Source organism: Impatiens glandulifera, chromosome 8, assembly GCF_907164915.1.
Source record: "Impatiens glandulifera chromosome 8, dImpGla2.1, whole genome shotgun sequence".
Classification (NCBI taxonomy): domain Eukaryota; kingdom Viridiplantae; phylum Streptophyta; class Magnoliopsida; order Ericales; family Balsaminaceae; genus Impatiens; species Impatiens glandulifera.
The window spans coordinates 12027346-12099434 of NC_061869.1; the positions used below are offsets into that span (position 1 = coordinate 12027346).

Genomic DNA, 72089 nt, shown 5'->3' on the forward strand with positions numbered 1-72089 from the left:
TAAACCCAATTTTAAATTAATTAGATTTAAATAATATTTTTATTTTATACCAGCAAAAAGTCCGTGCGTTTGCACGAAAGTAAGTTAACATATATTAACTAAAAAAACATGAAAAAAAAATGAAAATTGAAAAAGAAAATTTAAATTTTCTGTTTTTTCGTCTAAAAAAATCGTCGTTCGTCGAACAGCCACTAAATGCGTCGAACAACAACTAAATGCTTGTAATTGTCCATGTTACTTAAATATACCATTCAAATGGATTCCTTTGTGTTATTTTTTGATATTCTAATATCAATAGATATTATAATAGTTAGTCTAAGTTATAAACATAAAAAAATATAAGATGAAATAATAAGTGAAATGAATATCGATAATTGGACAATATTTTTTTACTAAATTTTTTTAAGGTTGTAAGGATCGTAAGAGAAATCAGAAGTTTTAATTTCTCGAAATATATGACTATAAATATCATTTAAAAGTCTTACCAATTTGAGACTATAAATATTAAACAAAACTCTTATTCATAGTGTGGATTCAATCAAAACTTATCCAAATTAAATTACAGAGATCAATAAATACGATTGAAATCATCATCTGATAAAGATTTAGTGGTTCTACACATTCAAAGAATAAAATTGTTGTTCGAAATTTCTCTTAAATTGAATAGATGAAAAAATAATAGAGAATGAAAAATATAATATCAAAAGGCTAAGAGTTTGGTAACATTCTCAATAAACATCTTATTATTTTAATTTTAAATCACCAAAATATAGAATAGTGACAAAAAAAAATAAGTTTATTACCAAATTGAAAGACAATTACATTTATAAATACCAAAATAGAGTAAATATTGAACCACCAGCAATATAACATTAAAGTTAAAATATATCAAAAAATAATAATAATAATAATAAAGTTAATAATAATAATAATAATAATAATAATAAAGTATCCATTATTTATGAATTTACTTGTACTACCTAACAATTTGTCTAAAATTTTGTAAAATGAAACTCATTTTTTTTGTTGGTGTCAAATGCTTATAATCCAATTTTTACAATATTTGCATTAATTAGTTATAAATTATAACTGAAATAGAACTAAAGGGTTTGTTTTATTTAATATTTTATTTGATGTTAATTATTTGGATAAATTACTCATATATATGAATTGAAGGTTATAATAATATTTATTATCCGTTAATTTTATTTACATTAATTAGTTATAAATTATAATGAAACTGAATGATTTATTTTATGGACGGGAGGTTATAATAATACTTATTATCTGTTAGTGAACATATTTAATGTAAGTATATTTTTTTATAATTTAAATCTCTTAAATAGTTTTTATAATTAATATTAATATTTAATGCAAAAATCAATAATTATAAATGACTTTTTTAGATGAAAAAGGTTTATTTTATTTGAATTTATTTATAAATAATCAAATTATTTAGATGAAATATTTAATAAAAAAATATTAATATATATGAATGGTAAGTTATATTTATTGAGTTTATTTTTACTAACATTTTTACTAATATGTGCATTAATTATTTATAAATTATGGTTGAAATAGAATTAGAAAGGTTTGTTTTTATTTGATGTTTTATTTGATGTTAATTATTTGGATAAATTATTTAATATATATGGATCGAAGGTTATAATAATATATATTATCCGTTAATTTTATTTTCATTGAATATGGCGTTAGTGAACATATTCAATGTAAGTATATTTTTTTACAATTTAAATCTTCTAAATAGTTTTTATAATTAATATTAATATTTAATGCAAATCTCAATAATAATATATGACATTTTAGATGAAAAGGGTTTATTTTATTTGAATTTATTTATAAATAATCAAATTATTTAGATGAATATTTAATAAAAATATTAATATATATGGATGGTAGGTTATATTTATTGAGTTTATGTGTATCAAAAATAAAAGTATACCATAAAAATAGAAGTTGCACAATAAAATTAAATTCATAAAACACATTAAGAAGTTGCACAATAAAATTAAATTCATAAAACACATTATTATTTCATTAAAAATGGGAGTATTAAACAAAATACTTGATCTTCAATTATTCCAAGTTAGTGTATACATATGAAGATACAAATCTAGAGTTAAACACAATTATCTCAAATTTAAAGTATTTTAAATGAACAAACATTCAGAAGTACAATATCTTGCATCCAGAAATATAATGACCTGCAATGGCTGAAAGTACCTGAAATAAACCAAACAAAATTAGGAGTTAATGCAATAGAAAAATCAAAAAATCTTTTTACAAATGAATTTTATGATAAAATGATCAAAATTTCACTGACTTACTAATGCTCACGCCTCCAGGCATGATAGCACGATTATCACCAAAACAACTTTGCATAACCATGATAGCACCATTATCGCCAAGACCTAATAAAAAATCAAAGTTGTTTAATGTTGAATCCAATCAACCCAACATCTCCATCAAAACATCAATTGAAATATTAAAAATCAACCTATTAAAGTGATGACTAAAAGCACTTGAAAATAACTAAACAAATCAGGAATTATTATTATATATATATAGTCTCCAAATAACTTTGCTCTCATCTGTCTCTGAATAACAAAGTAAGACTTAAGGAGAGACGAAACATAATAGAGAATAAATGTTATATTTCAAAAACTAATAAAAATATATGATAAGAAGTTTAGACTTGAGCTCAAGAGTTCATACCACATTACACAAATATGAATCTTCTTTGAAATAACTAAAAACTCGTTCTCCCTATGAAAACAACAACATTATGTCAACAAAAACTCAAGAAAAAAATTCATTGCATCAATAACAAATAAAGACCTTACAGAATATGATTTCGTCTAAGATTTTGAGAAACCTAATCAAGAACTATTAAAGAAGAGAGAAATATATATCAATAACAAATAAAGACCTTACAGAATGTGATTTCGTCTAGGATTTTGAGAAACCTAATAAAGAACTATGAAAGAAGATATATATATATATATAAGAAAAAAAATACATATATATGACGATGATGTGGATCATTTTGGAGAGAACATGATTAATATATATAATATTTTAGACAAGAATTCATAAGGTTTAATTTAATAATTATTAATAATAAAATATTAATATATATAAGAGTAACCGACATAGAATAATTAATGATGAAACTTCGTTAATAAAATTGATGAAAAAATATGTTTTATATTATTAGTGTGAATATATATATGGTAAGGGAAAGAAAAAATAATTAATTAATAAAGATAAATGAAGAGAGAGAAATATATATATATATATATATATATATGTGTGTGTGTAAGAAAGAGAAAATATTATATTAATGATATGAATCATTTTGGAGAAAGCGTGATGTACACCTCCAACATTTCAAATTAAGCGTCATTATATATATAGATTTATGACATAGTTTAAAATTTCAACAATCCTCCACATTAATGAAAATTTAAAGATTAACCCGATAAAAGGTTCAACACTTGAATTCTACATAAGATAGGTAGGTATAACCCTTTGAACATTCCCTTATGAAAGTATATAACTTACTAGCCGATTAATAGACTCGATGTTCATAAACGATTCATCAATTTGTGTAAATAATTACACACTTTCACATAGAATTCTCCGTGATACATGTCAAGCTCTCATGCTTGTGTCCGTTTTGGCCATGGAACACGCGTTTGGTTCTGTCAGAGAGTTTAGAATTGAGTCATGCAATTATTTCAAAGTGGCCCCACTTCTCCCTCACATAGGTGATCTCTTTGCGCACAAAGAATCATTAAAAACAATATGCTTATCCTCGTCAAAATATATATTGTTTCGTTATGGGATTAATCCTCAATAATAACTTTCCAAGTCATTACAATTAGGTTGTCCCATTGAACCTAGTTCTTGGGATCTCTAGTCTACCTAGGTTGAGTTTCCTTCCTACCAACTTATAGTAGGATTATGTCTTAAAAGACTTTCAAACTAATTATATATTCAATAATTTGGTTAGTGGATCCACAATATTATCATTGACTTACGTAGTCAAATTTGATAACTCCATTAGAGAGTATAGTCTAATGACATTATGTCTAAGATATGTATGTCTAGACTTATCATTGACTCTAAGCTTATCCAATTTCAAATTACTATCACAATAATTAGAAATTCTCATTGGTACATTCTTAGGTAATATTGAAACATCTTCTAATAAGAAGCATAATCATCCGTACATGATTATCATTAAAAAAAATTATTTATAATAATATTGTTTATTTGGCTAACTAGTAGACATAATGTTTTGGAACTATTCTGCCTTCGTGTAAACAATTAGATATTTTCATAAATATGTTTTATTTTTTGACATAGATTATAACGTTTAATCTATCGATCATAATTTTTTTTTAAAATTTCCATACGTAGATTACAATTTCATGTGTAAACATATTCACTTGTAGACTTAAGTATTTAATTTATAAATATCAATATATCATTTGATAACAACGTTATATTTCGAGTAGTGCAATCACATCCTTAGTATATTTAATCTTATTGTAATTTTCAACGATAAATATATAGTACAAAAGACATGTAATTAAATAATTTTCATTATTTTCATGATATATATATATATATATATATATATATATATAATTATATAATTATCATCTTAATTTTTTTTAATGTATGAGTAATTTTGTATCATTATTATAAAATTGTAATCATGTCAAGACTTTATAAGACTTTATAAACTTTCTTTTTTATTTATTTCATAAATTTTTTTTGAAGAGATTGGTTATTTAAATTTTTATTAAAGAAAGTCAAAATATGGCACGTTTCTTGATTTTAAAATTCTCAAATTTAAAATAGCAATTTGAACACCAACTTTGTAAATATAAACAAAACATTTTTTTGTTATTTTTATTTTGTAAAGTTGCACAACTTTATCTCTTATAGAACATATTTCTCTTAAAATAAATTATATTTTTATTTATCATGTAGATTAATTTTTACATATTTACATATTGTTGACACTTTTACTCTTGATGATATAATGCTTGTTTTTGGACTCTCTTTTTTCATGATGCATGATTACTTTGATATTCTTTTAATCTTCATTATCATTCTTTTACATTTTTACTCTTGATAATGTGTGTTTGTTTTCGGTTACAAATTTCTAAGTAAAAGAAGTCGTTTTATTTATGTTTTACGAATTATTCCATGCCCATAATAAACCGCGGGTCATCTACACGAAATTAATATTGTTTCATCCTTAGACTAGGTATATGTACCGACATGACCTCCTAAAATCAAATAAAAAGTAAGTGTGAAGATATTTCTAAAAGTGACAAAAAGCATTTAGTATAGAATCTATTTTGACAGACGTTTGAAACATAACGTGAATGATCTTTCTCACAGTATAATCAAGCACTAAATCCATTTTAAAACATATTTAAATAAATAGCAATCTTTACAGGCTAAAATAACTTTTCCTAATTTTTTTAGAAAAATTAGATGACGTCTCATTAGTCAAAATTATTTTAAATTAATAAATTTAAAAAGTATTTCTAAGAATCTACTGTATCATTTTCTTATCTCACTCTGGATTCAAGAATAAGGTAATACATGTGATTCATATCGTTAAGTTAAATTAATTTTGTGAATCTAATTTAATATTAATTTTTGAAGCAACTCAAGATAAACAGTTTTTATCACTATTAACTTTAATTTGAAGAGATTATAACTTTATTTGGATAACTAACCTTAACTTTAGAAAATAAAATAATTAAAAACTCGAAAATAAATCTTTTTGTTTTCACAAGTTCCAATTTTTAAGCATGATCACAATTTCTTCTTATTAATAGAAATATTTTTTCACAATTTGTTTTATATTATTACCAAGAATTCTTTCCTTTCAAGTCTCTTTATCCAAAATTTTGGTGCATTCATTTCTCTTCAAACTTTATATATTTGCATTCAATCAATTGTTATACTCCAGATGAAACTGATAAAGCACATTTCTACTGATCTAGATTTTTGAAGACTTAGAGGATTTAATTCAATTTCCCCCTTTAATATCAATAATTTGAACATGATCGATGACACTTAATTCAAAGAATGAAAAATATTATAACTTTATTTTTATTTACAAATGAATCTTTTTCTTCATAATAATAATTTAGGTAAACCAATCAAACTTTCTCTATAAATGTAATTATTCTAAATCACTTAAAAAATAAGAAAGCATACTAATTATAAAAGTTTTTCAAATAAATAAAAAAGAAAATGGAAATATATAAGACAAAGTCACGATATATGTAAGAAACTTTTATTTTGGGAAAACTATTTAACAACATTTCTTTAAAAATCCCAAAAGTGGGAGGGGTCAATAATCAAAAATAGACAAACCCTAGTTTTGATCTTTTAGATATGTTGCTGAATTTTCTACGGTCAAATTTAATAAGCTGATTTTTAAGAATTCTCAATTTTTCCGACACAAAAACGAGTAATTAGTCAGGAAGCAACACTCGATGCTTATTAGAAATGACACAAGAATTGTAGAGAAAGAATAAAATCTTATAAAGAATAATATTATATAACTTGAATATTTGATGATTTACAAAGTAATACCTTTGAGGTATTTATAGGACTCATTATAGCTACCACATTAATGACACACTAATTTAGGACATTCCTTCTAATTTCCAACTAGTGTGTCACTAATTTGGGGTATTCCTTCTAACTTCCCATTAGTGACGCACTAATCTAGGACATGCCTTTTTAATGTCAATTAATGATGCATTAATCTAGGCCATGCCTTTTAACTGCCAATTAATGACACTAATCTAGCACATGCCTTCCAACTAGAATATTCCTTGAACTGGGCTTACTTTAACGATTGGGTCTACCCTTGGGCTAGGAATATTGGGACACCGTGTCATTCTCCCCCACTCATTCTATCGACGTCCTTGTCGAGTCCTCGTTGTAGGTTGGGATGATGTCTCCACATGCGACAGAAGTTTTGAGCGATATGCTAGCTTTCCAACCTGTTTCTTTTCTAAGAAAGGGCCTTCGTATTTCCTCACAAGTTCCTTGTAAACTTTGGAAAATCATCTCCCTTGATGGAGGAGAAGTTTTACTATCACTCGGTTTCCTCCAAACTCCAAGTGTCTTCTCTTCTTGTCCTCCCATTTCTTCATTCTTTTGGAGGCCTTGGCTATTTCGCACTTCTCTTTCTTGAAGAGCGACTCCTCCGGTTGTCTCTTAAATTCCTCAAATTTGGGAGGTTTCATGCGATAAAGAACCGTCGTCGATGGTTTAGTACATTTGACTAACTATTCTCTATGATCCACCTCTCTCTTATGGTCGGGTTTTTTTTGATAATCTAGCGGGTATTACATCATAACCTTTCTCTAGGACAGTTGTAACTTCTGGAGGTATCTTCTCTTTGGACGCAGTTTCTCATCTTCTTTTAGGGTGACAAAAGATGATGGGTGGGTCTTCTTCGCACCTTTTGAGAGTTGCATGGCAGATATGTGCTTAGTTTCTCTCTTGCCCTCTCTTGTTAAAGGTATTATGCAAATATTGTCTTTGTCTAGAATGTACATCTTATTGGAAGAAGGGAGTATGAAGGAATTTACCTTGTCTAGGAACTCTATGCCAAGAACCATTTTATAGTTGTCCATGTCAATAATGGAGAAATCCAGAAGGCTAGTCCACTCCCCCAAGTTGATCTTTACATTACAAACAACTCCATAAGTTGCACTTGGTGTCGAGTTAACTGCTTTAAGCCACCCTTGCTCCTTAGTGTACCTGATCCCTAGTTTTCCCGCCTCCTTTACCTCTAGAAAGTTATTGTTGGCTCTCGTATCCAACAAAGCTTTAACCATGTGGTTTCTTAATTTTGTTTCCATGAATAGTTGTAATTTCTTCGCGTACTTTGGCTCCTCAAACTTTGATGTAACGACACTAAGTAGGTTTAACAACCCCAATCGAGCTTCATCGTGAAGGTGTTCTTTCTCCTTCATCAATGTTGATAGTTTGTTCTTCATAGGGCACTCTCTTTCTTTGTGCGGCCCTTCACAAAAGAAACACTTTATCCGGAGTATCTCTCTACGTTTCTCATCTTGATCTTCTCTACTATTGGGTTTGGTAAACTTAATTGGGATTTCAGTGTTGTAGATACGGTCTCTACCATTTTCCCTTTGTCATTCCTCTCCTAGGTCGACTTTGATTTATCTTGTTTTCTCATTTCGACAAGAGATTCAGCCACGACAATAGCGGTGTTTAGATCTGGGACACCACGTCGTTCCAACTCCACCTTCGCCCAAATTTGTAGACCATCAGAGAATGCGAACAAGGCTTCGTCGTCTGAGTAGTTAGGGATCTCAAGGAGAGTAGTGATGAACTCCTTGACATACTCCTTGATACTCTTTGTGTGTGAGAGTCGCCGCAACTTGGACCTTGCTTATCGAATGGCATTTTCAGGATAGAACTATCTCTTGAGTTCTTCCTTGAATTCACCCCATGTATTGATAGAACATAGACCTCTTTCTATGTCACTACTTCTTCTCCTCCACCACAGCATTGTGGTGTCTTCTAGGTACGTCGTGGCAGTATCTATCTTTCTCGCCTTCTCCACTAGGCCGAGTACTTTGAAGTAATGATCCAAACCCCATAAGAAGTGGTCGATCTCTTTTGTGTTCCTCTCACCTAAATACGCTTTAGGTCTTGGAACGTTTATCCTTGTTAGATTAGGGACTCCTATATGTGCACGTCTGCACTCTTGCACAACCGCCTTCTTGAGTAACGCCGCATCTTCTTCAATAGTTTGTAACTTATAAGTCATTACCTCAAGTTTCTCGTTCAAGGTACTAATCTCACCAAGGAGTGTCTGCTCCACGATTTGAGTTTGCTCTTGACATTTGGACAACCCCTCATTCAAGGCACCTTATATCCCTTCTCGGAGCTCATCTCTCTCCTTCTCGAGCTCGGTGATGCGTTCCTCTAGATTCCCAAAGTTATCTTGTCCGTAAGCCACGTTGAGTTCTACTTTCTCCAACTTGGCGACAATGTTAGTGATAGCATCTCTTGATCTCTCCCTTTCTTTGGTATTTTTGGAACCTCCCGTTTGAACCTGACTCGGGTTCGTAAGATCATCTCCGATCTCTTGGGGAAGTTTCTCCACTCCATCCACGTTGTTAGTTGTTGCTCTTTCTTTCAATCTCTTCATCATTCTATTCTGATACCAACTATCACGGGCTCGGTTTTTCTACCAATGATCAGTGCTGCACTAGTTACGATATTCGCAAAAACGAGTAACAAGTCAATCTTACTCGAAGCAACACTCGTTGTTTATTATAAATGACACAAGAATTCTAGAGAGAGAAAAAACTCTTACAAAAAATAATATTATATAACTTGAATACTTGGTGATTTACAAAGTAATACCTTTGAGATATTTATAGGACTCATTATAGCTACCACATTAATGACGCACTAATTTAAGACAATCCTTCTAATTGTCAATTAGTGTGTCACTAATTTGGGGTAATTCTTTTAACTACCAATTAGTGACGCACTAATCTGGGACATGCCTTTTTAATGTCAATTAATGATGCACTAATTTGGTCATATCTTTTAACTGCCAGTTAATGACACTAATCTAGCACATGTCTTCCAACTAGAATATTCTTTGAATTGGGCCTACTTTGACGATTGGGCCTCCCCTTGGGCTAGGAATATTGGGACACCGTAACAAGAGGCTCGGATGGGCCAAAACCAATCCCGGAAAAAAAAATTACAGTTAAAATGTTACATTACCCTTAATTTTTTAAAAATTTCCAATAGAATTCATTATTTTGTTTATTTAATTATTAAAAAAATGGTAAAACTTAGCTTTATTTACTCGTATTATTCAAAATTTTCTCGTTATTTATTTAAGTCCATCGTAATTTTTTTAAGCTCACTCCACCACCGAATCTTGGGTCCGTCCCTGCGGTCAGCGGCAACAAACAACAACAATCATCTGTCGCTAGGTGCATCAAACGTCGATTTTCGGTTAGTGGCAGTAAACAACATTCGTCCTTGGTAGCTAGGTACAGAAAATGACGGTCTTTGGTCGCCAAATAGGAAATGAAATAAATCACATATTAGTATTTAAAAAAAAATGCAGAAATTAAATAAATTTTATGCAGAAATTAAATAAATTTAATTGCTTACCTTGTTATTTGAAAGTGAAACTGGAGTGTTCCGGAAATCCTAAATAATAATTGAAACACATAGTTAATGATGAGATATAATGATAGGTAAAGAATCGCAGGAGTAAGACACATGGGCAAAACCTGAAGATGTATAAGATAATAAATATTCAGAGTATTGAGAGTCATAGCTTGTCACATAATTCTTCGAAATTATATGAATAACCTTTGTAAACTTGTTAACCGATTAGTTTTATGAGTGGAGAAAAAGTTCAATGATGTTCTCTTATTCTCTTATATCTGTGAAGGTTTAAGGGTGGAAATAAATGTTTTGGTTATGTCAAGGTAACCAAACATTGATTCATCCGTGGAAAATGAAGCTTTGGCTAATTGCTTTTGTTGAAATTTTATAAAAGTTTATATTTTGTTAAAATTATATATGTATTCAATATTTTTCACAATATTTTTTTATTAAATAATATTTAAGAAAGGTTAGTCAGAATTTAAAATTTTCTTTTAATGAATCCTCATAAAATTTATTAGCTCAAGTAGCAGACCAGATAATAAATCTAATACATAAACATAAATTTACAACAATATATACAATAATTATTTTGATAATGTATACAAACTTTTTCAGTAGTTAAACATTATGTGTAAATGAGCAATAATTTTTCCTTATTTATTTATATTATAAGAAAATATAATATTTTTTATTATGTAAAACTAGTAGAGAGAAATATGGTGAGATTAGGGTTAGGAGATTATAATTGAAAATTGTGGTTTTCAAATCTTATTATCTCACATATTTTCTATCTAAATATATCGGTATTCCATAATCTCATTTCATTCTCTATTGATTGATACTTATTTTAATAATTACAGTGGTATCAAATTGGTTATTTTGATTTCAACACAACAAAAAAACTTACGATTTTATACTTACGTCGCGGATTCCAACAATCCTCCACGTCATCCAAGTAAGTGAAATTGCAAAATCGTTATACGGCATTCGTCAACCAAACTTTATGACTTATAACTAAATCCGAGATTCAACAAAAGTTCCACAATGGAACAAGGTCAACAAATCCTTTCTAATTACAGATATGAATGAAATAAAATAGAAATTAAGTTTGAGTGATTCATTATTGTTAAAAGGCTTGGAAATAAAAAGGGTAAAGGCACGAGATATGTAAACTTAACCTAACAAACTATGACCACACTTATTTCATGTTAAACGTAATTTCATAAGAAAAATAGTTACACTCAGCACTTTTTTTTCATTTTAGCTCTTAACATTTTCTTTATCTTTTAAAAAGGACCCTTCTCATTTTAGCCCTTAATTTTATAAGACCTTATTTTCTTTTTTAAAAAAAGTTACTTTTCTAAGGATTTTTTTTATTTTAAAGTCAAATTTATTTTATTTACAAAACACAAATAAGCTAAAAGAAAATATTAATGAGAAATATTCATTCATTTTGTGTTTGACACGGTCTAGAGCAAGTTTATTATTATTATTTTCAATTTTTAAAGATGTGTTCACATTTAATATAGAAGTTGAGATATGACTAAAAATTGAAATAGTGAAGTTTTAGTTAAACATAATGTTATAAATATATGAGACAAGAAGAGAGAGCGCATAATTATTCGCCTTTCCTAATCTTGTTTTGATTACAATAATGAGAAATGCATGTTTTTTGTGTTTTTTAACCATGCTTCTCTTGCTTTGTCTTGCCTTGATTACGATTATAATCAAGAGAGATAAATCCCAAAAGAGTTCATCATGAATAGTAATATGAATTTGAAAAAAAACTCTAGAGTTTTATGGAGCATGAATTATAAAATGATCGAACAAATATGAAAAAGGTTGAAGAATGGGCAATTGTTCAAATTAATTGGAAATCAAGTAAATTAAATTGTGTCTTATATATATATATATATATATATATATATATATATATATATATATATATATATATATATAAACATTATAATAAACTAATAACGAAACTAATATAATAATTTAATTAAGTTATCAATGTTATAATATTGTGATAATATTTTACCTATATTATTTTATATTATAATATTTTCCTCAAACTTAAGATATTTGACAACTTGAGTTGTAGACGAGATTGTCAAATGTTACAAATATTATAAGGGCGGTGACCAATTTATATTTAAGAGGGAGTAGCGATCAAGCAGAAAGAGGATGGCATGTTATCACAATATTATAATATTGTGATAATATTTTATCTATATATTATTTTATATTATAATATTCTTCTCAAACTCAAGATGTAAAAGACTTTGACAACTTGAGTTGAAGACGAGATTGTAAAATATTGATGTTATGTTCTTCAAGCCTTATAAACGCGTGAGTGTTGAGATACATTTAACGACGGAATGACAATGTGTTGACTAAAAACATGCAGTGAAGAAAGTAGAATTCCATTAGTAAGACATAATATTGTCATAAGTCTTTTTGCTATAATCACACAAGAAGGATCTTTGTTGCATTTTCACATTTCGTGTGCTACCTCGATGATTCTCGAGGAGGGCTTACCATTTACTAGTGTTAGAAAAAAATGAGCCAGTAGGACTGACATCGTTATCATAGATGATCCCAGCTTTAGAGGGATTTCTACATCTATTATTTCCATCTTGGTCCAAATTTGAAAATCGGCGTACATTTTCGCGATGATACTATCAGCCGTAGATTTGGAGTATTCGTACTCTTCCTTTAAGAGATTTCTGATGGGTATTGAGTCTATGAACGATCTTAAATATATAATATTTTTTGTTGTTCGTCATCAGAATAGCCCAGAATTCTTCTATAACTAGGCATATAGACCTTTTACCGAGGAAGTAGGCTCGTTTGATAAAGTTCCACCTTTGCTGCATCTCCATCATGAAGGTTGAATTTACTTTGAAGTTTATGAACCTCATAATGAAGATGAGACCATAAGATTGATAATTTAATTCGTTAGCGTGAAAGTAATCAATCTAGGGGACCAGCTCAACGTCCGTCAACATGGACATTGTTGAGATTGCGATCAAAGAGGGGGTATTACAATTGTAAAAACAAGAGCATATACATATGCAAAAAGCATGACTTAGAGTAAACATTTCATAAGCGTTTTTATATACTTTCTTTAAAGAACTTCCAATTTTACATAGTTTAAAATTTCGGAGTTCTAGGTTTGCTAGTTAATTATACTATCGCCTTCTAATTTCCGTTATAAAAAAGGGATAAAACTAGAGCTCCTCTTTAGGGGAGCGAGTTCTTCTGCATCAGGTAAAGGTGGCGGAACCTTCACTCTCGTCTCTTCTTTTTGCTGATGTCAGAACTCATCCATGATCTAGTCGAGGTAATCCCTTTTGTCTTTATGGATGCCAATCTCACTGCATCAATCCACAATTCTAGGTAATTTATGAAATCATTGTGCTCAATAGGCATGTCTATGGATACCGCATAATCACGATAGGAAGGCATGCAATCTCGTTTGAATTGCTTAAAAAGCTCGTTAGTGTAGTAAGAAGTAATCCACTCAAGACCATAAGTATTATTATGTGTTGATCATCCATAAGATAGACCATCTTCTTAATATTGTACCATGGTAGAAGTTCACGTATGGAATCGTTATCATGGATGGGTATCTAAGGGCAGGCGCTCTTAATGCGTCGGTATTTAAGGACGACATTCATCTCATTTCTGGGAAGTGGGGGAGGTATACGTTCCATTTTTCCAAGAGCCAAATGTAGATAATGATCGGAGATCCTCTCTTATTGAGATAGTATGTGAAATATGATTTGTTCAAACCTAGCAATATTTTAGCTATGAAGATTCCCATGGGATCTTTATTTGCTCCTCTAAGGTGATAAAACACTTCTAGTATCTTGGAGGATGATAGGCGGTTACTTGATGGGGCGAGGAGAAAGTGATCCATCATGATTGTCATAGTGAAGAAGAGGTATTGAAATTCAGTGGAATCTCTCCTCTTTGAGTGGCCAGGTTTATCCAGCGCGATAGGTCCAAGTATGTTCTTGCAAGGATCTTGTCTTTCGTGGTCTTCGTATACCCGAAGTCCTTGTGGATCTGGCGTCTAAGAGAAATAGACTTCATGTAGGGCTTGAGCCTTATGATGTTCTTGTTATCGATCATCATGATGGCTTTCTATTCTTCGATGGTTAGATAGATTTGACGATCACGTAAGATGAAAGTCATGTGTACCGGATCTCACTACTATTGCTGCATCTCCATCATAATGTTATGATGGATTCGGAAGTGAGTGTATTTGAGAGAGATACTTAGACTGTAGCCTCAATAGTACCATTTTGTTTTGTGGAAATGGTCCCTCTAGAGGAATAGATCTTCGTTCTCTAAAAGGGACATTTTGCGATCGTATAATCAACTTAACAAACATGTCGTTTGGTTTTGATAAAGCAAATATGCTTAGATATGTTTATTATACCTATTATAGATGTATGCATGTATAATAAATAAGCACGTACATGTTGACTTGTCGAGGCTTTGTTGTTCGGGCACGTTAAACAACGGTTAGGTAAAGTAACCAGTTTTTGTGTGCTAAAGTTTAGTAGAGGTTTGGGTTGGAATATCTCCCCACCGTTGCTAAGGTCGCATCCTTACGGATGTGCCAATGCCGAAAGGAGGGATCCATTACGGGTTCCTAATTTTTCCTCACGCCACATCTCTTGGTCACAGACTAGTATTATCATTCTTCATGTAATTCATAGGAGTACAGAGTTTCGATCTTGTACTTCTTCATGTAATCCTGAATGATATACCCGTTTCGGGTTTTTGTCAATTATTAGGATAGAGCCTATGTACCTTTTAGGGTGATGGCCCCGTAATGTGGGCTAATGTGAAGGTTCTCTAAATGTTATAAATAAAAATTTATATAGCTAGAGTTTTATTTATTTATAAATTAAAAAAATGATCCACAACGGAGTCGCCAAGAAAGTTGTAACCCCCGGGTGTGTTCCTCTCGTAGCTTAGCACGTGTTTAGATGACACGTGGCAATACGCGAGAGACCCGAGGTGGCTTGAGGTTCGATGAGTTTGAACATTGGTTTGTGTGTTAGACATCTTTTTAAAAGAACTTAGTATTTTTAAAAAAATTGAAAATACCTAGAAGTTTTATAAATTATTCATAAAAACAATTAATTTTATTCAAATTTTAATAAACTTGGGGACCAAATAATAATTTAATTAAAACCCGGTTTATATTAATTAAACATAATTAATTTAAAAGATTATTTATTTGAATACAGAGTCCCCTAATTATTTTTAAAAAATCAGTAAAAGGTACGTGTATAAACATACTTTATACTAGAGTTTCTATAAGGGGTTCGATTTTTTGTTACGCTCGAGAAATGGTTTTCGCGTTATGTATTCCATGCCCGTTAAAGGACGATTTTATTTCTTGAGTAAAAGTTTGGATATTGAAAGATTTATTTATAACATTTATTTCATTTAATTAGTAGTCAAGAGTCCTAAACAAGGATATGTTTAGATTACGTATATAATTGTACAAAATTATTTAGAAAGGCGTATTTGTGATTGCGTTGATATAAGATTAAGAATAATACCTGAAAAGTATCAGAAAAGTGTTAGAATTTAAAAATTAATTACAAATCGGGTCTTAGTCAAAATATTTATTTAGGAAATATCCCCAAAATATATAAATATCATTTTTTGACCTTTCGGAATTTTTTGAAAATGAATTGGGGTTCCAAAATTAAAAAAATAATTTTGAATTTTGAAAAGTGGAACCAAACAGGCCTTAGGACCGGGATCGTAGAGCTTGGGTCCGTTTAGACCGATCTAGTCTCGAACAAGCTCGTTCTAGACTGAAGTGTTCTAGATTAAAGCTCGTGGTGCACGGTTGAGGTACCGGAAGGCTCGGTCCTGGGGCTCAAGAGACTCGGTCCTGAACTTAGGTTGTTTGGTCCTAGATCTAAGAGGCTCGACTCCTAGTCTACCATCCTCGGTCGTGAACTTAAGAGTCTTGGTCCTAGGTTAGACCTCTCGGTTCGAGGTTAGAATCCTTGGTCAGATTCCTCGGTCCTTAGGTCCTTGCTCAAGAATACCGGTCTTAGGTTTTGGTCCTAGCTCAAGAATACTAGTCATTGGTCTCGGTCTTAGGTTGGTTTTCTCGGTCCTTGGTCTAGGTCAAGACCGAGAGTTCTCGGTCCCGTTCCTATAGGACTTGGTCGTCGGGGATCGAGTGTTCTTCATTTGGTATGAAGATTTGTAGGTTTGTATCTTTTGATACAGACCATGAAATTGTGATATGTGAGTTGCAATCAAATCATATGATTTTAATGATCGTAATCCACATCCCTAAATACGATCAATTAAACTCTATAACAATTGGTTTTTCAAAATCATTTTTAGGGAAAAATTTGGGAACTTTTGATTTAGGTCATCTCATGGCCTAATTCTTGTTCCAACAACTTTGAAATGATGATTATAGTCGAACACAACAAAAAAAAAACATCAATCACGCTCTCTAACAACTTGTAAAACTAAAATTCGAACTTATTTTTTGAAAAGTTGAATCAAATATGATCGGGATGTTGTTATAATGATCTTAAATTCATCATAACATGTTTACAAACATGTTTAGCAGCTATTTGAATCAAAAATTCAAGCTTAAATCTTAAGAACAAGATTTTCAAATTTCCAGATTTAAAAATCAAATTTAGGATTTTTTTATTTAGGTTGAATTGATCAAATCTCTTTCGACATAAAGCTTATAAATCATCTAGAGAATGATTTCAAACAAAAAAATCACGTAATTGAACCATAAATATGATCGACCTGATTAAACTTGAAAAAAATCAATTTCAAATCACAAATTGAATTACAGTAGATCTGGAAACTTACCAACGATTAGAGAACACTCCAATGATGTGTAGGAAGCTTTCCCAAGCCCTGGATCACAGCTTTGAACGCCGGAGAAGATTTTCAAAAAATCAGGTCGCGGGAGTTCTTCAATTCTTTGAATTAAGCTGTAATGATTGATGATTGTTTGATGGATTGGAAGTTTAACACCTAGAGACTGTTTATACTCAACTAGGTCGGCTATGGTGGACGAATTCAACTTCAATTTGGCCACCAAAGTTCTTCTTCGTTTCTTTTTTGTCCTTAGCAGCCTAGGTTAGTGTAGGTTTTGACTTCTAGACTTAGGGGAAATGATGGCGAGGAGGAGACATGCACATGGTTCACTTTTGGAGGGAAATGATGGTTATAGGCGGAGATAAGGTTTCTGAAAGAAACGCTGGCGTCGATCACGTTTTCGGTGATCCCCTAAAGAAGAAGAAGAAGAAGAAGAAGAAGAATGGTAAAACGACGTCATTTTATTTAAGCGAAATGCGTCGTTTTGACGTTCCGTCGTGTTTCGTCCATGTCTGGGTGTTTTCGGCTAACGGGGTTGACGTCCTATTAGTTGATTATGTGTGGATCGGGTGCGCGCGTGCTTCTACTATAGTGGGGTGCATGACTTGTTTCTGGGCGCTGGAAGAAAATCCAGCGCTGATTCGATGGCCAGAATCCTATTACAATAATTAAACATAATTTCGGCCACACTTGATTATCAGTTTATATCTTTAATAAAAAAAGTTATATGAAATCGAATTTTAACCCCTTTATTCTGTTTTTCTTCTCCAAATTAATATACAAAAATATTTTTGACAGCATAATAAAAATTATGATCATTTATTTTATTTTTGAGAATTTTTGGTTATTTTGGAGTATTTATTTAATTATTTTAAGTCATAAATTATACATAATTTATGTTTAAAATCATAATTAAATCATTTCAACCATTTTTGGGGTTTATTTTGGGTAAAATAAATACATTATTTTAACCTCATATTATTTTTGGATTTTTATTTAATTTTTATAATTAGGGTTTTATTATCATAATAATTAGCCATAATTTGATTTTTCAATCTCTTTTGGGTTATTTTAAATTTAAAAATTCAAAATATTATTTTAATATTATTATAAATTAATAATTTTTTTTTATAAATTAGGATTATGTCAAATTTTCATACTTATAAAAACTAATTTGAATTAGTCAAGCTAAATTGAAAAGACTTGATTTTTTTTTAAATTGGGTTGTTATTCTTGAGCTTTAGTTCAAGAATAAGTGATTCCAAAAGTCTCATAACACATTTCAAATAATGTTGGGAGTATTTTCAAATCAATTCTAAGAAGTTTAAAACATATTTGTCTGAATTTAAAAAATTTCAAAAAAAAACTTCGGATTTTAATTTTAAAAATGGCTAAATGTGTAGCCAATTTGGTTTAAAGGGTTAGTTTCAAACATAATAACCTTAAGGAAGACAAATAGAATTCAAATTAGAAGTCCAAAACATACAATTCGATTTTTTGGTCAATTTATATTGGAGCTTCGTCGACCCCTTGTCGGTCAAAAAAGAAGTATTTAAAAAATAAGAGATCAAAATTCAACAACTTAGTGACACACTTCATCAAGTAATAATTTACCAAGAGAAGGGACACATTGTAATCTTCTTGAACCACCTTGTAATCTTCCACTGTATAGCTCTCGAAACATCGTCCTCGGTTAACCTCGAGAGTAGTTGTTACTCCTATCCTCGGCAATCCTAGTAGCATATATGAATTCAAAATCAAGCAAGCTCCTAAAAGGAGGTTTTTCTTATTTTTGCTAAGATTATTTGATCATTTTTTATGTGAGTTTTCACCGTCTAAACAATCATTTTGTCAATAATTAAAATCAATCAAGTCTATTAGAAAAAGTTAATAAAAAAGAATTTGTGTAACTTGATCAAAACTTAAAAAATTAATCATTTTTCATCTAAAAATATTTCATTTAATTTAATTACATATTTAATACTCTCACTTTTTACTTTGATCATTTTCAAATGTAATTATAATGGTGACAAAATATTAATTTTCAAATAATCTCAATGAATTAATTAAGTTTATCGATCTAAATTCAATCTATTGGGGGGTTACTTGCCTAGTATGAGGAGAAAGTGTGCTCTGTTTAGCTGGAACACTACCTCCACTAATCAAAACACTTTCTGAAACAAATAAAAAAAATTAACAAATAATAATATAGAAAATGTGGATTATAAATGATGAAATAAAAAAAAAAATTAACAAATAATAAAAATCATTCTATATAGAAAAATGTGGATTATAAATGACGACTACCAATCTGAACCATTTGACCTATCTTTTCTTGAATTTCATGTCAAAATCTGCAGTTGCCAAATACCCTAAAAACAAAAATGTGGAGTTTCTACCCTTCTTCAATCTCTATTAAACAGTCTTAATTATTTAAACATGAAGAAAGTGTACATATATATAAAGAGAGTGTGGGAGAGAAAATAGGTGAAAAAGTAAAATGTGTTTACTTAGTATATGAAGATATTAGTGTTTAATAACTTTCTGATTTCAATTTAATATTAGTGTTTAATTGGTCTAATATATAGAAAATAGATTTGGATAATATTACTATAATTAGTTTTTTTATTTAGAAAGATAACTCTATCTTATTGTATTTGTCTATCCATGAGAAATTGTTCTAAGATCGGCCAGTATTATTAGGAGCTAAATTTGAGATTTTTGTCTCAATAGCCAACAAAAACTTTATGGATTTTTGTAAATTAATTAGTGATAACTTTGTATGAGAGAGAGAAAAATACTTATTTTTAATATGTTTGCTTGTCAATAGATTTATCATCACTTCTTATTTAAAGATAATTTTTATTTAGGGCTACATGTTTAACTATGTAATATGATTTTGCACTAATACTATATCAACAAGGATCTGTGGCGCAATGGTAGCGTGTCTGACTCCAGATCAGAAGGTTGCGTGTTCGATTCACATCAGGTTCAATTTTTTTTATTTTTTTGTGGCGCTTTTGAACAGAAGGTTGTGTGTTCGATTTTCTTTTAGTTAATATTGGTTCTCCTTCTCGTGAAACTATTATGGATGGTTTTATTGACCAAAACTAATAACACTAATAATTTAGTAAGATATCTATGCAATATGTGGTGCAATAGTAGCGTGTCGGACTCTATATTTGAAGGTTGCGGGTTCAATTCAATATAATTTGTTTTTTAAATGCGAAATTATTACTTTTAAATCTCTCTATCGCTCATAAATTACCCTTTATGGATAGTTTTATTGACCAAAACTAATAACACTAATAATTTATTAAGATATCTATGCAAATATGTGGTACAATAGTAGCGTCGGACACTATATCAGGAGGTTGCGTGTTCAATTCAATATAATTTGTTTTTTAAATGCGAAACTATTACTTTTAAATCTCTCTATGCCTCATAAATTACACTTTATGGATGGTTTTATTGACCAAAACTAATAAATTTAGTAAGATATCTATGTAAATATGTGGTGCAATAGTAGCGTCGGACTCTATATTAGAAGGTTGCGTATTCAAGTCAATATAGTTTGTTTATTAAATGCGAAACTATTACTTTTAAATCTCTCTATCGCTCATAAATTACACTTTACCGACACAAAGTTATGTGTCGGAAAGTCTTTTCGACACATAAAAACTCTTTTTCCGGCCTAAATATATGTTTAACTGTCATTAATTTATATGTCGGTAATAGTGTATCAAAGAGGATTCGTGACGCAATGGTAGCACATCTGGCTCCAGATCAGAAGGTTGCGTGTTTGATTCACGTGATCTATGGCGCAATGGTAACGGTGAAACTCATTATGGATGGTGTCACAAGGGAAAGCAACGCATCGGATTTTTGCTTAATTTTTCACCCTTGTGCGGCTTGTTTCGCACACCAAAACAATCAGCCAACTCCGAGGTTTACTTCTCACCCAGAAATAAACAAGTAACTCACAATAATCAATAAGTATGCAGGAAAGAGAACACACACAATTATGGTCCACGCCCAACTTTATAATTTTATTTCGCTCACAAATAACAATTACAAAGAGGCTACAAACACTCTTGATTGCACACAAAAGGACTCTCACTAGCTGTGGGTATTTTTCTACCAAAACTCAACCAAATGTCCTTGTGCAGCTCAAGAGGTATTTATAGCCCTATGGATAACAATCAGCTTAAAGGAAAATAACCAACTCCGTAGAGTGGGGAAAAACCGCCTGGCAGTTATTGTTGGACGTAGGTCTTCCTCGGTCCTAACTATTGTTGTGCGTCTGGACGTGGGTCTCCCTCGGTCCTAACTGTTGATGGGCGACTAGACGTGGGTCTAACTGCAAGTAGTGGGTCTTAACTGCCCCATTACTCCAGTCTCACTTCCTCCATCGGTTCTAACTGTTGTTGGGCTACTGGACGTGGGTCTAACTACAAGTAGTGGGATGTAACCGCCCACTATGCCCACGTTTTCCACCAAACCCAACTCCTCCCAAAATTTCCGCCACATCTGCCCATCATGCCGACTTTTCCGGTTCTTCTCACAATCGTCACAAGTTAGCTTGATTCTTTCTCGAGCATCCTCTCAATGCACCAGTTGTCACCCTTTTGTGCTTAGGTCGCACACACAACCACACTCAGGCTCGGTCTTGGTACTCCACATCATGCCAAGACAAACGCATGCTAACATCATTCTCTCGATCCTGGTATTCCACATTCATGCCACGATAGAAGTTTTGGACACTTAGCACTTCGCATCTGTGGTGCCCATGTCGCACGCCCGCGACACTCTTTTCAGGCACATCTCGGTCATGGCCATCCACAATCAAGCCAAGACCGAGGTCACCATTTAAAGTTGTAACAGATTGTGTATAATCGTGGATTTGTGGTGCAATGGTAGCGGTGAAACTCATTGATGGTATATAATTGTGGATATGTGGCGCAGCTTTTGAACATAAGGTTGTGAGTTCGATTTTCTTTTAGTTAATATTGGTTCTCCCTTTGATGAAACTATTATGGATGGTTTTATTGACCAAAACTAATAACACCGATAATTTAGTAAGATATCTATGTAAAGGTGCAATAATAGCGCGTCGGACTCTATATCAGAAGGTTGCGTGTTCAATTCAATATAATTTGTTTTTTAAATGCGAAACTATTACTTTTAAATCTCTCTATCGCTCATAAATTACACTTTACCGACACAAAGTTATGTGTCGGAAAGTCTTTTCGACACATAAAATCTATTTTCTGGCCTAAATATATGTTTAGTTGTCACTAATTTATATGCCAATAAATTTCCTTGTTATACGCCGCAAAATATTGATTTATGTGTCGGTAAAAATCATTTTTGTTGTAGTGTTTCATCCCCACACAGTGTTTTAGCACAGATTTCCACTGTCCCAAATGAAGAGTTTAGATTTGTTTTTGCTAAGACAATTTTCAACCGAAAAAATTATTTTAAATTCATTTTTGTGTAAATGTCACATAAACAGTCATTCTTTTTCAACCGAAAAATTCATTCTCATTCTCAAATTCAAAAAGAATATTCTTTTTACATCACCTTTTATAACTTTTTAATATAAGCCCATATATTAATGTTTGAATAAACATTATTAAAAAAAATATCATTAAATAATATTTATTATTATAATTTTTTAACATTATTATAATTTTTAAACATTATTATAATTTTTAAACATTATTATAATTTTTTTAACATTATTATAAATTTAAATAATAAATTATATAAAAAAGTTTAATATATAAAATATACCTAAATTAAATATAAGGGTTGAATTTGAAAAAAAAATGTTTTGAGATTGATGAACAGTGTAAACCTATATTTTGCATTTGCAATATAGAGAAAATGGCTGAAAATTCATTTTAGGTTTGAAAATGTGTATCAATTGGAGGTAAAATGACTGAAAACTCATTTTGGATTTGGGTATGGAATTCGGTTGGAGATGTTCTAAGAGTCCAGTAGTATTTGATTTGTTTTGTATGTGCGTTTTTTCAGGTCAAAATGAATCATGTTTATTAAAAAAAAAAAAAGTTAACTTAATCTAAATCTTATCACAAGAATCATTTTATTCATCTAAAACAATTTCATTTAATTTAGTAGTCTTACTTTTTACTTTGAAAATTTTTAAATATAATTAATTATGATGGTGATAAAATCATAGTTTTCAAAAATCTCAATAAATTAAGTATCTCCTTTTAAATATTAGTTTTTTATTTTAATAATTAAACATAAAAACAAAAAAAAAAATAACATGAAAAAAATAAAAATAAAAGGTTTGATAAGATTTAGTTCCAATTAATATTATTAATTACATCCTATGTACTTTTTAACTAATCATTTTTTGTTAAACAAATTATTAGTTTTTGAATTTTGAAAATTTTGTTTATTTTGTATAATAAGATTAATAGTGACACTTTTCATTGATTTTTTTTTTTCTTTAATACTAATATTTTCATTTGTTTTTTATATAACACCAGGCACCTTGAGAAGCCCTGAGATTTTGGGGGCCCTATGCAAATTTAAATTTTTGGACCTCTAAAATATTTAAAATAGTAATAAAAAAAAAATTTAATATTAATTAATAAAATATAATATAAATAATTAATATATTATAATACGAGACTAAAAAGAGATATAAAAGTTATTTTTATAATATATATTTAATATTAAAGGAGAAAAAAGAGGAAAAAATAATATTATTAAATATAAAAAAATGGGGCCTATAAAAGTGGGGGCCCTATGCAAGTGCATTGGTTGCTTTACCCAGGGCCGGGTCCTGTATAACACACGTAAAAAAGGAGTATTAGTAAGAGCGAAAGTCATATCACTGAAAGCCCTAAAACCGTTACTGATGACATTTTGTAACGACATTTATCGTCGTTATCATTCGTTACAGAAACGAGTGTTATTGATACTCTTCTAGTATCAACAAGGGCTTTTGAAAACCATTACTTAAACTAATATTAGTAACGGTTAAACAACCGTTACTAGAACTAATATTAGTAACGGTTAAATTTAACCGGGACAATAGAATTTAAAGTACTGTGGATATTAATACCTTTCCTATAATATAATATAATATAATATAATATATATATATATATATTATATATTATTATGTGATCAGAAAGGATGGGCTCGAACTGATGGATATCCAGAATTTTATGTATAGTCAAAATAGTTCGTGGACAATTATTTTTTTTTTTAGTCTCAGATTAGTGTGAACTATTTGGAATTGATCAAAAATAATTATTGTCTAAAGCTAGGAGCAATTGATAGTTTTAGATGTGATATTCAAATTTTCATTTTATTATTTAAAATGATAAAATGATATAATTGAGTCAAGATGACCTGTTGATTTGATGAGGAGGTTCATTTTAGACAAGCCGAATTTGTTGCCATCCATGGACCAACCTTTTTTTTATATAAATATTGTAAGGTACATATTCTTCTCTTCTCTCAATATATTTATATATACAATTAGTCTTCGTTTGCTTACACATATGATGCTTCACGTAACAATAAAATCAATTATATATTTAATAATATATTTAGGTAAATTTTGATTTGGGTCTGCCCTCGCTCTTAGGCTTGTTGCGCTTACCATGTATCAGCCTTGACGGCATGTATATGTACTTCTCGAATCCTCTAAGATAATTTAATGTTTAAAATTTAATTTTAAAATCCTTAAACTATTGAAAACACTTGAAGCTTCGAGTTTTAGTAAAATTGAATTTAACAAATATTATTAAATTTGTTAATATATACACAATTAAAATATATTTAAAACATAATTTTATCTAAATAACACCCAAGTAAAATATTTTTAAAAAAATAGTTTTTAAGTCAATTATAAAAAAGAATTTTCAAAATTCAACTACATGTCTGCAGCTGTGGATTTTATATTTATATCTATAACAAATGTTAATAGTTAAGACATAATAACAAATTATTTTAATTTAATCTAAATAACTTATTATCCAATTATTAATATGATTAAAATATAAAATTAAATTTTTTAATATTTAAAATTAAATTATAATTAATGAATTAATCTTGTTTAATTTGTTTTTAAATTAATTTTAACTTACTTGTATATGTTAGCTAGATTAATGTAATATTAGATATTATATTATAATATTAAAATAATATAATATTATATTATAAATGAAAATAGTATTTTGTAGAAATATTAGATATTGATAAAGATTATATAACGCGTTAATGGGTCTATATATGTTTATAGTATATCTGATTTTTTTTATTCTCAAAAACTTTTTTCTTCATTTTCTTTTACATATTTATTAACTAATTAAAATAATTAACTCCACACTTCATTGAACTCATAATACAATAAATTATACATTTTCATACATTTAATTGTTGTCTTGGTGCAATTAAAAAACGTTTATTGCACATATATAATAATGCAATTGAAAATAAATAACGTATATATTTCCTAATCAAGAATTGTTTCTCTAGCCTAGAACTAGAGTTAGTATTACCACCATGAAAACAACAACCAAATTGTCGGAAATAGAGGAACACCCACCGGTGGAGCTTTTCCCTAGCGGTTCCTCGTCATTAACAATGACGTCGACGTTGATAACGAGCTTCTGATTGAAGAAACTGCAATGGTCCGCGACACCACATATATACCATTTCTTACCTGGGGTATCAAGGGTTATAACGTCGCTCCCCGAGTTCATGGCTTGGTCTAGTGGCGGCTTGGTGCAGTTGTCGAAGGCGGTTTCATTTACCTTGAAAACATTGTGGAGGAAATTCGGATAGTTGAAGACTGAAAATTAGTTAGTTAGGCTTAAAGCCAAGTTAATTTTGGTAATTACATTATAGTTGTTTTAAATTTTGATCACAAATTCAATAGTAAGGTTCACAAATAGCTAAGATACACTTGATAATTAGAGTTATAATGCATTCTTTTTTTTCTTAAGTCATGAAAATTCATGTAATGACTAATTTGTAAGTAATCTGATTTTCTCAATGTTTTTTTCTCATTGAAAAGTATTTCCTTTAAAAAAACATAAAAAAATTATTGATCTATAATTACCTAGCTTGTCTCCAACATGGAACACTTTATCTTGGGTCCAAGTTGTATAGTTGTAGAGAATAGTCCAACCAAACTTATCTCCCACTATGAACTCAGTCCCGGTGGTGGTGGTCATCGGAAAAAGAGCACCGACGACAATCACCACATTAACCGCGAATAATATGACGTTAAAGAAAGATCCCATAAAATATTTAATTCTTGCAAATTATATGATTGTGACTATGGTAAGTATAGTGGTATATAAATTGTACTCTACTTATAGAATAATGAGAGGAGATATTGTAAAGATGTAGGTTTTAGCTTTGTGGAGCATTTTTATTGTATTTGTCGAGCCTCAATGTAGAGTTGGTCTAAGGTCGGCAACAATTATTGGAGCTTTGGGTTTTTCGTCCTACTGCCAACAATAATTCTTACTATATTTAGTATGTGTGTGAGATCATGTCATGCACAAATAATTCTACCATAAAGAATAATTTTTAATTATTTTTTTAACAAATTTAATGACAAAAACCCGTAGGGTAGGGTGAGATTATTTTTAGAATTGTAATATTGTAAATTCATTTTCTCAATTATGGAGGATTAAAGGAAACAATAAAATGAAAATGACATCGAAATAAAAGTTCAAAATGGATTTACAATATTACAAATATGATATATTCGTAATACACTATCTTGATGAAAGAAAATAATATATTCAACCCAAAAAAAATAAGATTAACATAAAAGAAAATTAAATATTTTTGTTATGAAAATACAAATAAATGATAAAAATATATTTTGGAGGCTCCTTAAGTGTTTTTGACAAGAAATTAATATGGATCTAACTGAGGCTTATTTAAATGTGCAGTCGAGTACTTTAGAAAATTAATTATTTGTCTTGACAGTTTCGCTTCATTGTGAGTTGGGTGTGATTTGTAACTGTGAGAGAATTATTGTAATACTTATGTAACATTCTTGATAATAATTTTCTACTGTTTTGGCCAAACCACTATAAATATTGTGTTTGTGTTCTTTAGTTGCTTTATTTCATTTTTGCATTATTCGGTGTTGTTGTTCTTCCATTAAAGGATATTTCATCTCCTGATATCCCAACATAAAGAATAAACAAAACAAAATAGAAAATTAACTTGTTTTAAAATTGATGATTTTCGCAACTTCTTCAAATTTCCCAATTTTGACAAATGTACCAATTACTAGGATCGGTAGGAAATCGCATTGACGAATAAGTACATTAAAAATGCATTTAGATTTTAAAATGGGTTTTTAACACTAACCAATCCAAGGAAATGAAAACGATACTAAATCCGCCCAAAAAGATGGAATCCAATAAGTGTGCTGGTTAAGTTGCAATATGATCTCCCACCATATATATTTATCCCAATGAAGGTTCAAATTACACACTATTTCTTAAAAAATATTTACACAGTCATAATTTCTTCCAAGTTTTCTGTATACAGAATTATGTTAGTATAAAAAATGATCAAATCATTTCAATTCCCATTAATAACACTCTAAATTACAAGAGATCAAGATAGTTAACCCTGTGAACATGATTAGAATCCTTTTTTTAAAAATATTTATATTAATAAATGAAAAATATTTTAAAACAACGTACCCTTGTCTTTTCTCAGTTCAATTAAGTCAATTTTTCAATTTAATATATTTATTAAACACTACCTAATATATTTATAGTTACAAACATTTAATCTTCTATAAATAAAATATTGACATTTATTCTCAAATAAAGTTATCTCGACATTAGTATTTTTATAAAATAGTGCTTAAATAATTTTCACAATGCTCTATTTATTTTAAGGTCACGTGTTATAAATAAATTTTTAAGTAAATACAAAACTATATTCTCATAAGTCGGTTTGATTATTATCAGTTATGTAAGATAAACAAAAATTGAAATTGAGACGCTTTATATCAATTTTTAAAAATTTCTAACCAAAATAACTCGTAGCTATAGTAGATATCGGTATTAACGGATTAAGTTGGTCTAGTTTTGTCAACTTAATCGCGGTTTTTTTTTTGTGACTAGTAACATGTGGATCATCTAATAACAAGGTTAAAAATTTATGTTGTACTTATAACCGCGAATTGATTTCAAAATAAAATAGTAAATGTACTGAAATAATTCAATAAGTCTCTCTTTATTTCTCTAACTAATCAAAAACTCATGACATTGATTCATTTTTCCAATAAATTCAACAAGACATTTATAATATATAACATACTAGTCAATACATTTCGTGACACATATGGATGTATATTATTACTTATAATTTCCTAATTTGTAACAAACTAATGAATAGTGCATATGATCTAAGATCTCTAGACTAGGACTATAGCCAGTGCCACCACCATGGAAACAAGGGCTAAGTAACCAGACATGAAGGCTGAGGTCCCATGAGAAGAACTTTTTCCTAACTTCTTCTCAACATTGATGGCAAGCTTCTGGTTGAATAAGCTACAATGGTCATCAACACCACAAATATACCATTTCGGGCCAGGGCTGGTTAGGGTTACGATATCATACCCCGAGGTCAAGGCTTCGTTTATTGGCGGGACAGTGCAATTGTCGAATTCAGATCCATTCACCGTGAAAACATTGTGGAACGAGATTATATAACTGAACACTGATTTTGTCACAGTCACATTTAAAAATTAATAATGTAGAAAATTATATTACAATTATACTTTAAAGAGTCCATGAATTAAGAATGAACCTAGCTTGTCTCCAACATGGAACACTTTGTCTTGGGCCCAATCTGTGTAGTTGGTAAAAATGTCCCAACCAAGAAAATCACCTCCTACCATGAACTCAGTTCCGGTGGTGGTCATTGGAAATATAATAATAGTAAGAACAAATAATAGGTTATAATAGTAAGATGTCATATTAAATATCAATTATTAATTGATCTTGGAATTGCTAATAGTGATGAAGGTTGTTGGTTGGTTATTTATAGATTATTTAAGAGGATTTAAATAAGTAGATTTTAATTATTATTGTATTTGTCGAACCATGAAGAATTGTTCTAAGGTCGGCTAGAGAATTATTAGGAGCTAACTTTGAAGTTTTTGTCTCTAGCTAGCTAGCCAACAAGAACTTTATAGATTTTTGTAAATTAATTATTGTAACTGTGTATTAGAGAGAAAAACAAATTACTTATTTGTAATATGGGGATTGCTTGTCAAATATATTTATCATCACTTATCTTAGAAATTATTTAGGCTACATTTTTAAACTATCTAATTTTTGCGTTAATACCTTATCAATATGGATCTGTGGCGCAATGGTAGCGCGTCTGACTCCAGATCAGAAGGTTGCGTGTTCGATTCACGTCAGGTTCATTTCTTTTACAATTTTATTTTTTTAACCTAGGGTCGGGGTGGGTTTTATTGGCTAAAACCAATAAAACTAACTATTTAATATGATATCAATATGGATTTGTGACACAATGATAGCACGTCGTGTTGGTTCTTCATTTGATGAAACTCACCAAACTAATAAATTGACCATTTAATACGAATATACGATATATCACCAAACTAATCAAATTGACCATTTAATACGATATCAACAAGGATATGTGGAACATTATTTAATATGATATCAATATGGATTTGTGACACAATGATAGCACGTCGAGTTGGTTCTTCATTTGATGAAACTCACCAAACTAATAAATTGACCATTTAATACGATATCACCAAACTAATCAAATTGACCATTTAATACGATATCAACAAGGATATGTGGAACATTATTTTGACTAGGGCCTGTTCTCCAGTTGGGGAAATTAGTTAAGGGAGGATTCTATCAACGTGGATCTGTGGTGAATGTGCCATGGTAGCACGTCTGACTCCAGATTAGAAAGTTATGGGTTCGAATCACGTTAGTTGCATTTCTTTTTTATTTGACCATTTAATTTGATACCAATAAGAATATGTAGTGCAATTTTTTTTGACCTAGGGTCGGGGCGTGTTTTATTGGCCAAAACCAATAAAACTAGCTATTTAATATGATATCAATATGGATCTTTGGCATAATCAATATGTTTAGGTCTCGAGTTGATTCTTCGTTTGATGAAACTCACCAAAATTAATCAAACTGACCATTTAACACGATATCAATTGTTAGGATTTGGATAGGATTTGGATCCCAAAATCTGACATGCTTGAAATGATCTGTAAAATGCAAAAAAGAAAAACACAAGATTATACAGATTTATAGTGGTTCATTGAAATGAGTTACGTCCACTTCAGTCACCACCAGATTTCACTATGAAGTAGAAGAAGAAATACATAGTTTTTGCCTCACACTTTATTTCTCTAAAATTATTTATACTCCATGTAAACCCTTAATAATAACATATTTATAGGGTAAACATTCATATAATAAAACATAAATAACTCTTGGTCAAGCCCAAACCCAAATACAAACTCAATAAAATTTAATTAACTATTAAAGAATTTTTTATAAGTGTAGGCTCTATAACTCAACAATCTCTCACTTGAAGACTAACTTTATCATCTCTCGATTGGTAGCGATTCTCCATCTGATGTCTTAACGAAGAAGACCAACTAAAGTTACACACAACTTCAGTTTCTTGTTGTCACAACTTTCGTCAGTATATTAGCTAGATTCTCACTCCTGAGAATCTTCTTAAGAGCTAACACTCCGTCTTTTAAAGCTGATCGGATGAAATGATAACAAATTGTATATGCTTTGTCCTACCATGATAAATATGATTCTTTGCCAAATGAATGACACTCTGACTGTCACATCGCAACACATTTCCCTCGTAGTCATGACTCAATTCTCGTAAAATGAATTGCAACCACATCATCTCCTTAGCAGTCTCTATCATAACAACATACTCTGCTTCGCAACTAGAAAGAACAACATTTTTTTACAGTTTTAAAACTCAATTAATTTTAGTACATCCTAGAGTATAGATGTATCCTATCATGCTCTTTCTACTATCAACATCACCACCATTTTTAGCATCAACATCACCACCATTTTCAGCATCAACATATCCTTCTAAATCCATATTAGACTTTTGAAAACATAAAGTGAGACTCATACTTTATCTTAAGTATCATAGTATCCACTTTACTGTTTATCAATGTTGTCTACTCGAGTTACTCATTAATCTTCTAACAACTCCCATTGCATGTGATATGTCTGGTCGTGTGCAAACCATCACATACATAATACAACTAATGACATAGGCATACAGAACAGTGTCTATGTAATTTTTCTCATCATCGGTTAAAGACGGTTTATCTTTAGATAGTTTGAAGTGACTAGCTGATGGGGTAGAAACTGGTTTTGTATCGTACAAGTTGAATCTGCTAAGAACTTTCTTCACATTTTCTTCTTGTGAAAGTTTAAGAATTTTTTTATCGCTAAAAATTCTCATCCCAATGATTTGTTTTGTAACACTCAAATCCTTTATTGCAAACTTTTCAGACAACTTTTTCTTTAGCTTCTTAATCTCATACAAGTTTGCTCCAGCAATCAACATGTCATTAATGTAGAGGAGTAGAATAATGTACGATTTATCAAACCTCTTGATAGAGAAACAATGATCAGCTTCACACCTAAAAAATTGTTACTTTTTATAAAGCTATCAAATTTCTTGTATCATTGTCTTAGAACCTGTTTCAAACCATATAGACTCTTCTGAAGCTTACACACAAGCTCATCTTTTTTTTTGATTTCAAATCCTTGTGCTTGTCGTATTTAAATCTCTTCATCTAAATCACCGTGAATAAAATAAGTTTTGACATCTATTTGTTGAATATGAAAGTCTTCTTTCACAACCAAACTCAAAATAGTTATGATTGTCATCAATTTGATCACTAAAGAGAAGATCTCATTGTAGTCAATACCTTCCTTCTGTTGAAATCCTTTCACAACCAACCTTTCCTTGTACCTCATGGTTTTGTCATGTTCTTCTTTAATCCTGAAAATTCATTTGTTGTGAAGTGTTTTTTTCCTTTGGTAGCTCAGTGAGCTCCCAAGTTTGATTCGACGTCAAAGAGTCTATCTCATCTTTCATTGCAGACTCTCACTTAATTGATTCATTAAATTATATTATTTCCTCGTAGCATTCAGGTTCGCCTCTATCTGTCAATAAGATATAGTTCGGAGATGGGAATCACCTCTCGACTATTTTTGATTTCTTGACGAACTTCTCAATTCTATTACCGGTGTTTGCTGATTTTCCGTTGGGACCACGTTCTCAAAGATTTCATCTTCAATAACACATTGGTCTTCTTCGACAATCAGTATATATTTAGCAGAAAAATCTCTCAAATCGATTGTACCAGTCTCTTCCAATTTAGAATCACCATCTGATGTCTTCCCAACACAATCTTTGTAGAGAACTTGTTCTTTGAAGATAACATTTCTTCTATGAATGATCTTTCGATATTGATTATCTCAGAAACGATAACCAAATTCAATATCATCATAACCAATGAAAAAATATTTATAAGACTTTGGATCAAGCTTACTTCTATCACATTCATTAGTATGAACATATGATAAACAACTAAATACTTTCAAATAAGAAATGTTTACATTTTTATTGCTCCAAACTTCTTCAGGAAAGTTAAATTCAAGAGGAATAGAGGGTCCGTTGTTTATCAAGTAGGTAGCAGTGTTGATAGCTTTTTCCCAAAGGTTTTAGGCATCCCAACATGCAATCTCATGCTTCTATCATGCTCGTTCAATGTTTGATTCATCTGTTCAGCTACTTCATTCTCTTGAGGTGTTCGAAAAACAGTCTTCACCATACTAATCATACTTACATCACAATATTCTCTCAAATCTGAACCGATGTACTCACCTCTATTGTCGGATCTCAAGCACTTAACCTTCTAATTTGTTTCATTTTCAACCAAAGTCTTTCACTTCTTGAAAATAACAAATACATCAGACTTGTTCTTCATAAAGTAAACTCATACGTTTTGCTTGTCGAATCATCTATAAAAGTCACGTAGTAGTGTGATCTGCCAATAAAAGAAACATGTGTAGGTCCCCACACATTAATGTGTACCAACTCTAGTCTTTCTTTCATGATCTCCTTCCCAATCTTTAAGAAACTCACTCGTTTCTATTTTCCAAGAATGCAGTATTCGAATAACTGATGTTCAACAGACTTCAGTTCTGGAATCTGAAAATTTTTCAAAAGAATTTTCATCCATTTTTCGCTCATATAGACTAACTTGCAATGCCATAACTCATTTCTTTGAGTCATCAACAACAATAGAAAATGTGTCTCTATATATTGAAGTCGTGTATGATGTTCTAGTTTTGTGACCTCGAGCAACGAATATTGCTCTTTTAGTCACCTTCCATGCACCATTTGCACAACTGAAATTGTGACCATTTTCATCAAATTGTGTAACATAAATCAAATTGCGCATTAAATCTAGAATGTGTCTCACCTTATTAATCTTTCAAACAGAATTGTTTGTCATCTTCAACTTGTGTCCCCCATGCCAACAATATCTAGTGGCTCGCCATCTACGAAATAAACTTTATCATAGTTTCCAGTCACATAATTCTCTATTAATTCTTTGTGGGCAGTGGTATGAAAAAATGCTCCCGAATCCAAAATCCATGAATTTATCGGACTATAAACAGATAGAAGCAACGCATTAGTGACAATTTCTGTAACTGCGTTAACTACATCATTTTTATCATCATCGTTTATCTTTGGTGCTTTGTAGTTTCTCTTTAAGTAACCTTGTTTACCACAATTATAACAATCAAATGTCTGCCCAAACTTGAATTGACTCATCCTACTCCTCGACATAAATCTTCTCTTACCTCGGTTGAAATTTCTATCATTACATCTACCTCTATTTTCAACATTCAACAAAAATACGGTGCCCAAACTGAATTTACCAAAATCAATTTTACGAACCTCTTCAGCAAAAATACGATCTTTAACTTCAATAAATTTTAGTTTAGAATTTCCAACTGAATTACTAGTTTCTACCCTCATATGTTCCCAACTATTTGGTAGAGATGCTAATAAAATTAGGACACTAACTTCACCCCAAAATCAATCTCAATAGATATCAATTGATTAATAATTGTATTGAATTCGTTTAAATGAGTAGTGACAGAAGTACCATCAATCATTCTTAAGTAAAAGAGTTTTTTCGTTAAATGTATATTGTTGTTAGTAGATGATTTCTCATACATATCAGAAAGAGCTTTCATCAGACACATGACGGTCTTCTCCATTCCTACATTATGAGCAACCGTCTTGGTTAGCGTCAATCGGACAACTCTCAAAACTTGTTTATTATGGAGTTTCTAATTCAGCTTCATCAATCTTCTCTAGTTTTTCACTCAAAGGAAAATGAAGTTTCTTTCCATAGAGATAATCATCAATCTGCATCCTCTAGAATGCATAATCTGTTCCATCAATTCTTCCAATCCCGTGTCATATACTGTTCTCGCTTGTCATCGTTTTCAATACTCCGATCTAGTCTATCAGCTCTAATGCAAGTTGTTAGGATTTGGATCTCCCCAAATTTGACCTACTTGAAACAATCTGTAAAAACGTAAGAAAAAAAAAAGAACACAAGAAGACACAACTTTATAGTGGTTCACTCAAATGAGCTACGTCAACTTCAACCGCCACCAGATTTCACTATGAAGAAGAAGAAAAGAAATATAAAATTTTTGCCTCACACTTTATCTCTCTAGATTTTGTCTACTCAATAAAAACCCTTAATAATAATATATTTATGGATAACCATTCATGTAATAAAACATAAATAACAATTGGTCAGGCCTAATCCTAAACTCAAATACAAACTCAATAAACTTTAATTAACTATTGTAGAGTTTATTATAAATGTAGGCTTCATAACTCAACATCAATAAGGATATGTGGCGCAATTCTTTTACATAGGATTTGTTCTCCATTTGGTGAAACTCGTTAGGGCGGGTTTTATTTGCCAAAATCAATAAAACTAACTATTTAATATGATATCAATATGGATCTGTGGCACAATGCATGGTAGCGCGTCTGACTCCAGATCAAAAGTAAGTTTTGGTCTCGAGTCGATTCTTCGTTAGGTGAAACTCATTAGGGTCGCGTTCTATCAACGTGGATAAGTGGCGAGTAGTAACATGTGTGACTACAAATTAGAAGGTTTTGGTTTGATTTACGTCAGGTTCAATCTTTTTTTTATATAATAGTACCCGAAGTTTTGTTGACACTATTAAACCGGTCAATGATTTATGTGTCTTTATATATATATATATATATATATATATATATATATATATATATATATATATATATATATATATATATATATATATATATATATATATATATATATATATATATATATATATATATATATATATATATATATATATATAAAATATGTTAGTATAATATATATATATAGTACTCTTTATATAAATTAAAGTTGTACAATACTCAAATCCAATATTTCATGTGACAAAGTATTATTATTATTATTAGTTAATTCATGTGGAACAATATCACACTTCTTTACCCTTGTAAATTGTATTAAGCTTATGAATAATGCATATATATGATAAAAATTTCTCTAGGCTAGGACCACAGCCAGTATCGCGGTCATTGCAAGTACAGCCAAGTGGAGGCCAGACATGGAGGAGAATCGACTCGCACTAGAGACATCGATGACAAGCTTTTGATTGAGTTCGCTGCAGTGGTTGGCCACACCACAAATATACCACTTCTTTCCCTCGGCAGCTAGGGTTATAACATCATTTCCCGAGGTCATCGCTAGATCTAGTGATGGCTTTGTGCAGTTAGCGAAAGCCGTTCCATTTACCTTGAAAACATTGTGGCTCCCCTTCGGATAGTTGAACACTGAAAAAAAATAATAGTTGAACACACTACAAAAATGTTGTTTAATGTTTTCTTTCGGTTTTATCTAATCATTTTATCACTATATATATGTTCATAACCTTAAGGATGCCTCGAACATAATCTAAGTTAAAAGAAATGACTCTTACAATTATATTTCAACTTAAAACGTTATAAATATAAATCTAACCCGTGACATTAAAATTTCAAGACATAATATACCTCGTTTACATTAAAAACTACTGGACGAAAAAAAGGAAAGAATTAGTGTACCTAGTTTGTCTCCAACATAGAACTTTTTGCCTTGAGCCCAAGCTGTATAGTTGTAGTTTACTGTCCATCCACTAGAATCTCCGACGACGAAGTCAGTTCCGATGATAGTGATCGGAAAAAGAATGGCAAGGGAAATGACAATAGCAAAGAATAGGTTAAAGTATGAGGCCATATTATTATAAAACTATGATTGATCTTGGAATTAGTTAAGTTAGTGAGAATTATGAATATGATTTGTAAATGAAAATGGTACTCTATTTATAGAATAATTAATGAAAGAATCTTAATAATTATTTCCTAGGTCGGCAAGAAGGAGCTTTGGGTTTTTCGTCTCCAGCAAACAAGATCTAGATCTTAGGAAATTAATTAGTAATGTATAGTGTGTGTGAGAGACTAGTTCATGCAAAAAAAAAATGTAATGGACTAATCTCTTTGTCTCTAGTCTCTAACTCTTGATACTTGCCGGCCGGTCTCTACTCTTGGATCCTGCATAGAGTACATTTAGGCATGGCATTTTAGCCCGGACGGGTCGGGTACCTGAAGGAACCGAACCGATTGGTTCAAGTAATGTACGGTACATACATTTATCGATCATTCCACCGTTCCGTTCTACTTCGTGAAATTTTATTTTATTACTATACTATTTTTGTTCGGTTTGATTTCGTAAATGGGTACCCATTATATCATATTTTTTAATTATTTTTTTAAAAATTTTATATTATTACAAAAAATAAATTTAAAATTCTTATAAAATATAAAAAATTAATAAATATATGATTGGTATTATAAATATTTAATTGTGTTTATTTGTATTACGTGACAAAAACGGGATAAAATCGAGACGAAAATACAAAAATCATACATCAATCTCTATAAAAATGGAACAGTTCGGAATGAATATCACGTACAATATTATGGTCATATAGGTAAAGTCATTCTAAGGCAGCCCACTTATATGTGTTTCTTCTCTAATATATAAGTAGTCCAATCCTATTTTTTAAACTTAAAAATCCAACCCAATTCATAATTTGTTTGGCAGCCCAATTTTATGGGCCTGAATTGAACTGGTCATATATATTTATTAAGTCATTAATTTTCATGTCATATCATTTACTTTTTATTAGGAAAGGGAAAAATGTAATTTTGTTTTCTAACATTTCTCAAACTAAAAAATAAAATAATAAATAATAAAAAAAAAAAAAAATTATGAACCACTGAAGGGTAATAATATATATATTATATACTCATCTGAAAAAAAAAAACTGGTTTGTAAAGAGATTTTATCACCTATAAGATAAGAAAAAGTAATGTCTATTTTTAGTGTGGTGAATTGCTTTTCTTGAGCTACTATCATTTTTCTTTTCTTTACTGAATTTAATAATAGAACCAACAAATAACATAAATGCAAAAATTTATTATAAGGTTATTAAAATAAAATTAAATGATTTGCAAATTAATTTAAAATAATTATGTAATATATTTCTCTTTCAGATTGGCTTATTCACTTGATTCTGTTTATAGGATTTTTCTCTTCAAGTGGCTGTTTGTTAGACTTTTGGTGCAGTGAACTTTTGTGATGATTATAAGAAGTTATTTAGATCTTCTAAATATGATTAAATAATCAAAACTAATCATATAGAAAAAAGACCAAACAAACAGGGCATTATAAAGCTGATAGATAATAGATTGATAAACTTCTTTAAGGATGATTATCCAAAGAAAACAAGAGAAAATGAAACAAAATGCAATACAAGATAATGGTAGTGGATAGGCAAAGTCTACTACTTCTACATCATAGGGAAATAATTTGAAAACTCATACAATCAATAATATGATTGGAAACTCCCTCATTTGGAGCTGGCTAGCTGGGTCCTGATCAGCTTGGCAGCTGAAACCATATTCTCAAGGGCCGGCTTGACCTCAGGATATTTACGGGTCTTGAGCCCGCAATCAGGGTTAACCCACAAAATGTTGGTTTCCAGAACTTGAAGCATCTTGTTGATCCTATCTGCAATCTCATCGGTGGAAGGAATCCTAGGCGAGTGAATGTCATACACTCCAGGACCGATTCCAGCACCATACTTCACTCCCTCACGGAATACCGACAGCAACTTCTCGTCCGAACGGGAGTTCTCAATTGTGATGACATCAGCATCCATGTCGATGATTGAGTGGATGATGTCGTTGAAGTTAGAATAGCACATGTGAGTGTGGATCTGCACCAATCACATTATTCAATATTTTTATATAACATTTTACAACATAAAAATATTTTAGCCATTTAACACAAATAATCAGACCTGGGTGGTGTCAAGGACCCCAGAGTTGGTGATCCTGAAAGAGTGGACAGCCCAATCAAGGTAGAAAGCTTCTTCGGCCTTCCTTAATGGCAAACCTTCCCTAAGAGCGGCTTCATCGATTTGGATAACTGTAATTCCAGCCTTCTCCAGATCCTCAACTTCGTCCTTGATGGCCAAGGCAATCTGGTAGCAAGTTTCAAATCTAGAAGAAACAAGAGTATACTTAGATAGATTGTCGTAATATTTTAAAAAATTTAAATACTAAGGGTATTTTGGTCATTTTATTTACCTGGGCTGATCGTTACGGACGAAAGACCAATTGAGGATGGTGACTGGACCAGTAAGCATACCCTTCATGGGTCGAGATGTCATGCTTTGGGCCACAGTGGACCAGTAAACAGTCATAGGCTTGGGACGGCTCACATCACCATAGATGATTGGTGGCTTCACACATCTAGAACCATAAGATTGTACCCAACCGTTGACAGTGAATGCAAAACCGGAAAGTTGTTCTCCAAAGTACTCAACCATGTCATTCCTCTGCATAAAAGATACTTCCATCAATATTAGATTATAAACTCTTTTCGTACTATTAAGAGAAATTTCAGACTCAAATCCTACCTCTGGTTCTCCATGAACCAAGACATCAATGTCAAGCTCTTCTTGAAGTTTGACAACTTTGTTGATCTCCTCCTTGATAGCAGTGATGTAGTTTTCCTCCGAAATCCTAAAATATCAAATGGAAAGATAACCAAGGCGGTTAAAATCTAGATTTTAAGTGGAATTATCAAAATAAAATAATACCAGTGAATTAAAAGTCTTGACTATATTGAAAATGACAAACAATGGTGTGTAAAAAATATGTATACAAGTTCTCTCATCAAAAGAACAAATCGTATAAGCTTTCGCAAAAGTAATAGCTTAGTTAGAATCTTAAAATAGTTAGATTTTAAAGTGATATTAACATCTAAAAAGATGCTTATAGAAGGTATAAAAGGAAGAAAAAACGTTTCAATTATCAGAACTAACTTACTTGTTAGCCTTGTATTCTCTTCGCACTCTTCTGAGTTCCACGGTCTGAGGAAAAGATCCAATGGTGGTTGTGGGCAGGACAGGAAGATTAAGCTTCTTCTGTTGAGCATCCAATCTAGAACTAACATTGGTTGCCCGGCGATGATCAGAACTCTTCAAATCAGCCGCCTGAAAAACCAAACGATTTTAGTAACATAAATGCTGAATTTCATTTTAGGTGTAAATAAAAATGGAGTAAAACTACATACAGCTTTCTGAACAGATTCATTATTAACTCTAGGTGAGGACTTCCTTGATGCTAGGGCTGCACCATTTGCTGAGAAGAATGCCTTTTGAGGAAAAGAAGAAAAATTTTAAGTCACAAACATGTTAAAATATAGATAAGAAAATAAATTTTCTGCAATCTAGTAAACTATAAATACAAAAGTTACCTCATCTTTCTGACCAGCCAATGCCTTTGCCAATGCATTCACTTCAACAATCTTTTGTGCAGCAAATGCCAGCCATGATTTCAGTTCTTCGTCCAGCTTAGTCTCGTTTACTAAGTCCACAGCAGTGTGGAGGAGCGAACAAGATGTGGAAACCACAAGCTTATCTGCAAGACAGAACCGGCTTCATGAGTCAATTATTCATTATGACACAGGCTATTCTTGGATTGATCGGTTTAGAAGCCAAGTTCAATTGGATTTGACGTTTTAGTGTTCTTAAATTTCAGGACCAAAAGGATTAATGTGATATAGAAATGATTGATTTTGTTTTTAAACCAGGATTTTATTTTTCAATCAAGGTCCTTTACGGTGAGAATCAAACTAATTCAACCTAAGTGGGTGGAATCTCGATTGTGGTTATGACCAGAATTGGTATAGAAACTGGTTGTGTTTTCAACATTTGAAAGAGAAAAACAAATAGTTTACCTTTTCCCACAATGCCCTCAAGAGACTCCAAGATACTAAGAGATGCAGAAAGGTCATTGGCCCAGATGTTTCTTCCATCAACCACACCAGCAAAGAGATATTTTCCTTCTGGGAAACCCTTCTTGATCAAATCAAGAGTCTGGGATCCACGAATGAGATCAAAACCGAAGGCAGTCACACCCTTTAAGCTGGTTAGGACTTTGAATGCCTCAGCAGGAATATCAGCAAAGTAAGTCTCAACAAGAGCATTCAGACCAGACAAAGATGACTCCAGGTCAGAGTATGCAGCAGTGAATGCTTCCAAACTGTGAGTATCGAGATCTTTAACGAAAATGGGTTCATCAAACTGAATCCATGAAGCACCAGCTTCTTTGAGCTCAGCAATAACCTCCCTGCAATGAAGATGCTTAAATTTAGCTATAACAAATTTTATTCCTAAAGTTAAACAAAGAGAAATCAGTGTTTTAAGTTCCTCACTTGTAAATAGGGAGAATCTTGTCCAAAAGAGATAGAAGAGAAAATGATCTCTCAACACCCTTTGCATGCTTTGAGAGCAACAAGTAGGATACAGGGCCAACAAGCACGGGAACGGTATCAATTCCAAGCTGCACAAGAAAGAAGCATTTCACAATCAATTCAAGATGAAAACAAAACAAAAACAAAATTTGTTTCCAAGCAAAGCTGTCAATGATAAAGTAGAATTTGGATTGCCAAAAACAGATCATCCTTCAGCTATCCAGTTTGAAGATTGACATAGGAAATCATATGGAAATGGATCCCAAGGACAGGACTATTTTGTTATATACTTTTATATGTGGATCGTGATCTGGTTTTGACAAAAATCACAATTTGAATCATGATCCAAAAAACAAAATTTTCCAAATGAATCATGATAGTGAATAAAATTGTGACTAAATACTAATTTCCAAAAACTTGGTAAATTAGATCGATTGGCTTGAAAGAACTATGATAAACATATACAATGGCAGTCATAGTTTCAAGATGTGTATCAGAACAGATTGTGAACCATTTTGTTAACTTGAGAAAGCAAATAAAAGAAAGACAAAATCTAATCTCGAAAGATAACAAATGGAACAGGTTGGTAAAATCTAAATCAGGTAGGCTTATAATAAACAAAACATACCGCCTTTGCTTCCTTGTATTCATTAACAGCCTTGTGGGAAGCATAAGAAAACTTGACATCAGGTCCCAATTCAGGAACAATAAAGTGACTGTTACATAATAAACAAAAATTCAGTAATCTATCATAAAAAAGCCAAGAAATCAAAATCAAAATAAAGGTTTATCTATGACTACTACTTACTAGTTGGTGTCAAACCATTTGGTCATCTCCATAGCTGGAACAGAAGCATTACCTCTTGCCATTGAGAAGTAAACATCAAATCCAATCTCACCACCAGTCCAATTGTATCTCGGTGGAACAGCACCAAGCATTGCAGTTGTGTCAAGAACCTGATCATAGTTTGAGAAAGTGTTGCTGGGAATGTACTTAATACCAGCATCAGCCATTTGCTTCCAAATTGATGTTCTCAAATCAGTAGCCACTTTCTTCAAGTCCTCAGCACTGCTCTTCCCATCCCAAAATGATTCCAACGCAAACTTCAACTCCCTCTTGGGACCCATACGTGGGTAACCAACAATGTGTGATGCCATTTTTCTGCTTAAAACAGTTCAAATCAAAACACAAAATTAAGCTAAGAAACCCAACAACATCAAGTTGATTGATTGAACCCACTATCAAATCTATCATCACATAGTTCAAATCATGAATCAAAATTACTTTTTTCTCAAATAACCACTTGATTATTGAAATAACTTCAGATCAAGCAAGATCCAAGTTTTTTTTAACAGTGGGTGACAATAGTTTATTCTTGAACTAACCCATTATAACCCAGATCTTGTTAAGCTAGATCCACTATTCAGATAAGTTTTTAGTATTATTATTATTATTGATTGATTTATTTATTCCAGTAATTAGATAGCTAGATCCACAGTAAATCCAAGCATGAACACACTAAATAGATTCATTCATCACTGGATCTGATTGAAATCAGAAGAACAGCAGTGAAGTAGAAGTTCATAATTAGAGACACCGACAGATCTGAACATGGGTATGATTGAGAAGTGGGAAGAGTGACAACATAAGTAAAAGAACATGGGTGACAAACAGAAAAGGGTCTAGAGGGTAAGCAAAAGCGTTACCTTGAGAAAGATAAAGAGAGAAATGGGTTTCTCGGGAGAGATAGAGAAGAAGAAGAAATGGGCAGACGCAAGATTAGCAGAGTGGTGTGTTCTTCATTTATAGGAAGCCGATATGCAGGGGTTGGTGGATATCATGAATTCAATCGTGTTTCTTAGACTTCTTATTTTTTATTTATTTTAATACATTATAACACCATAACTAAATTTATATTTAATTTATTATATGGATTAACTAAATCTATAAATATTATTATAATTAAATTTATATTTAATGAAAATATATGTTTTTGGTATTGTATTTAGTATTTGTTTGATTAGTTTTTTTTTAAATTAGAGAGAAAAAAAATAATAATTATTGATGATTTTGTGAAAATAATGATTAATTTTGATAAAAAAAAAAAAAAATTAAAGAGTATTGATATATATAAATAAAATAAAATTTAATAATTTAAAATAAATAGTAATATTTTAGTATTTTTATTAATGAAAGGAGCGATGTGATTGATTGAAAACTGATTTGCCCAAATGACCTTAAGGCTGGTTTTAAAAAATTAACAAAAATCAATTTTCCAATCAATCATTTTTTTCTCAACAATTGTATCATTGTATTAACTAAAATACTAAAATATCTTTTATTTTAAATTATTTTATTTTTTATTTATATATATTAATACTCTTTTAAAAGTTTTTTATAAAAAATGATCATCACATTCTTAAAGTCATCACCAATTATTATTTTTTTCTCCCTCTAAGTTTTTTAAAAAACTCCAATCCAGGCTTTAATTTATTTTTAAAATGATAATTTTGTTATTAAAAGTCCATATTTATATTAAAATATTTTTATTGGAATAATTTATTTTTAATTATATTATTTAACTTATTAATTTAAAATATTTATTTTTTTATAACTTAAATTTAAATTTAAAATAAAAATAATATAAATCTAAACAATCTCTTTTTATCAAATATAATATGTTTTAAATAATTTTAAAAAAAATTGTTTGACATGGACTTATTTAGATTTAATATCAAATAATTTCTTATCATGTCAAATCCTTTAATAATTATTTCTTAATTAAATTTTAAACAAAATAATAAATATTTTAATAATATCATTATCATCCAATTTGTATCTAATAAAAAAACTAAAAAATAAAATAAACCAAAACAATCTAATTCCAAGTAATTGTTCTTAGGCCTTGTTTGATTTTAAGTTATTTAAAATTTTAGATTATTTAAAAGGCAAAACAACTATTCAAAATACATTAATATAAGAATAAATCTTTTATTAATAATTTAAATAATATAATTAAAAATTTAATTCTGAATTATCTATATAAATAAATACTAAATACTCTTTTATTTAATTCAGAATTATTATATATATATTTTAAATTTATGATATCGAGATGTGCTCAACCACAACCACAACCCCATGATAGTTAACGTTTTCCAAATTATTTACCCCACGCGCTCATTAGGAGCGTGAAGCTTCTGGTTTATCCTGTATTTAATCATGCGAGAAGGTTTTTTAAATAGATAATTTTGAAGGAGTTATTATATTTTTGATAAAAAAAAATTGGTTAATTTTTTTTATCAATTTCATAATTAAATTTATTTAAAAGAATATTTAAATACATTTTATTTTATTTTTAAATAGTTATTTTATTATTATATATTAATATTTTTAAGTTTTTTATTATAAAATTAAGCCTCTTTAAAATTATCACGAATTAATAATTTTTAAATAATTTAAAGATTATTTATAAAAGTATTTGAATAAAATTCTACATAATGATTAAAAATTAAAATATTAAGTATTTTAATAATAAATTAAGTGATATAATTGATTTTAAGTAGAGTAAATTAATATTTAATTATGTTTAATTTATTTTAAAAGTAAATATTTGTTTGATCTCATATTATTTGTGATTATTTAAATATTTTATTATCTAATCTAACCTCAAAATATAATTTAAATTACTATTTAAAAAATTATTTATTTATATTTTTTATAATATGTTAATGTTTTAATTATTTATTTTTCACCAATTACTTAAAAATTCACTTTTTACACTAAATGAAATTATTTTTACATAACTATTTAATTATTCAAATAATCTCAAATCAAATACCTAGATTACACTTTTTAATATTTTTACACTTTTTAATTGGAATTATTGCATCCTAGATTATGTTTTTTAATATTTAACATATTATTTGGAAATAATTAAATTAAATTTGTATTAAAACTTTAAAAAATATATTAGTTGATTAATATAAATTTAAGATATTAATATAATGTATAACTAATTTGTATAGGCATATTATTATTAAAAGTTAGGTAAAAACATGTTCTACGAACTTGTTTGATATATAGATCTAAATCTAATCATTGATAATTAAAAATGGTAGAACACTAAAAAATGTACATTACCATACAATTTATAACAAATAATAAATATATATAGGGAGGTGTTTTTCTTACCTCTCTCATATTCTCACTCCGTTTTCACTCCTAAATTAACTCCAAAATTACTTATTTATCCCTATAACTTTTATATATTTATTTTTTTTATTTTATTTTATTTAATTATTAAGTTTTTTTTATTAAATATAATTAATTTTTAATATTTTTTTTAACTTTATTTATTTAATTAAAAATACAAAATATTATTATTTTTATTTTTTAATTATTTAAAATATATTAAATATTGAAATGTGTACTAATTTAATAAAATATAAATATTTAATATTTTATTATATTAATTATATATATATATTAAAATATTTATAAAACTCAATTTTTTTTATAAATAAAATTATCTAACAAATAAATAAGATAAATTCTTTAATATATTATATATTAATAATTAGTCAAATTATATATAATTTTTTACTTAATAATATATACGATAACATTGCATAATATTTTTAATAATATTTTTTATTAAAATATTTCATATTTAACTTTTTAAAATATTTATTTTATATAAAATTATTATTTATTGTTTTTATAAGTATTTTAATATATATATATATATAATTAATATAATAAAATATTAAATATTATATTTTATTAAATTAAGACACACTTTAATATTTTATATATTTTAAACAATTATAATATAAAAATAATAAAATTAAATAAATAAAATGAAAAAAATATTAAAAATTAATTAATTAATTATATTTAATGATAAAAAAACTTAATAATTAAATAAAATAAAATAAGTAAAATAAATATGATAAGAAATGTAATATATAAAAATGATATGAATAAATAAGTAATTTTAAAATTAATTAAAAGTGAGTTGAGATGGAAATATGAGAGGAGGGGGTGGAAAATCAATTTATATATATATATATCATTCTAAGCTATTTTATGAGAATCAAATTTGTAACAACTTGATATCTTAAGAATAAACTTTTTCCATTAGTCAACGTGTTCAAATAAAGTTTAAAAAACAGTGTATATAAGGAATTTAAGAATATCAATTCATTTTAGTCATTACTATGTGTTAATAAAATTTGAAAGATTACAATTAAATTGTAACAAAAATAAGAAGGATTTTCAAAATTATAACCTTGCAAGATTAAGTCATGTTTTGAGAGTCTTCCTTTTACTTTTACAATAGGTAAGACTCGTGCAATACGTCCAACTAGTTAGAATATTCCGCCTAAACAGGCGTATTTGACTCGGGCAATTCGTGTTAGACTTTCAATTGTGTTGTACCGTGCTAAAACTCTTTCTCATTTGTGTTGTATCGTTGCTTTGATTCGCTTCAAATATCATGATCAACGGGCTCATTCGTATAGTGTGCTAACTCATGTCAACATGTTTATTTGTGTCGTGTTAACTTGTGTTCAAACTCGTGTACGTGTCGTGTTTTGTCAACTAGAATGGTCATTGTGTTGGCACAATCGTGTCGTTTTTATTAATCAAACTAAACGAGTTAAGTTAGTTTAATATGTTATGTGTTGTTTTAAATTATTAATTAATATAAAGTTAATTCAATATAATATTTAAAAATTTTAGATAAATATCACATTAATTAAAATTATTCATAGACATCCATATGCACTTCTAGACTTAGTCGGCTCTCAATATCATTCACACGAATATTAACCTCCGAGAGTGTAAAGGTGTTTGAGGTACACAAATAAATAATATATCAAATTGTTAGTTTTTAGGGTTGCAATCAAGAAATAATAATAATGATAGTGTCCTACATTTCCATTGCTAGATATTAATTCCAAATGATATAAAATCTCCCAAGTAGTCACTCAAATGTTAAAAGAAAAATAACAGCTAGATAGAATAGGTTCCCATGCTTTATGAGCATTCTTGGCTTAAAAACTCAATTTGTCCAATTATTCCCGATGCATTGTCAACGCCGATCAAAATAAGTTGCGGAAAAAGCCATAAAAAAGAAATTGAAGATATCGCTCTAGCTTTTTCATGGGTTGATGCTCGTCTAAACATTTCTATTATCCTAGAAACTAGCATTGATAGTATAGTAAATATAATCTCAACCCTAATCTTTTGAGATGTGTAATACCATTTATAAGCTTGTAAACCGACGAAGAAATAGAACAAGAAACCGATCATAAAATATAATTGTGAAACGATTATAAGAATATCGTGATTGTTCATGTGGCGTGCTTGTCTAGTAAAGAAGACTGTGAAAGCGATAAATAGAATATAGAATATATAATTCATAAACTTAACAACATATTACATTTAAGTAGAGTTAGGCATTGTGCATAAACAATCGTATTCGATTCGAGCAATTCGTGTTAGACTTTCAGTCGCATCGTACCGTGCCGAAACTCATTCTCATTTGTGTCGTATCATGTCTTGATCCTCTCAAAATATCACGATCCACGAGCTCATTCGTGTGATGCTAACTCGTGTCAACATGCTTATTAATGTCGTGCTAACTCGTGTTTAAACTCGTGTGTCGTGTTTTTGTTGACTAGAGTTGGTCATCGTGTTGGTACAATCGTGTCACGTCTATTAATTTATTAATTAAACTAAATGAGTTAAGTTAGTTTAATATGGTAGGTGTTGTTTTAAATTATTAATTAATATATTAAGTAAGTTAAATATAAAAATTTAGATAAATATCACACGAATTAAATTTATTTTTTGTCGGCTCTCAATATACTTCACACGAATATCAATCTACAAGGGACTATTGTAAGGTGTCTGAGGTACACAAATAAATAATACATCAAATTGATAGCATCTAGGGCTGCCATCAAGAAATAATAATCATAGTGTCCCAAATTTAGATGGTTAAATATCCAATTCCCAAGATATAATTAAAATCTCGCCCAAATAGTCACTCAAATCTTGAAAGAAAAATACCGACAAGATAGAATAGGTGCCTGTGATTTATGATCATTCTTAATGCATTGACAACGCTAATCAAAATAAGTTGCGAAAGAAGCCATAAAACATACATTGAAGATATTGCCCTAGGTTTTCATGGATTGATGCTCGTCTAAACATTTCTACTATCCCATCAACTAGCATTGATAGTATAGTAAATATTATCCCGAGGTTTAATACCACTTTCTAAGCTTGTAAACTGACGAAGAAATGGCACAAGAAACCAATCATAGAATATAGTCGTGAAATGAGCAATCAAAATGAGGGTGGCAGAGAGAACCATGACACCGTGCCTAAACAATCGTATTTGACTCAAATAATTTATATGAGACTTCCAATCGTGTTCTGCCATGTCGAAATTTATTCTCATTTGTTTTGTGTCGTATCTTAACATGCTCAAAATATTATGATTCACATGTCAAATTGTGTCTTGCTAACTCGTATTAAAACTCATGTGTCGTGTTGTGTCGATTAGAGCTTGTCATCGTATCGTGTCTAATAATTTATTAATCCAACTATAAAAGAGTTATATTAGTTTAATAGGTTATATGTTGTTTTAATTATTAATTAATATATTAAGTTAGTGAAATATAAATTTTAGATAAATATCACACAAACTATTAGAAAGTATATGATATTTATTAAGAGATATTTTTATATATTATTATTTTATAAATTATTTAATTTTTGTTATGTAATGTCATGTTAAATAAAAGAATTAGAAATTATGATACTCTAATATATTTATTCATATAATTTATTTTTTCATGTTTATATAATTTATTTTATTTAAGTTATTTTTTATTTTAATTATTTAATTAGTTGTTTAATTTTAATTATATATTTTGTTTTTATAAAATTAAATAATTTATTAATTTTAAAATGATGTAGATAGATTTTGAGAGATGTGAGTAATTTGATAATAATAATAATAATAATAATAATGTAAAAGTGAGTAGTTTTGTAGACTCGTGTTCGTATTATGTTTGTGTCGTGCCGACTTATAATTGTGTAATGATCGTATCAATTTGTAATTATATTGTGTTCATGTCGTTTCGTGCTTGTATCATCTTCAGCCTACAATCCGAGTGAAATAATATTGCATTGTGTTACTCTGAACCAATATCGTGTTAGATCGTTCGGTTCCGTATTGACTTTATAAATTCTTTATGAATTGGCTAGTTAGAAGAATAGCAATGCATTATATGCCAATCCAAGTAAAAAGTGTCACATTAAACTATTTCTATAGTAAAAATAATATAACCAATCAATATGGATGTTGCATAATTATTTATTATAAATCTAATTGAGTTCAAATTAATAATATAAATAAATAACTTTTAATAAGATAAAAACAATTAAAACATAAAATATTTCAATATAATTTTTATTCAATTAATACTCTTTTAAAATAAATATATATAATATTAGTTATAAAAATATAAATATTTAACTACTTTGAATCTTCTCTCACATGCACAAATATACAATTCTTTCAAATTTACAATCATATACCAACATTACTTTCACATTTAAATATTTATAATTCTTTTAAATTGGCACCTAAAATTTGAGTATTAGTTCATTATATCATCTCCTTATTAAATTAGGTTTATAATTTTGTGTATTAATATATTAATTATTAAAAATTATATATTATTTAAATGTTGTTTTTGTGTATTTTCCAAAGACAATCTCTAAAATTACATCCTCCAATTGTCAATAACTAGATGTATGGAATAATTTAAAATTGTTGGTAGAAGTTAAAATGAATTATTTAGATAAATTGACAAAATGTATTTAGTATAAAAATTAATTAAAAAGTAAATAATTTTTTTTAAAAAAATCTCAACTAACCCAAATCAATCAAGCTCAATACTCTTAACTTTCAATAATCACTTTAAAATAGACCATAGAGTGAAATTTAGTAGTTAAAGACTTAAAGTATATAATTTTAAGTAAAAACCATAAATTCAACATTTTTGAGTGTTTTAAAAAGTACAAAAACACAATAAAATGTTTATGTAAGATTTACACAAAGTATGAAATAAAAAAAATAAACAAGATAGAAATTCCACAAAGTTTAACCAAGAAAGTTGGTGAGATTGGAGGTGGGGCCTAACAAATTAAACATGTTTGAAGAAGTAATTAATTTATTAATTATTTGTTTTATTGACTCATGGAAAGAAAGTGGGAAATAAAATGTCCATTTCACCAATCAACTTGTCAATGACTGGGTAGCCACTACTTGATCAAACACCAACATCATCAAATTTCATGCATAAACATTTTAAAAGTTGGATTCATCATTAAAAATATATGTTATATTTATATTTCATACAAAAAATGGTTTTATTTATATTGTTGTTGTAATAGATTTTATGATAATGTGAAAATTATGATTATAAAAATACAAGAGTTTGAATTATGAGATGTTTGAATCTTGATTTATTTTAGATTTTTTTTTCTTATTTCTAATTAACCAAATATTAAAATAACTCAAGATCAAACAAGGCCTAAGATTAGCCAGCCTACCAAAGATGTGGGCGTTGGTGGGGGTTGGTGAAAGTAGACCCAATATTCCACAAATCCTTGATATCAAAGTCGTTGAAGATTAAAATATTTAATATATAATTAATAATGATCCTATTTTTTACATGATATCCAAAATTAATAATTATATTTCTTATGTTAAAAATACAATGGATCATAACTTTAATATAATATATCTAAAGTCTAAACATTTTATATTAATTCCCAAAAAAAAAATCAAACCAACCAAAAAAACAATAACTATTTTTATTACTAAACTATTGATACAATAATAGTTTCTAAATAGATTATTATTGATAAATTGAAATATTTACTTTTAAAAATATTAGGCCTTGTTTGTCTATAAAAATAAACCATTATTATATCATATATTAATATTTTTCTTTATTAAATTATTCAAATAATTAACTAAAATATTGTCGATCTTATTTATTTTTTTATATATTTGACAATTTTAAATATTAAGAATATTTTTTTTTATCATTTTACCTAAACAAATATTTTTCAACTTCTTTAAAACAAAAGAAAAAAAAAAGCTCAAACAAACTGGATTGTGAAATTTATAGAAAAACATGATTCAACTGCAGACAAACTTAATTCACAAGAATAACTCATGTGCAATTTACTTTTACTTAAATGCTAAGGTCATAAGTTCATAAACTAATTAGATGTGACAAAATTTTAGGTTTTTTTTTTTTTTCAAATTATGTATTACTTCTAAAATCATAATTTGTAATGTTCTAACTATATAAATATAAATAAGGACGCAAAAAGGCATACTTATCTCCACATATATTACATATATTTCCCAATTGTGTTTGTCGGTTAGGGTAACTCAAGTGACAAATTACTTACCCAAGATAATGCATTGATTTAAATCCCGATTACAAAAAAAATGTGTATAAGTATAACCTATATAATGATATGTGTAGCATGATACAACCATAATAATATGAACAAAAAACTGTCTCAAAATCTTCATTCTATTTGTACTAAACAGTCTAAACCCCTTCCAATCTGTGCACTATCATCTTCAACATATATATGTAAAGGATACACAATGGGATGTGTTATTAGCACAATAAAGATATGGATCAAGGGCACAAATCTCACCCATTCCTTAGCAAAATCAAATATGCCACATCCATATTTTGTGTAATATTGTGAGACTAGTATTTCTATTAAGAAACAAACCATCCTAACAGGGAAAGAATAGATGAATGAATGCCTTTAAAAAGGCAATAATGAAAAAATGGCTAATATAACACTATTTTATATAGAGCAAGAGAAAAATTTCAAAATTTATTATTTCAGTTTAAGGGCATGGGAACTCATCATTTTAGTTGGCTACGGATGGCTTTGGCAGCTGAAACCATATTTTCAAGAGCTGGCTTTACTTCCCCATATTTACGGGTCTTCAGTCCGCAATCTGGATTGACCCACAAGATGTTGGTTTCAAGAACCTGTAGCATTTTGTTGATCCTATCCGCAATCTCCTCGGATGAAGGGATCCTTGGAGAGTGAATATCGTACACTCCTGGCCCGATTCCAGCCCCATATTTCACTCCCTCGCGAAAAACGGAGAGCAGCTTCTCGTCTGAACGAGAGTTCTCGATGGTGATCACGTCCGCGTCCATGTCGATGATTGAATGAATGATGTCGTTGAAATTTGAATAGCACATGTGGGTGTGGATCTACAGCCATTTTAATGAATTATTATGTCTAGTGTCTTGGAGCTTGTTTGACAGTAGATTTTTTTATGAAATAAACCCATTTATTTGGAGAAAATGGATTATTTGGAGTTATTGGGTTAATTGACTAAAATCTCATTCATAACCATAGCTTGAAAATAAACCAATTAAGTACATGCATATGTATTTAAGATCTTTAAGTATTATAAAAAAAGTCAAGTAAAAATATTTTAGATCTAAGTTTGCTCTAGGGTTATTTGATGTAGGTTATTAAGAATTATGTTATATTGGGTTTATTTGGATAAAAATGTATTAGAGGTATAATTAATATTTGTTTTTTTAATTAATAAAATACATGGTATTTAGGTTATTTGGATAACTAATAGGTTATTTAAGTAAAAAGACATTAGATGTATAAATGTATGATGAATTTTTATTTTTAATTTTTAAAAGAAATAGAAGGTATTTTGGTTGATAATATGATTGTTGATGTGGGTTATTTGATATCAAATTCAAATAACCCATATGGAACAAGGTCCTAATAACTCACATCAAACAAGGTTTTAGTATTTTTGGATGATGATTTGAATTGATGGTGGAGGAGGTTAAAGAATTGACTAACCTGTGTGGTGTCTTGGACACCACAGTTGGTAATCCTGAAAGAATGAACAGCCCAATCAAGGTAGAAAGCTTCCTCTGATTTCCTTAATGGCAAACCTTCCCTAAGAGCAGCTTCATCGATTTGAATAACCGTAATTCCAGCCTTCTCAAGATCCTCTACTTCGTCCTTGATGGCCAATGCAATCTGGTAGCATGTTTGAAATCTAGAAAAAAGGAGAAAAAAAATGAATTTTTATGAAGTTAAAGACATTAAGGTTACAAAATGGAGAACTTACCGAGGCTGATCATTACGAACAAAGGACCAGTTGAGGATGGTGACAGGGCCAGTAAGCATTCCCTTCATTGGACGAGAAGTCATGCTCTGAGCTGTGGTGGACCAGAAAACGGTCATTGGTTTGGGGCGGCTCACATCGCCATAGATGACTGGTGGCTTAACACATCGTGAACCATAGGATTGTACCCATCCATTTACAGTAAAGGCAAAACCAGATAACTGCTCACCAAAGTACTCCACCATATCATTTCTCTGGAAACAGTAAATAAAAATAACAATTAGATTAAAAACAATCATCTTTTTAATTAATCTATGATAAAGCCAAGGAGGATTATATTATATATCAAAACTCACCTCAGGCTCTCCGTGAACCAAGACATCAATGTCAAGCTCCTCTTGAAGCTTGACAACTTTATTGATCTCCTCCTTCATAGCTTTGATGTAATCGTCCTCTGAAACCCTGCAGAAAAAAAAATAAACAATGTCAATAGAGAAAATAAAATACATGTGTAACAAAAAGATAAATAGCTCCAAATAAGAAACTGTCAATAAATTTTTTAATCTATCTCTGAGATGTAGGTTTTTTTTTTCTTCTAATGATCTGATTTTTTGTGGGGAAAAATCTTGTTTGATCAAAAAGTAGATTATTTGGTTTAAATTACTAAAATAGCTTTAGTATTTAAAATGTTATATAAAATAAAGTAAAAATCTGGTATTTTGTTAGATGATTGGATAATGGATTATACAAAACAAAGCCTAAGTTCTGAGATATCTGAAAAAAAATGTTTACTAGCTAAATACTCACTTGTTGGCCTTGTATTCTCTGCGTACTTTTCTGAGTTCCACAGTTTGAGGGAAAGAGCCGATGGTAGTAGAAGGCAGGACGGGTAGATTAAGCTTTTTTTGTTGAGCATCCAATCTTGAACTGACATTGGTTGCTCGTCTGTGGTCAGATTCCTTAAGACCAGCAGCCTGATGGAGAAATGAGCAATTTTACAATTCAAAATTTCAGAGTTTACAAGTCAAAAGCGTTCAGAACATGAAAATGGAGCAGCTAACTTACAACTTTCTGAACTGCCTCATTGTTCACTCTTGGGGAGGATTTCCTGGAAGCTAGAGCCGAAGAATTGGCAGAGAAAAAACTCTGAAAGTAAACCAAGAATAGTCAGCAACAGAAACAAATTGGATTAAAAAAAAGTAAAATCAATAAACCTCATCTTTCTGGTCAGCCAATGCTTTAGCCAAAGCATTCACTTCCACAATCTTTTGAGCAGCAAATGCCATCCATGATTTTATTTCATCATCAAGCTTGGTCTCATTCACTAGATCCACAGCAGTGTGGAGAAGTGAGCAGGATGTGGACACCACAAGTTTATCTGCGGACAGGATTGACATGACCTCGGATCAATATTTGCTCTCTTTTTTTAAGAGAAAAATCCATTAGAGAAATTTTATTGATGAATGGTGATAATAAAAATTGTCCCCAATAGATAAAATCCTATCAAGCTACCTTAAAAGGACCTGAGTCTACAAGGAAATTTTCCTCGATGATCAGTAGCTGGTCCGAGAAGATGATCAGACACAATTGGACTGAGACAGGATTTCATCAAAGATGAAAGGAAGAAAGTAAAGACATTCGTAGGAACAATATTATTTTGGTCTCAGTTCCTCGATCTGATTCACTGTATCCTCGGATCAGTATTTACTGCTAACACAAATCCGACAATACTCACTTTATTTTGTAGCCATGGTATCGGGCAAGCTTTTCAAGCACCAAGGAGGAGGCTAGCACAATAACCCACTACCGTGACCTCCCACTTCAATCTGATTTTTCAATGACAATTGAACCTGAGAGCTCAGTTATAGTAAGCCTCTCAGTCCAATACTTTTGCTACTGAGCTACCAAGGATGGGTTCAAATCCGACAATACTTAACCAATTCACTAGCTGATTTTTTATTTTACCTTTTCCAACAACGCCCTCAAGGGACTCCAAGACACTGAGAGAAGCAGCAAGGTCATTGGCCCATATGTTTCTTCCATCAACCACACCAGCAAAGAGATATTTTTCCTTTGGGAAATCCTTCTTGATCAAATCAAGTGTCTGGGTTCCACGAATAAGATCAAAACCAAAACCAGAAACACCCTTTAAGCTGGTTAAGATTTTGAATGCTTCGGCAGGAACATCAGCGAAGTATGTCTCTACAAGGACATTCAGGCCAGACAGAGAAGACTCCAGTTCAGTGTATGCAGAAGTGAATGCTTCCAAGTTGTGAGAGTCAAGATCCTTGACAAGGATGGGTTCATCAAATTGAATCCATGATGCACCAGCAGCTTTTAGCTCCTCAACAACCTCCCTGTTAAGCAGATGCTTATTAGCAAAACCAAGTTCAATATAACACTGGAAGAGAATTTATGACAGAAAAAAAAATAAAGTTAGCTTCCTCACTTGTAAATGGGAACAATCTTGCTCAAAAGGGAAAGAAGAGAAAATGATTTATCAACATCCTTTGCAGGTTTCGATAGCAACAAGTAAGAGACGGGGCCTACAAGGACAGGGACAGTATCTACTCCGAGCTGTGCATAACAGAATGAATATATTAATCTTCCCAAGCTACATGATTTGCTGAATAACTAAAAAGGGATACTAGTGATCATGATTACTATCTTCTGTAAGCAAAAAAATAAACTTAATTGGCAGCATTACCACATGAATAAAGTCACCTCACTGCAATAGCCCATTTGAGATCATGCTTTTTCATCTTAATCGTCTTCCAAAAAAAATATACATTTGTTATGTTTGTAAAAAAATCTAATCATCAAGAAAATAATATAAATGATGATGTAGAAAGAAACTTGGATCATGATTTTAATACAAAATGAAATTACAAATTACAGTGTAATCTTGATCATTATCCAAAAACAATCTTGCACCCCAAAAAAAACTTTCAATTTAACTTGGGAGATTTTCTGATGGAGTTGTGATTGCCACATAGATTATGACAAATATCATTTTCCAACTCATATCAAATAGAATTTCTGATAAATTAATTACACATCCAATGTAACTAATACTAAAGATTGTTGAGCATTTATTTGATGATAACAATAAAACCTGCAATATTATATAGATAAAAAACAAAGGTAAAACAATTCACTATCTTACGACAATTTTCAGAGAAGATTTACCATTGTTAGTTATATATCAACATTACATTTTAACAAATCATGATCTCACCGCAACCTATAAATGTATTTGAGATTTATTTCTAGTTGCAACTTGCAACCTACAAGAATCTAGAAAAACATACCGCCTTTGCTTCCTTGTATTCATCAACAGCCTTGTGTGAAGAGTAGGAGAAGTTAACATCAGATCCCAACTCAGGGACAATGTAGTGACTGCAGAAACACATGGTCAAAACTCAAAACAGAAGTTGAAAGATAAATCACGAATAAAGACGATAACAATTCATCAGTACTTACTAGTTGGTGTCAAACCACTTGGTCATCTCCATAGCTGGCACAGAGGCATTTCCCCTGGCCATGGAGAAAAATACGTCGAAACCAATCTCACCACCTGTCCAATTGTATCTTGGGGGAACAGCACCGAGCATGGCTGTAGTGTCAAGCACATGATCATAATAAGAGAAAGTGTTGCTAGGAATGTACTTGATACCAGCATCAGTCATCTGCTTCCATATGGATGATCTCAAATCAGCAGACACTTTTTTCAAATCCTCAGCACTGCTCTTCCCATCCCAGAATGATTCCAAGGCAAATTTGAGCTCCCTCTTGGGGCCCATACGAGGATATCCAACAATATGGGATGCCATTCTCCTGCAAGTATAATTTAGATGTTGGATACAGGATTACAGTATGAAATCAATTGAATACAAGAACGTGTCAAATTGATAACTAGAAGCTCTTTTGTCTGTTTTATACCGAAATTACAATTAGCAACGACGTACAGTGTTAGATCAACGACATTTCTTAGTTTATGCATATCTAGGTCTAAGTCTAAGACAAGAATGAAAAATCTGCAAAGTTCTAGCAGGTAAGAAACGGATGAAGCTCTTTTTATGAGAAAAACAGGAGGAGTTGACAGTATTGAGAATCAAAACAGCGAAATTGAAAAGGAAAAGCAAAAACTCACGAGCTGATGAAGAATGATCAGAAAATGCGGAGATCAGAACATGTGATTACAGGACGGTTCTGAAGCTATTGGTATGTATTAAAGCTTAAGGAAGGAGGGAAATGCGGAGATGAGAGGAAGAGAGACGATGAGCAGTGAGAGAATGAGCGTACCTTGAGGAAAGGGAGAGTTGGTTCTTCTTCCTTAATGTAAAACGATTTTTTTGAAACTTTTTGTTTTGTTAAAGAAATATAGGATTTAATGACATTTTTGTTATCATCTAAGTTTCATTCATTTTATAATTCAATTCAATAATACATAGTTCAATATATATGTATTTAAAAAAAAAAATTTCATTATATAAAAACGCAAGATTCGTTCAAATATTATAAAAGAAAAAAAAACAATAACTAAAAATAACTTAAAAATTTTAAATGTCAATAAGATTTAAAGAATTCTCATCTCGTATAAGCTCGTCTTTTCGGATTAAAGTGAACACGTGTAACAAATTAATTGAGACGCTTGTATTCATAACTTTTCATTTCGAAAACTCTTATATTTCTTTCTTTTCATATCGTCCACCATATGATGAGGGCAATTGGTTTTCAGTCGTCCGTGATTTTGTTGATAGAACTCAAATCAATCCATTTGATCCAAAAGTCGGCGACTTTTATTAGTGTATCTTATTGGAATTGAAGGAGGTTCCGTAGAATAGTCCACATGTTCTTAACAATATCACAATGAAGGAGAATATGATTAATGAATTCTTCATTATTCAAACAAATGTTGCTTTGCTAGCGAGATGAAATTCTTTCTTTTTCAGCTTGTTAGATGTTAAAACTCCTCCATTGATAACTTTTCAACCAAAAAATGAGATTTTTGATGATTTTTTTTTTATTTTCACACCTCTTTCTAATGAAAATCGGGATGAAGTTCTTTAGAGAGACGCATGATAAATGTAGCTAGTTGTAAAATTGGGAAAGTCGGTCAAAGAAAACTTGTTGTTAGTCTTTAGGTCAATCGAAACGTTGGTAAGAGATTCTATGAAGAGATCTCATCTCCCCTCCTCTTCGATAGAAAGTCGTCTATTTAAAAAAATTTTCCAAACAATTTGATTAGATGTGATATGAAAACAGTCTGTCACTTTAACCATTTTTTCATTAGAGATCTCAAAAAGATCTCGATAAGAGTCTGACAATTTTCCGTTGGGGTGCCACGAATCATTCCAAAAAATTGTTTTTCTTACCATTCCCATCTGTAAAAATGAGAAGGGGATGGAGTTTTTCTCATGTTATAGTGATACGGCCCTATATGATTCTATCCATAAACTTTCTCCAAGAAAGAGACATCTATTCGCTATCACGAAGTTCATACTTGGTAATGATTGTTTTCTTCCAAAGGCTTCCGTTTTTGTTGAGAAATCTCCACCACCATTTATAAAGGAGTGAAGTGTTGAAAAGGGAGAAATTGTTGATTTCGAGTCCGTTGTCAACAACGCCAAGCTTCATATGTCCCATCTCACCAAGTGAGTGATTTTCCTAATGATTGTGTCCATTTTATTGGTCATCGATGTAAGGATAGGGAATAGTGACATAGTGAATGTTAGAATTGTGGCGAGGGAGTTCTTAATGAGGACCAACCCACCATCTTTAAAGAGAAGTTTGCTCTTTTAAAGAGCCAACATGTTTCCCATTTTCTCGATGATAGGATTCCAAATATCCTTGCAACTGAATTTGGCACCGAGAGGGAAGCTGATATACTTTGATGGGAGAGAACCTATTCTAAATCCCGTAGTTTTGGCCAATGACTGGGTGTTATGAACGTTACCGATGAAAAAAGTTCATACTTTTATCTATTAATTTTTAACACTAAACATGCCTACAAAAGAATAAGAATCTTCCGAAGAAAATAAATGTTTACTATTGTATGTTTAGTAAGACAAAGAGTGTCATCAGCAAAATGTAAGTGAGATATGAGGTTGGGTCTTCTCGTCGTAACCATATTAATCCCCATGAAAAGACTTAAGTGAGATAAGTGAGAGCGTTGATGACTCTCTCGAATAATTTTGACAAATCTTCCATAACCACCGTGAAAATGAGGGGTGATAAAGAATCATCATATTTAAGCCCTCTCGAGCTCTTCAAAAATCCAAACACTGTGTCGTTGATAAAAATTGAGAAATTAGGTTCATTAACACAAATTTTGATCCACTTCCTCCATTTCGCTCCAAAACTAATTTTCTCAATAAGAGAAAAATCTCAACTAACATGATCAAAAACTTTTTCGATATCAAGTTTACAAAAACATCTCGTTCCTTTTCTTTTAGTAATCACTAATAGAAAAAGGGTCGTCTAGGGCTATGAAAAAAATTGGAAAACCGGTAACCCAACTGAACCGATAGTTAACCGGTTTCGTTTTAACGGTTTATTGGTTAACTGGTTCTAGCAGTTTCGGTTAACCGGTTAAACGATTCGGTTTTTGGTTTACCTATTTTTCTAACAGTTTAACCGGTAAATCGGTAATAATTTAATTATATATTTTTATATTTTATAATTTGTATTAGTTATTTTATAAATAATATTTAATAATCTATAAATCTTTTTTATTTTTAAATTTTAAATTATAATTTTTATTGAATTATTTTTTAAAAACACTATAATTTATATAAAAATTTTTACAAAAATAAATTAAAAATAATCTGAAATAATTTCATTAAAATATGTAAAATTGTTTTTATAACTATATAATAACGTAGAATTATAAGTTAACAAAATCAAAATAGCTATAAAATATATTATATTGTTACAATAAAATAGTATATTATAACATATTTTTAAATATATCAACAAAATATATTATAATATAGACAAGAAAGGATAGAGAATAGTATAATAGGAAAGTGTAAACAATAATTTAAAAAAAAAAATCATTTCAAAATTTATTACTTAATTAAAAAAATTGAACCTGGTTAAACCCGGTTAACCGACTAGAATTGACCAAAATCGGTAGAACTAGAATCGGTAAAATCGATACCATAACGGCTGGTTAACCGGTTTGTAAAATAAAAGACAAAACCGGTCTTAACTGGAACCGTTTAACCGGTTAACCGACCGGTTGAACACCCCTATCTGTAACAAATGTCAGTAACGGCCTTATATGACCCTTATAGATAATGAGTATCTGTAACAGCTTTATAAGTCTGTATATCAGTAACGGTTCTAAAAAAATTGTTACTAATACCATAATTTTCTCTTTGTTTTTCTAAACAAGGGTATTTGTACTACTTTAATATCAGTAACAACTCTTTGAAAAACTTTATAGATAATCCGTTTGTCGATTCAGTTTTTAAAACAAGGGTATCTATAACTGTTTTCCAAAGAGTCGTTAACGAAACTACATTAGTATCAGTAACGACTCTATGACAATGACGTTACTGATACTCATTAAATGAGCCTTTCTTCTCTTTTCTTCTTTCTTTCTTCTCCGTTGCCGCCTAGTGTTACCGTTGCCGCCAGACGTTATCTTACACTCCGTTCGATAAAAAATGAAAGATGATTCGAAACACGGGTTATTGTTAGCTTTATTATCTCCTTTGATTTCTCCTTTTGGTTTTTCTCTAACAATGTTCAACTTTGGTTGAACGTGTTTCGAGGGTTATCAAGTAAGAAGGTAGGAGCAATAAGCGTATATTTCAAGAGATCCTACTCAAATATAGTGTTCACTTGCATCCTTGATTCCTGGTGAAGGTTAGACAAAAACAATATTGTGTAATTTTAGAGGATGATGTTAATGATCTCAGTGAAAAATTTTGTTAAATGATGGTAATAATAATGTCTTTCTTCTCTTTTTATTAATTGAGTATTTAAATGACATGGTGATAGTTTGAATTCATGGATTGTAAAAGAAGGAGATGATGCTGCAGGCTCAAGAGTAAGCTTCTTTTTTTAAAACTTTACTTAAGAAAGTCAAACAATGCCTTTGTCTCTCTAATTAACTCAGGATAGAAGGAATCATTTTTAAAAACTCTATATGGAACAAGGTGCAAAAATCGAGGTGTTAAACCTTCTAGTATGATTTTCTACTTACTTATCTTCAATGATGAATGATATCATTATCAGAAATTTTAAAAACTCGTGAATATTTTCGATCACATTCATGTAGGTCGATACAAGTAGAGCCCTACTACTGATAAAAGAATGGTAATTGTTCTTTTAATATCATTAGTTTCATATGGGCTGAAAATGAGACGAGCTGCTCATGAGCTGCTCGCAAGTAGCTCGGTCAAAGCTCGACTCGAGCTCGGTCAAACTCGAGCTTGAGCATGCTCGAGCTCGACTCGTTATATAATCGAGCCGAGTTCGAGTAGTTATATACTCGGCTCGAGTACTCGACGAGCTACTCGAATATATATAATTTATATTAATATATTTTATATTTAATTTATATTTTATATTTTATATATATTTTTTAATTTATATTTTATATTTTATATTTTATATTTACTTTTTATAATATAAAAAATTGTAATACTTTAATTAAATATAAAATACGAGTATTAAAATATAAAATATAAATTTATACCCTAAATGGCTAAATCCCTAACGGGCACCCTCCCTCTTCATTCTTCTCCAGTTCTCCTCCAAAGTCCAAAATCCCTAACCCTAACCTTTCTCCTCCAAAATCCCTAACCTCTTCTCCTCCATAGTTCATTCGGACAGCCGCCAACAAAGAACTATGTTTTCATCAAACGAGAAAGCAAACGTCACCAAGGAGCTCAATGCAAAGCACCGAAAGGTTTTCATCGTTTTCCCCTTTTTTATTTTCATTTCAATTTCTTCTTTATTCTCTTTCGATCTTGCATAGATTCGATATGTTATACTTCCGATCTGTCAACAAAGAACTAGATTCTCTTCAATTTAATATCTGCATTTAGGAATCTTGCTAATTTGAATACTGTAATACTGCATTTAAGTCTGTACTCTGTAATACCTAAATCCTTAAAGACCACTTCTGTAATACTGTAATATTGTCCCAAATCAAAGGTTGAACGAAATTGGTATGAGTTATCTTCAATTTAATGTCTGCATTTAGGAATCTTGCTAATATGAATACTGTAATACTGCATTTAAGTCTGTACTCTGTAATACCTAAATCCTTAAAGACCACTTCTGTAATACTATAATATTGTCCCAAATCAAAGGTTGAACGAAATTGGTATGAGTTATCTTCAATTTAATGTCTGCATTTAGGAATCTTGCTAATATGAATACTGTAATACTATATTTAATACTGTATTTAATGTCTGTAATACTGCATTTAATGAAATTTTCTAATATTACGCAGATAAGAATCTTTACACCATTCGTGAGGTTCCTTTTACAGATATTCGGTCTTTCAACAGGTAATCTCTCATGCTGCTTCGTTTATATTTACAGTTAGAAAGTATGTTTTTGCATTACGTCCTTGTCATATGATATAATTCTAACTCATCATATATTATGAATTTTTTGGTGGCTTTTAGATCAATTATGTCCGTAGATGGTGTAGAAGCTGTAGATGAAATTGAGAGCAATGAAATTGGTGATGAACTTCAACAAGATGAAACAATTGTTTCGCATGCTGGGGAGAATCACAAAAAAATCAAGATCCAGAAGAACATGAGAAAGAAGGTTTCCGTATCAATAAAAAAAGAAAAACTTCAAGTGTTTGGAATGATTTTGAATCTGTTACAGTGGCGGATGGAAGTAAAAAGGCAAAGTGCAAGCATTGCTCTTCTTTTTTATCAATATGCAAAGGGTCTACAACAAGTCTTTTGCGACACAGTACAAACTGCATAAAAAAGAAGATAAATTTGAGAGAAGTCGAACGACAAATGAAGCTAAACTATTTGCCAAGTGACTCAGGTTCAAACTATTTAGTGCTGGGACGAGGGTCATTGATTCTTATCGTTCATCACTTTCCCCAGAGACGGTGCAAGTTCTTCTATGTGGAGGAGATTGGCTTCGACATTTGCATGGAGTGAAAAAAAATACGAGGGTAAGTGAAATTTAATATTTTTTATTTTACGTTAACATATATTATTATTTGAACATTAATTTAACTATATATTGTTTTTTCAGAGAGATAAAACTTATCAAGAAATTTGTCTTCTGGAATCCAAATAAGGTGTTATTTTTTAGTTTGGACTTTGGAAGTTTGGATTAAGTAAGTTTGGACTTTGGAATGTTGGGAACTTTGGAGTTTTGATTAAGTAAGTTTGGTTGTTTTATGTTGGACTAATTTAATATATTGTATGTTTGGACTTTGGATTTTAGATATTTTTAGTTAGAATGGTTATGTTTTAAGTGGAATGTTTAAATGTGTAATGTTGTGTGTTCTATTTGATTTTGATGGAATGTTTATGTTTTAGGTGAAATGAATAATTCTATATGTTTATTCATTTTGTTGTGATCTTTTGATATATTGAAAGTGTGAAACTATTTAGTTGATATGTTTTAATTTTGTATGTTTCGAGTCGAGTTCGAGTTCGAGCTCGAGCTCGAGCTATAAATCGAACTAATCGAGTCGAGCTCGAGCCGAGCTCTTGAGCTCGGTAAAATTCAAGCTAATCGAGTCGAGTTCGAGTCGAGCTCGAGTACTTGTTTTGAGTTCGAGTTCGAGCTCGAGCTTTAATTTTGATACTCGATCGAGCTCGAGCTCGAGTTCGAGCCGTTGAAATTTTTTCGAGCTCGAGCTCGAGTAGACCTCTACTCGAGCTCGACTCGACTCGTTTTCAGCCCTAGTTTCATATCAAAAAAAAATATTTTTTTTGTATGATGATGAAGATAAAAAATCATGTTTATTGTTTATGGATAGCTTCTGAATTGGAAGGAAGATGAAAATGGTGAAGAAACAACAACATTTGATTAAGGAATATGTTACCACTCATAAATATTCATATTAGTAATGACATTGTCATTGGAAGATTCGTACTAATATTCATATCAGTAACGATGTTTCCATTGAGAGAGTCGTTACTAATATGAATATAAGTAATAACATTGTCATTGGAAGAGTCGTTACTAATATGCATATCAGTAACGACATTGTTCTTATAGAGCCATTATTGATATCAATATCAGTAACGGCTATAGAACCGTTACTGATACTAATATCAGTAATGTTCTCTAATGTTGTTACTGATATTTTTTTATATCAGTAACATCAGTGCCAGTAATGAATGGTAACGCCTCATAAGGCCGTTACTGAAATTCATCAATAACAGCTTTTTTGACTTTCAGTAACGACTTTGGCATTTACTGAAGCCCATTTTTTTACTAGTGAATATAATCAATACACTCATTTGCAATGAGAGAAGTATCGGTGATTTGTCTATCTTGCATGAACGTCATCTAGTTAGGAGAAATGAGTTCTGAAAAAAGAACTTTGAGCCTATTAGCTAAAGTTTTTGCCAATATTTTATAGAAGCTCGTCACAAGGCTAATAGTTTATATGTCTTCGATTAGATAATCACGGATCTAGCGCAACTTAATGGGAATATTAATTATGAAGATAAATCAATGGTTTTTTTATGTTTATTACCGTATTTTTATGAGTACCCTATGACTACTCTGATATATAGAAAAGAAACTATCAAAGTTGAAGAAATTACTGCAACATTGTTGGTCCAAAACCAACGGAAGTAGAATGCAAAGGAAAATTCTCAATCCGATAGTTTATATGTTACAAGAAATCAAGGTCGTGGAAGAAGACAAGAAAAAAGCGTTCTGGAAGAGGAAAATCCAGATCCAAGTTAAGGAGCAAAAAGACGTTTTGTTGTTATAATTTCAGAGAGTCGGGATATATAAAGAAAATTTGTCTAAAGATGATTAATGATGTTGAATCTTCTAAGTCGGTGAACGTTGTCCATAAAGACAGCTTAGATAAGAATAATGGTGATGTACTTTCAATTATAAACCGTCAATTCAAATATGCATAGATTCTTAATTCAGGGTGTTCTCATCACATAACGTCTAACAAAGAGTGATTCAGTTCATACAAGTCAGGTAATTTTGGTTTTGTTCACTTATGTGTAGGGGTGGGTCGGTACGATATACCTTAATATTTTATCCATACCTTATACCTTACCTAAAATTTCGGTATGCAAAAAATAAATACCTTTACCTTACCTTGATTTCGGTATACCTTGTTTCGATATACCTTAATTTCGGTATACAAAATATTCATACATTTATCTTACCTTAACTTCGGTATACCTTATTTTCGGTACGGTATCGGTATTATACCTTTGATACCTAAAAAATATATTAATTTTAAAAAACACCAATCCCATCGGTAAGGTAGAGATTGCATATATGAAATAATATTCCAGTATAATTATATTTTGATATTATTTAAAAATTATATTTCTATAATTAAATTAATTTCAAATCTATTTAATTATTTCCTTATAAGTATTATATATATATATATTTATATATATTAACTTATAAATACTATTTCAGTATTTCGGTATATCTTGATATACCAAAATTTTATAAATCTCATACCTTTACCGTACCAATAATTACGGTATCAGTATCATACCTTACCTTTTTTCGGTATACCTTAAAAGTCAATATTTTCGATATATTACGGTACGGTATTTTCGATATACCTTTAATATCGGTAATTTTCCCCACCCCTACTTATGTGACAATAAATGATTTAGTATTATTAGCATGGTGAAGGCAAAAAATTAAGATGTATGATCGTACTATTAGAACTCTTTATAATGATAGACATATACCTGAAATGAAGTAAAAAATTATCTCGTTAAGTACGTACATGAAAATAGATATTCTCATAAAACGGATGAGGATTTGGAAATCATGAAAATTTGTAAAGGCGCATTGATTGTTATGAAAAGAAAGAGAATCAAAAAGAATATATATACATTGTTAGAAGTAAAATTGTAGGTGGAATTCATTTTGTTGAGTCAAATGATGATATCACAAAATTATGGCATTTTCGTCTTAGGCGTATGAGCAAGCATGGAATAGTTGAATTGTATAAAAGAAATTTGTTGAAAGGTGTAAAGAGTTGTAAGTTAGACTTTTGTAAATTATGTATTCTTAGAAAACAGACTAAAGTTAAATTTGCAGCTGGTAAACACGATACAAAAAGAATTCTTAATTATGTGCATTCCGACATATGGAGTCTGAATTTATTTCTTGAAACAGAAATTCGAAGTCATTGCCAAATTCAAGCTATGGAAAGCGGATGTAGAGAACTAGACATGTAGAAAAATCAAGTATATGAGGTCTAACAATGGTATAAAGTACACAAATATATAGTTTAAAATTTTTTGTAAGGAGTATGGTATTTAGAGGTATTTTATAGTACGTAAGACACCACAATAAAATGGTGTGGAAAAAGTATTAATAAATTCATTGTTGAGAAGGCAAAGTGCTTGAGATTGGATGTAGGGCTTCCTACAAGTTTATGGGTAGAATATGTGAATATGGAGAGTTATTTCATCAATAGATTATCACGGGCATCTTTGAGATGTAAGTTGTTGAAGAAGTGTGAACACATAGTGCAATTAGTTAAAGATTTTTGGTTGTCCAAGTTATGTGCTTGTACCTGGTGACGAAAGATCAAAACTTGATCCTAAGTCCAAGCAATACATCTTTTTAGATTATAAGAAATGTGTTAAGGGATATAAGTTGTGGGATCCAAATACAACATAGATGTAGTATTTTGATGAGCAATCTATGTTGCAACATAGTAAAGATAATATTGTGAAAAGTTCTCTATTTCAGATACAGTACAAATGAATTCAGAAGAACTCTCGGTAGAATCTAATAGGGTGGAGATGAATTTAAAACAACCTTCAGTGATATTTAATAGGGGTGAGAATTCAAATTCAGCTTCTGAATGTTGTGATACAAATAGTTTACAAGATTATAATCTAGTTAGAGATAGACAAAGATGCACTAATGTGAAGCCTCCTAATAGATTTGGTTATGAAAACATGGCCTCGTTTGCACTACTTAGCAATGTTGATGATCCGATAAACTTTCAAGAAGCTATTACGAGTCAGGTAAAAGATAAATGGATGGATGCGATGATTGTGGAGATAAAATCTTTGCAGAAGAACCAAACGTGAGAGCTAGTTGAGCTTCTTTTGAGGGTAAGAAGAAGATTGGGTGCAAATGGGTCTATAAGAAAAAATCAATAGTATTAGAAAAGGAAAAGGAAAAGTTCAAGGCTCGACTTGTTGTAAAAGAGTTTTCGCAGCAAAAGGGATATATTATGATGATTTTTTTTCTCCAGTGGTTAGACATACTTCAATTAGGGTAGTGATTGCGTTAGTAGCAAGTTGTAATTTGAATTTAGAAAAGATGTATATTAAAACTGTTTTTGTGAATGGTGATTTAGATAAACAAATTTATATGAGGCAACCAAAATGGTTCACTCAGCCTAGACGTGAACATTTAGTGTGAAGGTTAAAGAAATCATTGTACGAATTAAAATAGTCTCCAAGACAGTGGTACAAATGGTTTGACTCTTACATGATTAAAATTGCTTATATGCGATGTGAGTATAATTTTTGTATTTATGTCAAAAGCCTTGATGGTAGTTTTTTTTTTGTTTTTTTGTTACTTTATGTGGATAATATATTGATTGCTATAGAACATATGCATTATATTGTTAGTTTGAAAGTTTTGTTGGACTAGGAGTTTGATATGAAAGATTTAGGTGTTGTGAAGAGAATTCTTGTAATATAAATTTTACAGGGATAAAAGCTCAAGAAAACTGTGGTTATCTAAACGAGAATATGTTGAGAAAGTACTAGACAAATTTGGAATGATCAATTCGAAGCCAGTGTCCACTCCTTTGGCGAATCATTTAATCCTTCTTTTGAACAATGTCCGAAGAAAGACAGATATTGAAAACATGACAAACGTTCCATATGCAAGTGTAGTTAGTTGTTTTAATGTATGCGATAGTTTATAGATGACCGAATTTGGTTTAAGTTGTGAGTCAAGTTAGTAAGTTTATGGAAAAACCGGGTAAACAAAATTGTGAAGCAATTAAATGGATCTTCAATATAGTAAGTTTATGGTAAAACCATATATATAAAGGCATTTCAAGTTATGGTATTATTTTTGGTAGTCAACGAGTTGATTATGTAGTTGTTGGATATGTGGATTCAAAGTATGTTGGCGATATGAATGATAGAAGGTCTACAACCGGGTTTGTGTTACTCTTTGTGGGGGACTTATATGTTGAAAATCAACATTTTAGTCTACTGTGGTACTATCAACAACTGAAATAGAATACATGGAAATAACTGGAACTACTAAAGAAGCATTGCGACTTAATGGGCTAGTAAAGAAAGTAGGTATTTAGAAATGTGGAGTTCAATTACTTTGTAACAATAAAAACACCTTTTATTTGGCAAAAATTTAAGTGTATCATGCTAGAACGAAGCATATTGATGTGAGATTTCACAAGATAAAAGAGTTGATCGCATCTGGTGAGATACTGTTACAGAAGGTTCATACTAGTAAAAATGCAGTTAATATGTTGATGAACTCTATCTACCAACAAGTTTTGACATTATTTGGGTTTGTTGAATGTCTCAAGTTGCTAAGGAATGATGGTAGACCAGCCCACTTGGAGTGTCTAAAACTCTATAATGTTATCTTCTAAGAAGACTTGAATTTCTCAAAAGTGGAGGTATGTGATTTATGATTTATCTCATATAAGATGGAATATTCGTCAATGTAAAGATTGTTGTATATGTGACTTATATACACATGTTAATTAAGTTTAGAGTTAATGAGTTGGGTCTGGAGCAGTTTAGTCTTTGTGACATAATGTATAACTCTATAAATACCATGTAATATAGGGTTTTAACCATAAGAATGAAATAATATAGTTGACAATACTACGGAGGACGTAGACAGTATGATCAAACATCGTTATATCTTGTGTTCTTTTTTATTTTCTCTATTGTTATTATTTTACGTAGTTACTCGAATCAACACTTACTTTTACATTCATCATTGGCGAGGGTGTGTTCACGAGGAAAGGAACAAGATGTACATGCTTTTTAGAGATGTTTTCGTTAACTTCAAGTAGTTTGAGGTATGGAGAAAGATCAATCAATCAAATGAATAATAAGAGACAAATTAATATTTCATGTGCCTTTTGCTCTTGTAAACACATGGGATATGTAGTCTTCCTTATGTTTAAAGCGTGCCTTCTATGGATACTATTCCATTGTAGGGCTGGCCCTAGGGTAAGCATAGCAAACCCACATGCTAGGGCAGCCCATTTAATAAAAAATAGGTTATTTAGTTAAATTTATTAATTATTCAAAAGATAGATAAATAGACACGTCCCATTGAAACATAAAAGTATGTAGCGTAGTTGTTTAGATTAAAAATAATTTTTTTTATTTGGTTATAAGTTCAAATCTCACAAAAAATAACTTTTGAATAATTTAAAAAAAAAATTAGGGCAGTCAAATTATTTTCACGTTTTTTACCTTAGGGCTGGGGCAGGCCAATCCTCGAGGCCAATACTATTTCAACGGTGAAGCCTTTGTTCGAGCTTACGTTTGTGACAATGGTCATGTCTCTAGAGCACGAACCTATACCTAGTTCATTTGTCTCCTACAAATGATCTTTTATTTTTGTTATTTCATCCCAACTCTTTCCATTCATCATTTCAATTTTCAACCAATATTAAACATTTTCTTCTTATTGTTCAATACATTAATTAAGTTATTTATTGCCCCACCCAAGGTAGCAAGGTCATGAGTGTTGGTTAAAGTCGTTACTTTGAGTTGTCATGTTAGTTGTAAGCATTAAAATTTAACTTACCCTATTTTCAAATAATATTATTATTTTTAATAATATTTTGAATTTTTATATTCAAAATAACTTAAAGAATGAATTAAAACATAATTAAGGGTTAATTATTGTGATAATTAAACCATAACTAAGGAAATTATTCAAAATTCCAAAAATAATTTGAGAGTAAAATATTGTTTTTATTTTACCTAAATTAGACCAAGGAAGTGGTTAAAAATATTTAATTATGATTTATGTTTAATTAATGAATTAAACCAATTAAATAAAATACTCCAAAATCCCCAAAAATACCCAAAAATAAATTATGATCATAATTGTTATTATGATTTCAGAAATATATTTTTGTGAAATTTTTGGTGAAGAAATGGATTTAAAAAGAATTAAAAATCAATTTTTTAATAACCTTTTAAATAAAAATAAAATCTAATAATCCTGTGTAGCTGAAATTATTTTTAATCTTTGCAGCAGGATTCTAAACCATCAGATGAACGCCCAAATCTCATCCAACAGCCTAGACGCTCTCACACAGCCGGATGTAGCGGAGCCACGCGCACACGCCCACAACAGATCAACTAATGGGACTGACTAACCCCATTAGTCTAGTCGTTGACCGCTAACAGAACGTAGGACGTCGTTAGTCCAAATGACGTCGTTTTAGCCGTCTTCTTCGCTGAAACGTTGCGCTCGCTGGAATCGCGACCTCGCCGACGATCTTCCGGAATCTCTAGTTTCCTTCACAGGCGATCAAATTCCTTGATTTTTTCATCCATGTGCTCCTTTCATCAGCGCCTACGATACTCCTCTATCTAGAAACCTTATCTTGCACTGGATAAGGCTGTCAGCTGTCGGAGATAAGATTAAGGATAAGTTCATCGAAGGATAAAATTGTCTCAAATTAACCCTCCTCAACCGACTTATCTACCCTATAAATACTCCTCTATGGTTTGTAGACCAAATCATTAAATAATAACTCATCAATCACCAGATTTCATCACCTGAAATCAAGCTTCGAAGATTCCGGCGAACTAGTTTTTTTCAAAACTTGTTCCGACGATCCAAGCTTCAATTAATGCTATTGAATAGCTGCAAACACACTTTAGAAGTGTTCTCCCACTGTTGGTATGCATCCATATCGTTTGTATCACGATTTGTGATTTTTATCAAATTTTCTTGTTTGATTAGTTTGATCGTGTTCTTATGTTTGATTGTGTGATTTCTTTATTAAGAATAATTATATATATCATGTATGAACTTTATGTTGAAAGAGGATCGATCAAATCAACCTGAATCAAAAAATTTAAAAATTAAAGCTTAAAAACTGATTTTTAAAAATCTTTGTGTTCTTGGTTTATTCTGGATTTTTTGATCTAGATAGTTGCTATACATGTTTGTTAACATATTTAAATGATTTCCATGCAACTGTAATCATGTTTTGATCAACTGAAATTTTAAAAATAAAGCTTGAAAATTGGATTTTTGAAATTTTGTGTCCTTGCTTTTAATTCTGATTTTTTTTATCCAATTATTTGTTATACATGTTTGTATGAATTTCAATAAACTATTTCATCACTTTGATCATGTTTGATCAAATTTAGTTTTTGAAAAGATTGGATTTTGATTAAATCTTCAAAAACTATTCT

General features: G+C 30.4%; 5 protein-coding genes and 2 non-coding genes across 8 annotated transcripts; 2 read left to right on the forward strand and 5 right to left on the reverse strand.

Moving 5' to 3' along the window:
- Positions 1–20070: 20070 nt before the first annotated feature.
- TRNAW-CCA lies at positions 20071–20142 on the forward strand. The gene has a single exon. It is a non-coding gene; the product is annotated as a tRNA-Trp (tRNA).
- A 5528-nt stretch (positions 20143–25670) lies between these two features.
- LOC124913003 (blue copper protein 1b-like) lies at positions 25671–26444 on the reverse strand. The gene is made up of 2 exons (XM_047453629.1): positions 26261–26444; positions 25671–25990 (listed from the first exon to the last, which is right to left on the reverse strand). The coding sequence occupies exons 1-2, from the start codon at positions 26442–26444 to the stop codon at positions 25671–25673; spliced, it is 504 nt and encodes a 167-aa protein (XP_047309585.1).
- A 2153-nt stretch (positions 26445–28597) lies between these two features.
- LOC124913004 (blue copper protein 1b-like) lies at positions 28598–29107 on the reverse strand. Its single transcript, XM_047453630.1, has 2 exons — positions 28993–29107; positions 28598–28902 (listed from the first exon to the last, which is right to left on the reverse strand). Exons 1-2 carry the CDS (start codon positions 29105–29107, stop codon positions 28598–28600), a joined length of 420 nt encoding a protein of 139 aa, XP_047309586.1.
- Positions 29108–29545: 438 nt separating this feature from the next.
- On the forward strand, positions 29546–29617 carry TRNAW-CCA. The gene has a single exon. It is a non-coding gene; the product is annotated as a tRNA-Trp (tRNA).
- A 6270-nt stretch (positions 29618–35887) lies between these two features.
- Positions 35888–36616, reverse strand: LOC124913005 (blue copper protein 1b-like). Its single transcript, XM_047453631.1, has 2 exons — positions 36445–36616; positions 35888–36174 (listed from the first exon to the last, which is right to left on the reverse strand). Exons 1-2 carry the CDS (start codon positions 36614–36616, stop codon positions 35888–35890), a joined length of 459 nt encoding a protein of 152 aa, XP_047309587.1.
- A 1484-nt stretch (positions 36617–38100) lies between these two features.
- Positions 38101–43065, reverse strand: LOC124911335 (5-methyltetrahydropteroyltriglutamate--homocysteine methyltransferase 1-like). Its single transcript, XM_047451803.1, has 12 exons — positions 42914–43065; positions 42015–42368; positions 41835–41922; positions 41168–41295; positions 40691–41082; positions 40208–40371; positions 40025–40105; positions 39778–39944; positions 39366–39471; positions 39034–39284; positions 38745–38946; positions 38101–38660 (listed from the first exon to the last, which is right to left on the reverse strand). Exons 2-12 carry the CDS (start codon positions 42362–42364, stop codon positions 38292–38294), a joined length of 2298 nt encoding a protein of 765 aa, XP_047307759.1. The 5' UTR covers positions 42365–42368; positions 42914–43065; the 3' UTR covers positions 38101–38291.
- Positions 43066–52063: 8998 nt separating this feature from the next.
- Positions 52064–57821, reverse strand: LOC124911336 (5-methyltetrahydropteroyltriglutamate--homocysteine methyltransferase-like). Of its 2 annotated transcripts, none has more exons than XM_047451805.1 (12): positions 57754–57821; positions 56932–57285; positions 56760–56847; positions 55898–56025; positions 55414–55805; positions 54663–54826; positions 54514–54594; positions 54256–54422; positions 53805–53910; positions 53452–53702; positions 53178–53379; positions 52064–52558 (listed from the first exon to the last, which is right to left on the reverse strand). In XM_047451805.1, exons 2-12 carry the CDS (start codon positions 57279–57281, stop codon positions 52199–52201), a joined length of 2289 nt encoding a protein of 762 aa, XP_047307761.1. In that variant the 5' UTR covers positions 57282–57285; positions 57754–57821; the 3' UTR covers positions 52064–52198. The 2 variants fall into 2 exon arrangements, with proteins under 2 accessions (XP_047307761.1, XP_047307760.1); XM_047451804.1 differs by lacking the exon at positions 57754–57821 and adding an exon at positions 57602–57739.
- Positions 57822–72089: the final 14268 nt, after the last annotated feature.

What these genes read in the sequence shown, in the direction of transcription:
- LOC124913003 (XM_047453629.1), bottom strand. Translation starts at nt 26,444, where the DNA reads ATGGGATCTTTCTTTAACGTCATATTATTCGCGGTTAATGTGGTGATT. An exon ending in CCATGTTGGAGACAAGCTAG is followed by an intron (nt 25,991 to 26,260) that starts GTAATTATAGAT and finishes ACTAATTTTCAG; the next exon opens with TCTTCAACTATCCGAATTTC.
- LOC124913004 (XM_047453630.1), bottom strand. Translation starts at nt 29,107, where the DNA reads ATGACCACCACCGGAACTGAGTTCATGGTAGGAGGTGATTTTCTTGGT. An exon ending in CCATGTTGGAGACAAGCTAG is followed by an intron (nt 28,903 to 28,992) that starts GTTCATTCTTAA and finishes TGACAAAATCAG; the next exon opens with TGTTCAGTTATATAATCTCG.
- LOC124913005 (XM_047453631.1), bottom strand. Translation starts at nt 36,616, where the DNA reads ATGGCCTCATACTTTAACCTATTCTTTGCTATTGTCATTTCCCTTGCC. An exon ending in CTATGTTGGAGACAAACTAG is followed by an intron (nt 36,175 to 36,444) that starts GTACACTAATTC and finishes ATTTTTTTTCAG; the next exon opens with TGTTCAACTATCCGAAGGGG.
- LOC124911335 (XM_047451803.1), bottom strand. Translation starts at nt 42,364, where the DNA reads ATGGCATCACACATTGTTGGTTACCCACGTATGGGTCCCAAGAGGGAG. An exon ending in AGAGAATACAAGGCTAACAA is followed by an intron (nt 39,472 to 39,777) that starts GTAAGTTAGTTC and finishes TTGATATTTTAG; the next exon opens with GATTTCGGAGGAAAACTACA. An exon ending in GTCCGTAACGATCAGCCCAG is followed by an intron (nt 38,947 to 39,033) that starts GTAAATAAAATG and finishes TGTTTCTTCTAG; the next exon opens with ATTTGAAACTTGCTACCAGA.
- LOC124911336 (XM_047451805.1), bottom strand. Translation starts at nt 57,281, where the DNA reads ATGGCATCCCATATTGTTGGATATCCTCGTATGGGCCCCAAGAGGGAG. An exon ending in AAGTGGTTTGACACCAACTA is followed by an intron (nt 56,848 to 56,931) that starts GTAAGTACTGAT and finishes GTGTTTCTGCAG; the next exon opens with TCACTACATTGTCCCTGAGT. An exon ending in TGGCTGACCAGAAAGATGAG is followed by an intron (nt 54,595 to 54,662) that starts GTTTATTGATTT and finishes GTTTACTTTCAG; the next exon opens with AGTTTTTTCTCTGCCAATTC.